This window comes from Notechis scutatus, chromosome 3, assembly GCF_049901735.1.
Source record: "Notechis scutatus isolate UNSWTSFEM ecotype Mainland chromosome 3, rNotScu1.2, whole genome shotgun sequence".
NCBI classification, from domain to species: Eukaryota; Metazoa; Chordata; class Lepidosauria; order Squamata; family Elapidae; genus Notechis; species Notechis scutatus.
In genome coordinates, this window is record NC_142011.1 from 94207525 (window position 1) to 94279613 (window position 72089).

At 38.1% G+C, this 72089-nt stretch overlaps 2 protein-coding genes and 2 long non-coding RNA genes across 6 annotated transcripts in view; 2 read left to right on the plus strand and 2 right to left on the minus strand.

Moving 5' to 3' along the window:
• Window positions 1-1885: 1885 nt before the first annotated feature.
• On the minus strand, window positions 1886-8610 carry LOC148131283 (uncharacterized). 2 transcript variants are annotated; one of them, XR_015748670.1, is made up of 4 exons: window positions 8399-8610; window positions 6021-6233; window positions 3324-3763; window positions 1886-2597 (listed from the first exon to the last, which is right to left on the minus strand). It is a non-coding gene; the product is annotated as an uncharacterized LOC148131283 (long non-coding RNA). The 2 variants fall into 2 exon arrangements; XR_015748669.1 differs by lacking the exons at window positions 6021-6233; window positions 8399-8610 and adding an exon at window positions 6297-7785.
• ATP6V1G3 (ATPase H+ transporting V1 subunit G3) lies at window positions 3873-27840 on the plus strand. Of its 2 annotated transcripts, XM_087960781.1 has the most exons (4): window positions 9111-9201; window positions 9984-10046; window positions 22253-22353; window positions 27072-27840. In XM_087960781.1, exons 1-4 carry the CDS (start codon window positions 9126-9128, stop codon window positions 27243-27245), a joined length of 414 nt encoding a protein of 137 aa, XP_087816907.1. In that variant the 5' UTR covers window positions 9111-9125; the 3' UTR covers window positions 27246-27840. The 2 variants fall into 2 exon arrangements, with proteins under 2 accessions (XP_026527522.1, XP_087816907.1); XM_026671737.2 differs by lacking the exons at window positions 9111-9201; window positions 9984-10046 and adding an exon at window positions 3873-3984.
• LOC148131284 (uncharacterized) lies at window positions 14507-15625 on the minus strand. Its single transcript, XR_015748671.1, has 2 exons — window positions 15588-15625; window positions 14507-14636 (listed from the first exon to the last, which is right to left on the minus strand). It is a non-coding gene; the product is annotated as an uncharacterized LOC148131284 (long non-coding RNA).
• A 41890-nt stretch (window positions 27841-69730) lies between the features above and the next one.
• Window positions 69731-72089, plus strand: part of LOC113414732 (arylacetamide deacetylase-like 4) — an 8100-nt gene continuing 5741 nt past the window's right edge. The window contains exons 1-2 of the mRNA XM_026671734.2: window positions 69731-69970; window positions 71030-71246. Coding sequence (XP_026527519.1) covers window positions 69812-69970; window positions 71030-71246 — 376 coding nt within the window. The 5' untranslated portion in view covers window positions 69731-69811. The remainder of the gene's footprint in view (window positions 69971-71029; window positions 71247-72089) is intronic.

Genomic DNA, 72089 nt, shown 5'->3' on the forward strand with positions numbered 1-72089 from the left:
TAGTAGTAATAAGAATAACGCGTCCTCTGTTCCAAGGAATAGAAGGCAGAGGCCTTTTTAAAAAGGAGATTTGAACTCACCACCCTTCCTATGGGTTCTGCCCTGCCCTATTAACTTTGCTTACACCTTATTTTTTTCCCCTTTTGCGTGACTTAGTATATTGTGCAAACCTAAGTTTGGTTAATTTGTAATAAAATGTAATATGTGTATATCAAAAAAAAAAAAAGAGGTGTAAACCCAGAATAAGCCTTTTGTTAGATTGCAACTAAAGAGTGCCTATGCAGGTTAGGAAATTTAAAAAAAAGTTTGTTCTCTTTTAGTCTCTGGGCTAATTCCACATTTTAAAAAAGTAGCTAAACTACAGGAAATGATTGGGACAACAGCAAATATAGATATCCAGGATCAGTGGTTTTTAGGAACAAATTACTTCTTATTTCCACTGAAAAGTGCCATTTGTACTTTTCCTCATCCAGGAAGAGACCCCAAATTTTACTCAGTGGTTTAGGCATATCCTAACTCCATTGTTTACTTAGTGATACATGTTATCCATCTGTGTCATTTTTCCATCTTGTCATTCACAGCTGCAGGGTTTTCAATCTGCTTGCCAAGAGCTGAAGAATAGAAAAAAAATTGATATCCATCCTTTTATCTTTGCAAAGGTTCCTACGTTTTGCTAATAAGGAAAGTAGTTGCTTGTTTCTATCTCACTGCTTCACTACCAATGGACCAGCAACAAAATTGTGTTCATTTATACGCCTTTGTTGTTGGTGATTTTGTACTTTTCTCCAAAAAGTGTTAGATGATTAAGATCTCTTTATTGGTTTGTCAGGCCAACAACAGATTAATAATCCAGTTTCTCATCTGTAGAAACTATAATTATAGTCAGTTTGCTGCTAATTGGGAAATCTACTTCTTTGGGCAATGATAGATTTTCATGTGATGCTCACAGATAGAATTCACAGAGATTCTGATTGCATAAAGTCAGGAAAGGAAGCAATTCAGGTTTGCCACAAGCTGAAATGCTTATTTGATTACTTGGCCACGTAAACAGAACATAATGTGGGGGGAGGGATACTCTATGTTTGTGTGCTTTTGTGTGCGCATGCACGCATATGAACGCAAACGGTATGAATGGCAAAGCAATAGTACATCTGCTCCTTAGCACATTGCCAGTTTCAGCAATAATAAAATAGTTCCAGGCTTGGCAACCAGTTCTAACAGGGGACATTTTTAGAATTGAACAAAGGACAGGAAAACCAACAGCCTATTAACTCCTAAGAAGCCAGAGAAACATATTTTTTAAATCTCTTCTTCTAGTTGGTATAGTACTGTGCCACAGGACTTCTTCCTGTGTTCTTCCCTTAGGTGATAAGGAAGAGAGTGAAAATAGCTTGAGCAGAATGGAGTCTGTTATTTGGCCTTTGCAATCCTCTTCAGAAGATAATAATCTCTGAAGGGGAAGAGAACACCTGGCAAAATGCTGCAGTTACACACCACAATTATTCAACAAGACCCATTTGTACCTGGGATGGAACATGCTGCAAAAGCATGTCACAGAGCATCTGTTGTCTTTCATGTATTCTGAATAGGAAGCGGTTAAAAAGTTGTTTTTCTATAGGTGCCTTTCTGTGTGTAGGAGAAAGTTTCTGCAATTGTGAGAAGTCAGTCTTCAGGACAGGGAGCCCTACTGATGAACTGGTTAGAAGGGAGAATCCAGAGAACAGGAGTAAGGGTAGGGTGGGATGTGGGGTGGATAAAGCCTTGGCTGGACTGCTAGGTTTATATGTGGAAAGTAAGCCCATCAGTTGGTAGACCAATGAAAACAGATCATTTTCAATTCACTTTTCTTTTTCACTGCTTTGCATTTTTGGTTCTCAGGGTAAGTGTCAGGAAGAACTTATGTAGCTAAACAATGCCAGTTTGGCCTAGTGTTTAAGGCACCAGACTAGAAACCAGGAGACCATGAATCCTAGTCCTGCCTTATGCATGAAAAACAGCTGGCTGATTCTGGGTCAGTCATTCTCTCTCAGCCCCCTTTTGGTCACAGAGTTATTGTTGTGGAGCAAATAGGAGAAAGAAGGAATATTAGGTATGTTTGCTGCCCTGAGTTACTTATAAAGTGATAAAGGTAGGATTAAAAAAAATCTAATAAATAAAAGCAGTTTAATATTTTAGATGTCCTACATTCTCCCTTTCACTGTAGGTTGGTTGGTTGGTAGGTAGGTAGGTAGGTAGGAAGGAAGGAAGGAAGAAAGGTTCAATTAGATAAAAATAGATAAAACAGATCTTACTGTCTGTTCTCTGACAAATCTTGTGAAGCACAAGAACCAGATAACTAAGTTAAATTGCCATTTTTTTGGCATAAAAGTTTACACTGACACATTCCACTTTAAAAGATAAAACATAAAGAAGCTGTACAAAATCTGCCTGCAAATATTTTTCATATTCTAATTTATTTCTTTATCCAAACATTCTGAAATGCTTCCATCAGTCAGGATATGCAACATGTAGCTCCTTACCTCCTATTTTGTAGTCCCCAAGTTCTACTACATCACAATTATCCTGGCAAAATATGGAAACTAAACTATCAGGGACATCTATGGGAGGAGAGTAAAAACAAAATCTAGTTGTTGAATGAAATAATGATATCAAAGCCCCTATTTTTATGTATATGTGGTTCTGACTGTCACCTTAACAGCACAATGTCTACTATGTCTGGATGTACCCAAAGACAGTGGAGAGGAGCTCAAAGGATAAAATACTATATACTTTTTCTTTCTTCTGCTATGACCTCAGCACCACCTCAGCACCAAAGTGGCTCAGGTGTTTCAATCCCGTGCTGGGTTGGTAATTATACAGTATATTGCTCCAATTTGAAGAATTGATCAAAATCTAATGGTGTTTATCATTAGGAGACATAAAGTTATGAACAGCTTTATTTATTGAGGCCCTCTTCACAGGCTAATCCTGATAGAGTTCTGCAGGCAGCAGAAGATCCAGGTAATGGGGGAGGGGAGAGAGGGAAAATCACTCCATATTGAACTAGTCCTAGCTGTGTATAATAAATCACTATGACCTTCAAAAAAAAATGTCTAAATACATAGTATTTACATATATTTGTGTGCTTGGATGCACTTTTGAAAATCACATTTACCTTTAAAAATGATTGTTAGTTGCTTTCTGTATTATTATTGTTTCATGAATAGAGAGCAGGGGTATAAATTAAATATAAATGTATATAGGTACAAATGAAAAATAAAAAAAGATATGCAAACAATATAAAATACTGAAATGGAATTGTGAACTCTGAACTGTGTCCTCACATGATCCATATATCCTGGCTTTTAATCCTAGTAATAGTAATCACCTTGGAGATCTTGATGTACCTAAGTACTTGTGCCTGCAATATGAAACAAAGATGTGGTGATATAATAGCAATGATTGATATGCCTGTATAAATGGCACCTACTACGCAGGGAAAGACGTGCAATGCAAGCAAGTTTTAAGGGGGGTGGGGAAATCCAAGTGCTTTCTGAGTTTTGCTTTACTCAAATCATATTGATATTTTTAATCTAAACATTGCATAAATATCACTGTCAGACAGAGCTAGCAAAGTTTTTATGTTGATGGTTGCACATGAGCCATGAGGAAGAGGGCAGCTATGGGGGCTGGGAGTGGTGGTGGAGAAACTCCCTCAAGCCAGTTGATCCACTTCTTTGCACCTGCTTTTTGTTTTCTTCCATGGTTTTAATCTGGCTTTAGCCTGCAAAGAGACAGAGCAAAGTTTATGGTTTGATTATTGACACAACAGGAGAAGAGTTGAATAAATATGATGTCCTGCCATAAAGCCTTCTTCCTCTTTTGCAATTGCCATAGGCATTTTCTGAACTCAAAGAGGCAAAATGACGAGCCAGTCTCAGGGAATACAGCAGCTTCTCCACGCAGAAAAACGGGCCAAAGATAAGCTTGAAGAAGCCAAAAAAAGTAAGTTGCACACCATACTGGAATTCTGTTGAATCTCCAGAAAACTTTTGTCATATATATATATAACTGCAGATAAATCACAATGGCATCAACAAGGATAATACATTTAAATGTTATTCTAGTTTGATCCCCCCCCAAAATTGGGTTAATTTTTAAAATTGCCTCCAATGTCTTCTTCCAAACATTGTAATAATCTGGTGTCTAGTTTCAGAGCTGAATTAAAGTGAGTCAACAGTCATCCTTCTATTTCCTTATCGGGAATTATTCTACAACCTACATTCTTTTCTGGTTTTCTAATCAGAATTGTGTCTTCCACTTTTGGGTTTATAATAGAGAGGCTGAATAGAATAGAGTAGAATAGGATAGGATAGGATAGGATAGGATAGGATAGGATAGGATAGGATAGAATAGAATAGAATAGAATAGAATAGAATAGAATAGAATAGAATAGAATAGAATAGAATAGAATAGAATAGAATAGAATAGAATTCTTTATTGGCCAAGTGTGATTGGATACATAAGGAATTTGTCCTGGTGCGTATGCTCTCAGTGTACATAAAAGAAAAGATGGATTCATGAACTAACGTATATGGCATTTGTGTGTGTGTGTGTGTGTGTGTGTGTGTGTGTGTGAATGGAATAAGTTTTTCCCAACTATGCCATTATAATGTTCTATGCTTTAATATTGGCTGAATCTCAGAACTAAAGGAGCTTTGTCTATTGATTTCCTATCAGCCTCAGCCAAAAAGGCCAATGGTTAGTAACACTAGTTCTTGAAGGTCTTCTATGTAAGGTAGACTTGTTTGAATTTCCAACATTACTTATCACTTTTTAACCCACCTACTTATATTTTGTTAGTCTAATTATACTTTTGTTGAAAGTTACACAGAACATAAAACCACATGCATTTTTATTCTGCAGCAGCTTCTATAAATTATTATTCATCTTTACACAAGATTTCATGCCTTGTTTTCTTATATTTCTTTTTCCTTATTATGTTGGGTCCCGTCGGCAGCTCTGCATTTCCTACCAGGACTTTTTAAATATTTCTGTCAATTAAATTGATTTCATTTCCATGAAATTGGATTTTGCTATTACTTCTTTCAGAGTCTTTCATTCATTTCCTTAAGCTTCTGCAAAGAGATATTTTGAGGAATTCCATCTTTATGAAACCCTGATAATCTGCCCTGCCTTTATTTTATGTTCTAATGGGCTGTTGGGGATATAATTACCTTTAATGCAGACAGTTTCACATAGTGGGGAAGGTGATGGCCTAGCAATCCGAACACTGAGTTCTAGTCTTTCCTTTGCATGAAAGCCAGTTGAATGATTTTGGGCCTGTTTCTCTTTCTCAGCTCAACCCACCTCAGATTTTTTGTCTGGAAAATTAGGTAGCAGAAGTATTATGTACACCATCCTGAGTTGTATAAAATAAAGATGGAATATAAATGTAGTATAATCTTTTGGATTATACATTTCTCTGAATTTGCTGGGGTGAGGAGGAATTTCAAAGAAAAATCTATAAACAGTGGACTCTGCAATATGGATTTTGAATTAAAGGATACTTTCTCAAGCTATGTTTCATGACAAAGTATTCAAAAGTCGGGTTTGCAAGTCTCAGTTCTGTAGAAGTTTTGTACTGCAATGGTGACACCGTGTGTCTTGTGGAGATGCATGGAGGATGTGATTTCCCCCCGCCCCCTCAGGAATTAACTTTAGAGTGCTTTCTCCAACAGAAGCCTTTCCTATCTACTACAGGCCCAGAAAGGGTCCCAGGAAAAACGTAACATGATATGACAGATTTGCTTTATTCTTTGAATTTGGGAGATTGGTGCAGCAATGTAAGCTACTGACAAATCAAATAAATAAAAATAATAATAAATTTCAATTCACAGAATCATAGGGCTGAAGGGATCTTGGAGATCTTCTAGTTCAATCCCTGCCCAAGGCAGAAGTTCTTATATTATTTATTAAGAATCCTTTTAGAAATCATCGATTAATACAAAATCTGGCCAAAATGAGCTTTTCATTCATACCTAATTACCATCATAGCTGATGCTGATCTTCTGTTGATTTTATCCAGGTGTTATTGGTCCATTACTATATGACTGCATAACGTGTGAATTTGCAGGTGCTACTGAAATCCCGATTCTGACCATCCTCGCAGTTGACCATGCTGGTGAGGACTGTCAGGAGTTATAGTTCAGCAATATCTAGAGGACCATCCATGTCTTTGGAGAGAAAAGGTGCTTTCCAAAAACAAACAAAATGAATGAGAATAAAGGCTCAGAGGTGACACCCATAGTACTAACCTTAATTACAAACATTTGAGAAGTCTCTGGGAGTTCAAGCAACCAAAAGCAAGCATCAGTTCTCTCATGAATAGCTTCCATTAAAGTTCAGTGAAGATATCTTCCTACAAAGCCTTTACATGGCTTACACGGGCACATAAACAGCGTTTATGAACAGCATACAAAATAAGAAAGCTCAAAACCAGGAGAAACTAATCACCATCAATCTTAATTATGGTCAAAGACCAGCATCACAAGGATGGGGTACAAGGAATTTAAAAGCATTAAAATACAAAAATTAAATTAAAATGTTTTAAAAATCTAAAAAAATATATTTAAACCTCTAAAAAGATAAGCGAACATTAAAATGGCAATCTAAACCTAATACAAACAATGCAATGAATCCAATACAACACATGATATATTTACAATCTAGGTGCACATTAAAACAAAAGGGAACACATTCTTAAGAGCTCTGAGAAAAGAGAAACAATGTTTCCTGACATTTTTTTTTTAGGGAACAAGATAGCAGTTTTAAACTCTACTCCAAGCTGCCATGATATTTTTCCCCATTCTTTTTTCCAGAAAAGAGTAGCTGAACTGGCTTTAGATTAGCAACTGGCAAGCCTGTGCCAATTGTTTTGTCAATTAAATTGGTTTCTTTTCCATGGAATGAAGCACTTAGACTTATATGCTGCTTCATAGTGCTTTACAGCCAGCCCTCTCTAAGCGGTTTAATGGAGTCTGCCTATTGCCCCCAACAATCTGGGTTTTACTGTTTTTGGAAGGATAGAAGGCCAAGTCAACCTTCAACTGGTCAGGATCTAACTCCTTCTAAGTTCTATAGTTCTTTTATCTCCTACATTCTTTCATTCATTTCTTTAAGCTTCTATGAAGGTGCATTTAAAGAATGTCATTATGTTATAGGGCTTCCTGCTTGAGCAGTGGTGTTGGACAAAAAGGCCTCCCTTCCAACTCTATTATTCTGTTGCCTTTGTGAAACTCTGAAAAGCCGAGCTATCTTTATAGGTTGATGGGAATATAATTATCTTTAAGACAGACAATTTGGTGTAGTGGTTAACGCACCAGACTAGAAACTGGGAGACCATGAATTCTAGGCCCAACTTAGGCATGAAACCAGCCAGGTCACTTTGGGCGAGTCACTCTCTGTCTTGCCAAGAAAACTGCAGGGACCTATCCAGGCAACCGCCAGGAGTCAAAACTGACTCATAGGCACATGCATGCAAACCTGTGCCATAAACCAAAGCTACTTTTTCTGCAGTTCAGGAAATACCAGTTCCAGGCCACTCTGTGCCAGTTTGAAGAGGTACACCCTGCTTGCTCTTCCACCAGCAAGGTTTAGTTGCAATGGGAAACAGGTTTGACTTTCCTGAATTGGAAAACTGAAAACGTGCCTCTCACATTCATAAGAATAGGGCTGTTTCTTGTTGGTGCTGAAGAAGTAAAAGGAAATATCCTGCAGCTCAAAAGGCTTCCAAAGTATATGTAGAAAAAATAAAATAAAATAAAATACATTCATCAAGAATCATAAGATACAATACTTAGTGATAGTCATAGGTTCCTAATAAGCAGTCAGATCATATTAGAGAACAAATAAGTAATATAAATTGTAAAGATACAAGCAGTTATAGTCATACATTGGAAGAGATAGGGAATAGGAAGGATAATAATAATATTAATAATAATATTAATAATAATAATAATAATAATAATAATAATAATAATAATAATAATAATAATAATAGATGTCACCTGCAATCTGGACTTGAAAATATATATTAACAAGCTAGTTTGATTCTGCAGGGTTAAAGTGAGAGAGAAGAAGCCATTTTATGAGACGAATGTCTGGTAACAAAGATTATAATTGCTACAGTATTTTAGTAAATAATTTCAGTAGTCACTGATAACATATTTTTAATAGTTTTAAAATGTCCTGTCTAACTTAGAAGCAATTTTATTGCATATAAAATTCTTAATTATATGAGAATTATTTGAAGTATCATAGTCTAATAAAAATCGTAAATAAATAAATTTGGGGCATTATGCATAAAACATATATTACTTAGGAATCATATGTAATGTTTATAGAGTGTCATTCTTACTATATATCCTGTAGTAATGAAACCAGCTTTCATCCCAGTTTTCAGAATATCAGATCGGGAACAGCTAATCTAAGGAATTAGGAGAAAAATAAAAGGCCCTGAAATATCTCATCAGAAACATTTGATGTATCCCTACTTGAAACTCATATGATTCTTCAGTGCCTATTGTAATCTATGTCAATATAGCTAGATATCTTCTTGGCAGGATATACAGCTTCCTCGATTTTCAAAAATAGCAGGTGAGGATGATCACAATTTCAATTTGATCCGCTTTCTTTTTAATTAATATTACATATAGCTGGGAAGCTTTGGTTTGCCTCAGTGAAGATAAGAAGTATGCAAGTGTTTTGTTATCTTGCCCAGAATCTTGATTCATTCTTAAAAGTTAGAGAGTGATGCAGCGGTGGGATTCAAATAATTTAACAACCAGTTCTCTGCCCTAATGATTTCTTCCAACAACCAATTCACCAAATTGCTCAGATAGTTAACAACTGGTTCTCCTGAAGTGGTGTGAACTGGCTGAATCCCACCCCTGGAGTGATGTAGCTACATACAACAGCTTAAAGGCATGCTTCACTCAAATCTCCATCAGAGATTTGTACTCCTCAGCAGAGTTGTACTCATCAGTTATGTGTTTAATAACTTTTTCTATCACATTAAACAGATAACTTGGTAGCAACTACCGGGGGTTTCTAGAGGCCACATGACAAATGGGCAGCTGTAGAGAATGGATGGATGGATGAATATTTCAGGATCCACAGATAACCCTGAGACTCAAAACATAAACTTTTGCATGCTTAAGAGTAAGATCCACATAGAATTCTTTTTATCTGGTACAGTAGATGTCCCAGCTGTAATTTCTATTCATGGATTAAAAAACGGCATTCCCCTTTTCAATAAATTTTTATATCCATGGCTGAAAGTCCAAAAATGTTCATATTGGACATGATATTGAGATTAATAGATAGACTGATTTTACATAACAGGTTTGGATTCACTCTACAATTTTGTGCTGGCAAAGCTGAAATTTATCATCAGTTAAGCAACATTAGATAAACTGAAATAAGGTCTGGAAATTTTTTTCAGTTCATTTCATGTTTTGCCACTTCTTAAATCTAATAATTCAGAATTTACTGCCAAATTGACCAGTTCTATCCAAAGTTGTCTTAAAACACAGATCCAGGATTTCTGACCTCAATTGTGCCATGCCCAATTTCCAGTGTGTAACATAAGTCAATCCAATATGGCATGGTGACCTAAAGAAAATATATGAAGGTGAATAATTGTTTCCAAGCTGAGATATAATCATGCATCTGTTTATTTATTTAAACATTGCAGAATGGCTAAGATTTGAGTCTAATTATTAGCAAAGAACATCCAGATATATCATGGAGTTCACAGAAAATAGTGTCTCTGTCAAATTCTCATGGATAAGAAGCAGAAAGTAACACAGCTACTTTCCTCCAGGGCACAAAGGCTTTCCAGAATTAGAGACAGGAACCTTTAGGGTCAAATCAGGATAAATAGTCTAAAATGGGGGATGTGTGTGAAATCTGGGGATGTGTGTGAAAACTTTCTCTAGTAGGTGAACAGAAAAAAAGAGGGCAATGGGGCATCTCCGAACACCAAAAAAATAAGAAAAAACTAGGTAAGTATTCAGGGAATGAAATTTTGTGATTGAAAAAAAATCATTTCTTCTGGGAGCAGTAATGTTCTTTTTATTTTTTTAATAAAGGTCTATTGTGCTATTGTAGCTCTGCTGAAAAAAAGGAGGTATACAAATCAAGAGAGTGGAACAGGATAGTAAGAAGATAATATGTATGTATGTATGTATGTATGTATGTATGTATGTATGTATGTATGTATGTATGTATGAATTCTGACACTTTAATCTTGTTCATGTAAACTGAAAGGCACACTTTTTGCTGAAACAGAATGATGGGAGTACAGTAGGGATACTATCTAATGGGAAGGCATGGTACCCTGAAATATAGACTAAATATTGTATCTCCAAAGTATGTCAACCTAGACAATATTTTATTAAGCCAAACTACTTAATAAAATGAGTACAAGCAGAACATCTTAAATGGTAAGGACAGACATGTCTTTAGAAAAAAACATATTTATACAAAGTAAAGTCAATTTTATGTATAATAAAATATATATTGTATTAAAAATTATATAAAGCATTAAAATGCAGACACAACAACCAGCTTCAAACTAAAAATCCCCCCTTTCTTACCATTTTTTTTGCTAATAATTTTGCTATTACCATCATTATTGAAAATGTTTGTATACTAGAAGAGCACCAGACAGTGTAGATAAATTGCATCTCAGGTACATGTTTTTTGCCTTGTGTTTAAAAAAAATCTTCATTTGGCTTCATGTAAAATGTCAACAATATATCATATAATTTTTCCTCTGAAATGTATAGCAATACACTATGTTGCTTTTCCAATAATGCTTTGACATTTGTTAAATTTGCACAGGTTCTTTTTGAAACCATACCCAATTAGACTGACCCAGACTCTAGAGTAGCTGTCCCCAATCTTTCCACTCTGCAGACCGGGGGTGATGGTGGGGAAAAGGCGATAAGTTTTGCACGTCATTTGCATGGCCCAGTTCCCAAGGGGCCGCGGCCAGTGGTGAGATTCAAATAATTTAACAACTGGTTCTATGCCCTAATGATTTCTTCCAATAACCAGTTCACCAACTGCTCAGAAAATTAATAACCGGTTCTCCCAAAGTGGTGCAAACTGGCTGAAACCCACCACTGGCCCTGGCCTGGGGGGGTCCCTGGTCTAGAGAGATGCAAAAACACTGGGCTCTGGACCAGGTGGTTTATTTTGTATCTTCTTCTAACAGATTTGGAAACTTATTAATTTGTAAATCACAAAAGCAATGTGTAAAACTTACCTATATACTCACAAATATATATTGGATATTTCCTATCATGTCTACACTCTGTTCCTATTACTGTTCTTCTCTACCAGGCATGTCCAATCATTTGGCTTGCCTGAACAATACTGGGTGAAAAGGAATTGTCTAGGGCCATATATCAAACATATATTGAATGTATATAAAATGCATGTAATAATGTTAGAAGTTTACAATCTTTTGGGGTCCATTACTAGCTATCCATGGACTCATGTGGCCCACAGGCCAAGGGTTGGACATGCCTGTTCTATACTATTGCACTTAAAATTACCTCTAGATTGTACTCTCCACTCTACAACATATAGAAGTTCTCTGTTTATATATACTATTGATGCTTTCTTCTTACAGAGCCCCCTTTTCCCCTTTGGTGTCTCTGGAATGTCTTCATTTCCCCCTCTATTGTCCCTTTTAATGACCAGCATTGCAGACCTCTTACAACAGTCCAAGTTACATTTTTTTCATGCTGGGTCTTCAGGCTTTTTTGTTCCTCTGAGGCATCTACACTCTGAGAGAAAAAACACCCTTTATCTTTTCTACTCCTGGATTTCTCCAGTCATTGGTGGAGGCAAAGCCCCCAAAACAATGTATCTCCCTCTAACCTGTGTCAAGTTTACTGTTAAGGAAGGAGTATAGGTACCTGTAGCTTTCTCAAACAGCCTGTCTTCCACATAAACCAAGCAAGCCTATTCTGTAAACCTAGTTTTCTCTGTTATTGTATAGGGAGACTACTCCAATGTATGGTATGTAGATCTATCCATGACTCAACTTCCCAGGTATGGTTTTGTACTAGTTAGCAGACTTATGTTTAGTATAAATCTTGCACACACCCAATCCTTCAAAATTAACATAAGGTCATATCAGATATGAGGCAGTTAACCAACTATCTTATAAACAGTTTATAAAGAGATGTGGATTTCTTATAAAGAAATGAGATGGCCAGACCAGTCTCACTAACAGCATGCCAATCCACAAGTTGGTGTTTCATCTCTCCTGGTGAAGCTATAGTTTCTCTGACAGAAGAGTTGTTCCTGCTCTTCTAGCCAAGCAGTGGTAGTTTCTCACATCATGCTGAAATTGCTTGTATAATTATGATGGGTTGACTATATTAATGGCCTGGGTTCATAGAATACGTTACAGAAAGGGTGTCAAACTCAATTTCATTGAGGGCTGCATCAGGGTTGTATTTGACCAGGGAGGGCAAAGTGGGTGTGGCCAGTTCAACATCACTTATGTCAGGGGTGCCTGTGGTGGCCCAAGCGCTCTGGCAGTGAAAACAGACTCCCAAACTTCGTTTCTGGCTCTGATGGCCTCCTACAACTCTCCACCATCAAAAACAGAGCCCGGGGGAGGGGCTGTATGCGGCCTTCACGAGCTTCATTTCTGGCTGCGACAGCCTCCTGCAACCCTCTGCCAGAAAAAATGGAGCTCAGGAGGGCAATACACGGCCGTCGCGAGCTCCATTTTCGGCTGCGATGGCTTCCTGCAACCTATGCGGCCCTTCCAAGCTCCAATTTTGCTGGCAGAGGCACTGTAGACCAATTATTCACTGTTTCCAGGGTGGCCCCACAGGCCAGATCTAAGCACTCCATGGGCCATGGGCCTTGAGTTTGACATCCCTGCTTCACAATATGCTAAACCAGAAAACACCATTATAAATCTATGCTGATTTCCTACCATGCAACACATTTGGCTGGTCAAACCAAACAAAAAATATTAGGGTTTTATGCAAAGCATGAATTCAGACAGCTATTATTTATATCCCTGGAGGTGGAGTATGCATGAGATTACATAAATAAACAGTGGGTATCTGAAAACATTACACAGGCACTCTGAGTGTTTGCTTGCTAAGGCCCAAATTGAGCCAGGTATTGCATTAAGCCCATAGTTCACCTCCTCCAATAATCAGATAGCATCTAGAATAATATGAATGTACCATATTGCCACTATAATTTCTAATACCAATATTAAAATTGAGTAATCTTGCTCTCTACAGAAGCCCTTAATTTAGGATGAAAGGTTGCCTGCTAATCAATATAGGCTCTCACGTGTTCTTCTTTCTGTGTTCTTCTGTGATCCCAATGTCCTGGATTGACTGATAATCCCAAACTATAAGGTTGTCTTCTAATTTGGGTTTTACAGCATTTCCTCTCTGCCTCCACACAATATTACCTGTTTTTAAATATCCATTGCTTCTACAATCAGCATGAAGAGAGTGGGGGCCACTGCCAATAGCTTTTCCAATATTCAAGTATTCTTACAGTGGAGTCACGAGACTTTTCTCCGGGTTTTTTTTGAAGTGCTTTCAGCATAATTCCTCCAAAGAAAGATAAATTAAACCATAGTTTTGATTACATATATTGTTAAGTGTGGTTAACATAAAAACACCGTCTCTTCAGAGGAAAGGAGTAGAAGAAAAGGCATGTGAGCTGCAAGGTTTGTAGCCATATTATTAGACCATAACAGGACATTTGATGTTAGTAAATACCTCCTTTGATATACATTTGGCTTCTGTGTGGTTTTGTTTCCAAGGTTCTTTTTATTTCTTTTCAGAGAAGCTGTAATTCTACAAAAAATTTTTTCACATAATGCTTATTTCCAAGAATGTTTCTAGACCCTACATCAACCCAGAGGCATTCGCAGAAAATAATGAGTTATTAGAGCCTATTGCTTTGCTTATTAATGTGCCCACTGATACAGAAAAAAACCCCATGATAAACTAGGACAGTTGGATATCATTCCACAATGGCAAGATCCCCTTCATCAGTTTGCTTCCTGGCAAACTGCCATTCTTTGACAGGACATACTTCCTATGGCAGCCATTTTATGAATAAGGGCGGCCATTTTATGAGAAAGCCCACAAATTGTTTTAAAAATTCTAAATTTGCCCACCAAAAGTCACATAAGTATTATTTTTTTAAGACAAAGAGAACAAACTTTTAGAGTGCTGAAGAATGTATTTAAAGGAAGCTATAGATTTCACTATTCCACAATGTTTCAGTATTATACTGCAATTTCTTGAAAAGTAAGCTATGCTGATTTCTTATTCTGTTTATCTTCCATTTCAATGCTTCTGTTAACTGCAATAGGAAGCCAAGCAACATTTTCAGCGTGCCAAAAAACCAAGTCTTTGTCTCCAACTGTTTTGATTCTTCTTTTTGCAGTACTGTGGTATGACAGCTCTTCCTCCGCTTTTCTATAAACTTGTTTTTGATGGCATTACTTCTGACTGACATGACACCAGACACAGCACTGTATTGCCTTTTTATGGAGACAGGATCCCCTCAGCAGAGGAACATCTAATCTAAATTTTGGCAGAAGAGATAAACGTGAATACAGGACACAGAATGCATCTAACTGCGGATACTGGCTAATTCCCTCATTACAGCACTGATACTTGGAATAACTTGCCTCATATGCTTTGTCACAAAATAGCTGTGTCTGATCAATTCCTATATCCACAACTGGATGTTGCCTGGAATGCAAAATCATGCTTGCATTATCACCTCCTCCATAGCATGAAACTATTAAAGCTGTGTAGTCTGGGCTATTTGCAAAGCAAGTTGAAAACTTGAAACTATTGAGTGTCATTCCTAGTGGCAGGTCTTTGCTGTTATAAATATAAAGTACATAGAATACTGCCAATCTCTCTAAAATTCTGCGCATTCTAGATTCTTAAAGGGTGAGAATTCTGCAATTTTTCAGAAGCTGTGTTTTTCTTCAGAATGTGATTATTGGAGGAAAGGTGCTTTTTATAAATTTTACATACATTTGTAGACAAAGCTCAAGAATTGGAGGATATTATAACTTAAGTAGGGGACAATGAATACTTTCAGAATGGTTCTCATCACCCTTTTTGTCTTATCTAAATTAGACAGAAGTGGAATCTCTGTATAACAACATTAATTCTTCTCCTTCTGGCTTATCTTCTAGATTAGAACCTGCCCAGGCACAGTTACTCCTTTAGTTGCTTCAATACTTTCCTAAATTAATGTACTTTCTCTTCTGTGTACTGAAGCTCCATATCTAAGAGAACATCATATAGAGCTAAAAACCTCATAGAATTCACTTTAACACTTCAGCTTTAGGTAGAATGATTAATCCACATAAATTAATGAATACCTAAATACCTGGACTAAACTGGAATTTGCAAGACCAAAATATTAAGCATTATTTTAATACTTAAAAATCAGCAAGATATCATTATTGTCATATTACCCTTATTATGAAATGAGTCACTAGACTTTGACATTACCTATTCCTTCATGTCTACAACGTGTTAGTGCTCGAAATGTGCTTTAATATTCCCCCCCACCTTTCCATCCAGCAAACAATAGCAAAAGGGAGGCGGAAATTCAATAAATGTAAATATTGCAATTTAGGGATCTGAGATGTAACATTATATTGGTTTGGATTTATGCCAGAGTTTAACAAAATTCAATTGTTGCAAACTGAAGGGTTCCTGTCAGCAAATCAGTAAGGCAAATCTTGGAGAATGATGCCTTTTCTTGACAACAGCATTTACAATCTGTTCTCTGACTATTGCAAAAAACAAAAAGAAATATTAGATTAAAAGTTCAGGTCATATAAGAAGTTGTCCACATTTCAACAAGTGATGCTTTGTGACACGCACGCCCCTAACTACCTCAATTCCAACTACTGCTGGCCTTAAATGCAAGCTACTCAATGCAAGAAGCCTTGCGAATAAAATACCTGAATTTTTCCTCTTACTAAATATGGCTAAATTCGACATTATATTTGTCTGTGAAACATGGCTCAACGCATCTCTCCCTGACTCCATTACCACAGTAAGAGACTATCACGTTTACCGATCAGATCGTGAAATTTGTAGAGGAGGTGGTGTTGCTATCTTCTATAAAAAGTCCTTACATCTAAAAGATATTCAAGTTACCCAGGAACTTGCTCTTCCTGAGACCATCATCTGTGAACTATACTTAAATATCACATTTCGATTCTTACTATGTTACAGAGCACCTGATTATGAGATCGAACATGTAAACAAGCTAAATACACTACTAACATGGGCAGCATCCTGCCCATACCCTTTTACTTTCTTGGTGATTTCAATCTACCTCATATTGACTGGACCCTAAATGAATGTACAACTGAAACCATACACGCAACCTTCTGCAATGCTGTTACAAATCTGGGACTGGAACAACTAGTAACCAACAACACTAGACTAAACCACGGATTCGATCTCATCTTCTGCAATAGTTTGAATTTAATTTACGGAATACAAACTAAAGAACCCTTTTCCAGCAGTGACCACAATATGATTGACTTTTGTCTCAACATACGCCCACACAAAAATCATCACAATGATGTAATCCCCAATTATAACTTCAAAAAAGGCAACTATGATCTTATAGACAACAATCTCTCATCCCTTGATTGGCAATCTCTATTCACTGGATGCAATACTGTTGAGGACCATTACAACATATTCTTACTTGAACTCAAAAGAGTCATCAAACTATATGTACCAACAACAACTCCCAAAACAAAACAAAAAAACAGATTACCCATAACAATAAGGAAACTTCAATCCAAAAAGAGATCACTCTGGCGAAAAAACAAATCTGGTCACGTTGCCAATTTCAAAAGCCGATACAAAAATTTATGCCACCAGATAAAGACTGAATGCACCAATTATCACATTAAACAAGAGGAAAACCTTCTATGCACCAATTCCACCCGCGCTTTTTACAATTTTGTAAACAACAAACTAAAAGACTCAAGGTCCATCCCACCCCTGATAGGACCTAATGGTAAAGACTGCAACGACAACACCATTAAAGCCAACCTCTTTAACACGTTCTTCGGCTCAGTATTTGTAAACAGCAGTGGATCATGCCTAGTATTTCCTAGCCGAACCACAGATAACTACAATGATCTAATACATATCGATTTTACAGAAGACAATGTTGAAAAAGCACTACGCAATCTAAAACCATCTCTATCTATTGGACCGGATGGAATATGTGCCTACTTCTTTAAAAAGCTATCCACTGCCTTAGCCAAACCTCTAAGCATAATCTTTGAAAAATCTTTCAGGACCAGCTCCTTGCCTAACCTATGGTCACAAGCCACGGTCATCCCCATCTTCAAAAAGGGAGACCCCAGCCTAGTTGAAAATTACAGACCAATCTCCTTATGCTGCGTCATCTGTAAAGTCATGGAATCAATTATTAACCAATCCATTATCCTGCACTTAGAGACAAACAACCTACTCTCCAATAAACAATTTGGTTTCAGAAAAAAACTATCCTGTAATCTGCAATTCTTACACTGCAAAAACATCCATAACTCTACACAACTCGATCAGGGCAAAGCAATAGACGCAATCTACATAGACTTCTGTAAAGCTTTTGATTCATTTATACACGACAAACTACTCCTAAAACTAAAATCTTACGATATCTCTGGACAACTGCATAACTGGATAGAAGCATTCCTGTCAAACAGACAACAAATGGTCAAAATTGGGAGTGTTCTATCAAATTCTGTACCTGTCAATAGTGGTGTCCCCCAAGGCAGTGTTCTAGGACCAACTCTCTTCATATTCTACATAAATGACCTCTGTGATCATATTAAGAGCAACTGCGTTCTTTTCACTGATGATGTAAAGCTGTTCAATACCACAGACAATACTGCTACCCTTCAAAAAGATCTTGACTATGTATCAGAATGGTCAAACAAATGGCAACTTGACTATGTATCAGAATGGTCAAACAAATGGCAACTTCAAATCTCAACAAATAAATGCTCTGTCCTACATATTGGCAAAAAAAAATCAGAAAATAAAATACAAGCTGAATAGTCAAGATCTTTTTGATAATCCAAGCTCTGTAAAGGATCTTGGAATACTCATCTCTAATGATCTAAGTGCTAGAGTCCACTGTAACTACATAGCCAAAAAGGCATTAAGAGTTGTTAACCTAATCCTACGTAGCTTTTTCTCTGGTAATATCACACTACTAACTAGAGCATACAAAACATTTGCTAGACCAATATTCGAATACAGCTCATCACTCTGGAACCCACATTATGTATTTGATATTAGCACAGTTGAGAAAGTCCAGAAATATTTCACAAGAAGAGTTCTCCACTCCTCCTCGTTGTAGAATACCTTATGCCACCAGACTTGAAATTCTAGAACTAGAAAACCTTGAATTACGCCGTCTTCGGTCTGATCTAAGTATGGTATATAAAATCATACATTGCAATGTCTTACCTGTCAATGAGTACTTCAGCTTCAACCATAACAACACAAGAGCACACAATAGATACAAACTCAAGGTTAACCTCACCAAACTTGATTGCAGGAAATACGACTTCAGCAACAGAGTGGTCAATGTCTGGAATACTCTACCTGACTCTGTAGTTTCTTCCCCAAACCCCAAAAACTTTAACCTTAGACTGTCTACTATTGACCTCACCCCTTTCCTAAGAGGTCTGTAGGGGGCATGCATAAGTGCACCAACGTGCCTACCATCCCTGTCCTATTGTTTCTTTTATTTTTCTTATATGTACCCATTTCATGTATTCATAACTATGTATATACTTATTATCTTGTAAGCAATTGACAAATCAAATAAATCAAATAAAAATAAATAAAATAAAATAAAACAGTGCCAATGTTTTTCAGCAAGGAAATCTGGAAGCATTAGATTGTTTATGTGAGAGTAAGTAAACACTATATTTCTGATCCTAAAGTCAATACATAATAATAATAACAGAACATATAACAAAATGAATGTAAACGCTCTCTCCATAGCTAGCACACAGAGAACAGAGAAAGAGGACAATTAAGGCAATTGTGGTCTTAGGTTTATCCATAACCTTCAAAAAGTAGTTTTGTGAAAATATATACATTCCTTTAGAAGTCCATGATTTGCATAAAATATTCAAATAAGTAAGATTCCTTTTGATTGGATTGAAACAATAGAGCGAGACATGTACTCAAAATGCAAGATTCATACATGCTTACTAATTTCATGGCTGTACATAGCAGATGGATATGTGCATTCTGGTATGGAGATATGTGCATATCTGATGAGATGTTTGGACAGTGTTCTGTCCTCACTTGTAAAACATTGTATGATATGCATATGAGCAGAGGTGGTATTCAGCAGCTTCTGACCAGTTCTGACCAGTTCTGGAGAACCGGTAGTGGAAATTTTGAGTAGTTCAGAGAACCTGCAAACACCACCTCTGACTGACCCCACCCCCATCTATTCTGTGCCTCCCGAGTCCAGCTGCTCTTCTTTTGTTGCCCTGCACAGGAGAATGGAGCTTGAAAGCAGGTTAGTGGGATGGGGAGAGAATAGGATTTTGCAGTATCCTCCCCCTGGAGTGGGTTAGGAATGGAGATTTTGCAGTATCCTTCCTCTGCCATGCCCACCAAGCCACACCCACAGAACTGGTAGTAAAAAAAAATGTATCCCATCACTGCATATGAGTATTTATGTGGATTTACTTTTCTATTTTTAATATATCCCTTAACTTTTTTTTAAACAAATTTTATTCAGTTTTTCACATTAAAAACAAAAATCTCTTTTTAGTGGACAACATATTTCCGGGTCATCACCTTTACATACAAATATGACAGCAATTATACATTCATATATGCATACTTAATTCTATTATTACCTTTTCCATTCCAAATTTTCAGTAAGGAAAATTAATTAAACACATTAATTTTAGCCTCTTTCATTAATCTCAATCGAAACATCTTTTTGTTTCATTTCAATTATTTCAAATATAATCCTTTAATATTTATTTTAAAAATAAAGATAAACAATATGTGTTTGCATAATAATAATAATAATAATAAGTTACCAATGTCTCTCCTTGCTTTTAATAGTCTATGTTAACTTATTAATTTACTTGGTTCTTTAGTCTGTCATATTCCCTTTCCATTACACATTCTTTTTATAAATTCTAGATTAATACAAATTTTAACACAAAAAAAAAAAAAAAAACCAAATACCTTTTACTGCTTTGAGTGTGACACCTCAATGATTAAAATATACCTTTATTCCCTCATCTTGATTCCCAATAAACAATTATTTTTAAGAAGTTACAATAATAATCATTACATCTTTTCATTTAGATTCCGCAGCATATTTTTCCCCCTTGATTTTTAATAAGAGTTATCAGTATCTATATTACCCTATTTTCTAAATATTTTTAATTGCAGAAATATTCTTATTACCCCTTGTCACCCTGCAGAATCCCCTTTTTAATTCATCATCCATTATCTCTGAAAAAACCATTTCTTTTCAACATTTTACTATTTCCGTATTTCTTTATTTCATGCACCTGTTTCTTACTGCTTCTCCTCCCCCTCTTTTCCCCATATCTTTTCTCATTCCAGTTTATATCCCTCTCTTTCTTAATATCTTCCTTTCCCCTTTTTCTGCTGGGTCTTTCTGCCTTTCCCAACTTCATAGGTATTCCCTTTGATTGCCTTCTTAAATCTCAACTTTTTAACCTTCCTTCTTTTCCCACTTCTTTGTAGTGTTCTTTGTGTTAATTGTCTATTTAAAATGTCTTCTCCTTGAGTCGACTCCTCCTCCTATGAAGCTCTTTCTTCTTGTTCTTCAGTCGGATGATAATTCTTGTATAGCATGTATAGACGGATGATAATTCTTGTATAGACAGATGATAATTCTTGTATAGCATAAGGTATCTAAGCAGCGTATTGCTCAAGACAATAAAATGATTTGTCCAATTCGGACATATCATGTTATATGAATCTAGCTCTATGATTTGTATATCGTGGTTTATAGTTTAGTGTAGTGTGTGAACTCAGTAGGTCAATTATATTTGGGGATTTGAAGGACCATCTTTTTCCGGTCACATCTACTTGTCCCACTAGAGCAGAGGTATCAAGTTGGTGGCCCAAGGGCCAGATGCGTCACATGCAGGCCACGCCCACCCAAGCTCTGCGAATGGGAAAAACTTCATGATATGTCACATGATGGCAATGTGGCACTGCGAGTTTGACACCTATGCACTAAAGCAAGGAATCAGGGAATGCTATGAGTCCCCTCCCCTAAGGAGGACTGTCTAGCCAGTGGGATCAAGAAGAAGGGTGATGGCTCTCTCCCTATGGAATATCATCCTCATGAATTAGCCCCCACTTTGACACTCTTTCTCAGGATCTCAAGACCCTGAAGACCTAATTTTAGCAACAGGCCAGGGGACCTCAGAATGGAATTAAGTGGCTCATTTGGTTGTTGACGGAGGGTGGAAAGTTGTTGCTTTTTTATTATTTTTATGTTGGGCTTTTATTTTAGTAAACAGCCCAAGAGTGAGTTGGATAGCCATATAATTTTTTTTAAATAACTGAATGTGACAAGGAAATTGGGTCATTCTATATAAGATGATAGTGACACAGATATGAGCCCTTGAGATCATTCTGATTCAAAGCTTCCAAAGATTCTAAGAAATCAGGGGGATCTATTTTTTAAAAGATTAAACAGTGATCAACAAAACAAAGACCTCTTCCTCCCCAGAATAAAAAAAAGAGTAATGCCTTTCTCCAAATCTCTCCAGTAGAAGCCAAAATAATTTATGGCATAATTCCTGACTATATTGAGTTGAGACTCTTTACAGATTTATGTATAATTTTAAAAGCTAAGTTATAAGGTTATACACCGTATCTTGGCAGGACAAATTTGGCAGCGAGATTTCTTCTACTGTAAGGAGAAAGCAGTTGAAATGCAAGAAAGTTAACTTTGGGGTTCTTGTCTGGGTTGTGCTGAAGGAAAGAGGATAATGAACAAAGTGTTCTTGAACTAAAGAATTTTAATTTTATCTGACCTCCTGCATTAAATAAATGACAGGTACAAAATAATCCAGTTAAAATGGCATGTCTCGTTTTTTCAGGAAAAGGAAAGAGACTGAAGCAAGCCAAGGAAGAAGCCATAGCAGAGATAGACCACTATAGGCTCCAGAGAGAAAAAGATTTCAGATGGAAGCATTCCAAAGTAAGTAAGACTATCAAGGAAAGGTGCTAAGAATATCAAGGGAAAATTAAATCATTGAAATCTCTCTAGCTTGAAGTCCTCCAGATTTTTCTGACTAGTACATGGGCTAGGCTAGCTAGGGCTGATGGCAGATGAAAATCAAGTATCTGAAATCACAATCTAGGAAAAGCAGGAATGATACACACTAAGAATTGCTTTACATTTTGTGTAATCTGTCAGGCCCAAAGAACCAAGAACAATATACTGAATTACTTCAGAATATTGTTGTTCACCTATAGACAGAAATCTTGCCAAACTAAAGCGCTTATCAACATAACTACAAAATATTCCCTGAGAACTGCTAGGGGGAGTCTGCCTTCACTCTCTTTCTGTTATACCAAAGATTCAATGCTTCTTTGTCTCTTTCTCCCTGGGAAAAAGCCCCTCTGTCCTGCAGCTCTGTCCTACATTTCATCCCAATTCAGATTCCTGAATCCTACTGTGATTATGTTTCCACACCTGTAAATTACATGTATTGGCTATTTATACAGACAATGTGTGAAATGAACACATTCCTTTATTGAGAAAGTAACAAGCTTAAGCATTAGGCCTGATATGCTCATTTTATGTAAATAATACCAAATATAGATGATTATTATTATTATGCCTTTTATTCATTAAACATGAAACTCAGTCAACTGAACATTTAAAAATGTATTACAAATACCAGTGACTGGTGCTGATGGTTGAAACGGATTGCTGCCAGCATCCTAGGTATCAACCAAGTATCTTCTTAAAATATACAACGTTCCGAGTAGCGCAGTTTTTTGCAGTTCCACTGGTGTTATTGCAGGAAGCTGCAATTTCTTGATGTGTTTCGTAAAATTCTTGGACACGGTATCAAGTTTCAATGGCCAGGTCACAATATTTTGTGATCTTTTTCCAGTTCTTTTTCTTGGACTCTGGCATCTCCTTGTACAGCTATTATTATGATTATGATTATTATTATTATTATTATTATTATTATTATTATTATTATTATTATTATTATTATTATTATTATTATTATTATTATTATTATTATTGCTGTTGTTGTTGTTGTTATTATTTCCAAAAACATTCCTTAAATCCCAGGAAAGGGGATAATATTAAGATATTATCTTAATAATATCAAGCCTGGCTCCTTGCTTGATTCAAGGAGGGCATAAGAAGGAGGAAAGGTTAAATACTAGGAGATTTGCAAGATTCTGTTACTATAATCTATCTCAATAACACCTATCTCAAAACTTCTTGTGGAGGCTATTTCCTGATCTGGCCCATCTTACAGAGAGAAGCTGACTATTCTAACCAGCCACCTCAACTGACTGAAACAATGAGCTTTTGAAATTAGGTTGCCTATTTCCCAAAGATCAATGTGATCCCTGGCTGAGGATTAACTTCATAAGAACCCACTGTTTTTATGCATTAAAGAAATCAATGAGTAGAAAATTTAATTTTATATCTATTATCATTCATATTAATCATTCTTGAAGGTCTCCTCTGAAAAAATAAAGAATGATGAAAGGGTTTGCCCACATATTTGGCAGCAATTCCCAAGTATTATACTCAGAATTCTGTAAGGTTAAAATATTTAAATTTGTGTGAAAAGGAAGCACAAAACTAAAAGAAAGGAGTCACAGTTTGGAATGTATGCATCTGTTTATAACATCACCTTGCTAAATTGTTCAATTGATATAGAAATATCATTTAATTAAATGGTAGGTCAATGTTGTTTCCACCACAATCTGTCAAATATTTAGTTAATTAAAAAATAATAATCACAAAACCCCAACCCTGTGCATACTGTTCAGGGAATTCATACTTAGCAGGATACAATTACATATTTTTTCCATCTGTGCACCATGTTATCTATACCAATAGGTAACAATGTAAATTGTATTGATTACAATATAATAATCCACACAATAAGTATATTCACTCAATAAACTGATCGCCTTTACTTTTCCTCAATTCCCACAATAAAATACCAGAAAAAAAATAAATCAAGTTCTTTTTTACAGCCCAGATTAACCATGTGATGCCTTGGGAGAGACTTCCCTTACATTGTGTATAGTTTTTTTTAAAAAAAATATGCATATACGTTGATTGATTTATGTCCCACCTCTCTTTCATGAGGTCAAAGTGGCATACTTGGTACTTCCTCTTATTATTATTTTCTTGCAATAACAACTTTGTGAGGTAAATGGAACTGAGTGTCTATGGCTGGAGATAAATCTGAACCTGAGTAACTCTGGACCTACCCAGGATCTAAACTACTATACCACACTGCCCCTCAGAGATCTAAAACTAGACCTAAATGCTCTAGTAATCAAGGCAGAGAAGTTGAGACCTAATACATCTTCCTCCTTCTATTTTCCTCACAACAACAACACCTCCCCTGTGAGGTAGGTTGGGATGACAGAAAGTGACTTGTCCAAAGTTACCAATCAACTTTCATGCCTGTGGCCTCACAGTCTAAAAATTTCCAACACCTTAACCACTACATCAAACTACAACAACTCTCTCTCAGCTTCCTCTGGGCTTCAAACTAGATAAAAACAATGGAGAGCTGGCTGAACAGTGCCAGACTTCATGAAATGTAACCAAACTCAAATCTTGCTTAAGCATGAAGATTGGTACCTGCCTTAGTAGATTCATCATTTCTTATGATCCCATTAACATTTATACTAGTATTACTTAGGAAGATTAGAATTAGTATTATTTAGTTACAGTGGTAATGACTGCACTGTTGGTATGCCTGAAAGTACCAAGTTAGGGGCAAATTGTCATGGAAAAGATCTACCTGCATTGTAATTAAGATTCAACAATGATCTGATGGCACATCATCAATTATGGATTTGCTTTACATAGTAGGTATGGAAATGAAACATGTACATTTCTTTATTGCTTATATACTTGAAAAGGATTGGTAACTTGCATTCATAAAAATAATCACAAATAATCCTACGCGTTCATGTTTCCAAATCTAGAATAAGATTAAAGCAGAGTTTTTATTATTTCATTGTCTAGCATGGAAGAACAACTGAATCAAAATTATATTGGAACAGCATTTTAATAGACTCAAACTTGCCAAATTACATTACAAGGACAATATGTTTTCAAAACAAGAGGGTTTTTTATATATAAAAATAAGTGTTTTAGAACAGCATAATTAATTGTGTAATTATAATAAACCCTTCTGTGTAGAACACATGTCAAAATTTGGGAACATCATCATCAAGCACACACACACAAACAAAGGCTCTGGTTCAGACACCTGTCCATATTTGATCTGCACCTCTAATTTATATAATTATTTAATGAAACATCATTACAACAGGATTGATTATTTTTGCCAATTCATCTTCATGAAATCTAATAGTAATCCACCAATACCTCCCATTATTTATTTTTCAAGCTATAATGTGAAACTATATATCACTAAAAGGTGCCTGATGATTTAATTCAGTCTACATTTTGATGTAGTGAAGTTAATTATTTACACTAATATGCAGATTAGGATGGATATATTTTCCTTTTCACCATTTTTCAAATTTTATAATTTGATCTTTTCTGTAAAAAAAGACAGACAAAACATATCTTTTTGAGTTAAAGTACATATAAAAATGTGCCAGAATTTAAAGCTTAAGTTATTCCAATGAGTGGGGAATAGGCGTATTTTACTAACTGATGCTGATGAAGTAATGAAATCATAAAATGTTGCTTAGTTAAAGAAAGCACTATATATGAGTAAATGTAATTATAAGGTATGGAAAGTGCAAGGTATAATCATGTCAATCAATGTTCAATTAACCATTGATGACTAAAACTGGTATGCCTTCTAGATGGAATAGGACACTGGAACATTAGGTACATGGCTTGGGTGTTTACCGAACTCAGGGTTGAAACATGGGATCCTTGGTCACCGCTGAGCTTGGTTGTTTAGCTTGGTTGTTTTGTTGAAGATGTTTCATTACCCAACTAGATAACATAAGTCCTAGAAGAATGTAGGGTTTGTTGGTTCTCTTTTTATACACTAATGCTGTGGCCCTTTTGGGTGCCGGGGATTGATTCCGTGGAGAGCGTTTTTTTCCGTGGACTGGAAGAGTGTGGTTTCACATGATGCCTGCATCCTCAACATGTACAGAAGGGCCTTCACTCAATTGCATGGCACAGTTCCTGGTGGGCTGTGGACCAGTGGCAATCCATGGCCTGAGGGTTGGGGACCCCTGTATTAGTAGCTTTCCCTGTCAGTGTTGGTGAGAGTGTTCTTGGTGGTTCCTTGATTAGTAATTCCCTGAAACCAATTTAGCTTGTGATACTAAATTGGTAATTTAACCATTGGTAATTTAGCACAAGGTAGCACAAGGTGCATGAGCTTTGTAGACAGTCTTAGAACAACTTCACTATCTTCTATTGTTTTGCTTCTTTTCTGGACAGAAAACGATTGCCTTTGGCAGCTTCAGAGAGATAGATACACACATACACAACTCAAGCCTCTCTATCCCATAATCCTAGACCCCCACAAGAGGCAAGGTGGCAAGAGAGAGAACTACCTAAGAAAGGACTTTTTGAATAACAGCATCCTGCTGTTAAAAGAATATACAAATCACAAACAGAGATTTGAGCATGAGTTGTTTTGAAACTTGCATAAATGTTTCTGCTTACTTTACATATTATACCTTGTTTTGTCTTTGCAGATAATGGGCTCTCATGATAATCTATCAACAAAAATAGATGAAGAAACTGCAGCAAAAATCCAAAGTCTCACTAATAATTATCACAAGAACAGAGAGAATGTGTTTGGTAATCTATTAGGCAAAGTGTACGACATCAATCCTGATATCCATCCAAATTATACATATACAATTTAAATCCCCTATGGAAATGTTTTAAAAGAAGCAGTACTCACAGAATGAGATAGCCTAATGAAGATGGCAGATTGGGAACTATCACTATATATATTAACTTGTTACCAATTATATTTTTATCACCAGCAAGAACCGAACAAGAATCCATTTGGATTTTCTGTTTCCAACAGCTAAATTGTTATACATAATTTTACTACAGTTTTTTTTATTATTATTACTTTCTGCATTCCAGCTGGATATATAATATAATCTCAAAGCTGAAGCATATTCTTGAGCATAATATTTGTAATTTGGCCAGCTTTTATAGGCAACTCTCTGGCAACGTAAATTTTTACCCTCACTTTTTTTTTACCCTCACTTTCCCCCCCCACCCTCATTTTTGTAGCAAAGATTGTATCACTTAAATATGGGCAAAAGCAGAAAAAAGAATGGCTTGACACTAGCAGCTTTTAAGTGGGTGTCTTTTTTTCTTCTGATGTTCTCTACTGCTTGGAAAGTATTTTGTCATATGGCTTGTTGTAGGAAATCTGTTTGTCTCAATATGTGGAGTTTTAAAATAACTAAGTATACAATAAATAGTATATATTATTAGACTTAACATTAACCGTGTGTCTCTAGGGCGGTATATATGGGGAAACTACTTATAGGATGTCTTTACATATCAGATATACAGTAATTGCCCCAAGTTATGCTGGAATTAGAAGTTCTGTCTGTGAGTTGGTATTTGGCCAAAATAATCCTCTCTGTCATTCACAGTATCAAAAATATATTTGTTTGGTTATAGCAAAGGTAGGCATGCAACATCTCTAAAATAAGCAAGAGTCTTTCTTGTTCATGGGATAGATTAAAGGTAGACTTCAACTCACAAACAGTGATAAGCAGTTCCATCACTAAGTCTAACTGATGACATAACTAAAGAACTAAACTAAACTAAACTAAACTAAACTAAACTAAACTAAACTAACTAAAGTTCCCCATAGTTCCTGCATAATAGACTGTGTGGGAACAATCATATAAAGAAGATTTCTGCTAGCAAAGATCAGTTCTTCGGTGATGATACAGTGAAACTTATAGACAGTAGAGTTCTTCAATCTTGCTTATATCTTGCAAATATTACTTGAATGGGTTATAATAATTACCTGTTCTACTGGGCTTCTAGAACTGCTTTGAGGTCAAAAAGTGACCTCCTTGGAGATCATATCTCAGCAAAGTGAATGGCTTGTCTTTATCAGAAATGAGCTGAGCTTGCATTATAATAAATATTTACTTGGGTGAATGCTCTGGAACTGATAGGCAAATAAATGTAGGTTTTCATTATCAAGGACATTCAAAAGGATGAGTTTCTTATCTGTTTATCTTTCCTTTGCCTCTCAGAGCTTTGTGCCTCTCAGAGCTTTGTAGCTGAATAGTGCAGGATGATCTGTAAGGTTGCTTAGTGGAAGAGAGAAGAGAAAATATTACTTCCATTAAGTTAATCTCTCTTAAGAGTTAAATTTTTCAAAGCACCTACGGCCGTTCTCATATTTCTAATTAATAGCATTACAATTAATGTTATGGGATGAGTTCCATGGACAGTTGCTACGGGATTCTGTCTAAAGTCTTTTAGAAAAATTAATTATCAAAATTGTTAAGATTTTAGTTACTTATAAACAAATGTCATTTTCAGCAACATTTCCTACCCTTGATTATACTCCAAGTTTTTCTAGCACTCACCATTCTACTTGGAACATTTCCATGTTTGGTAAAATATAACTTTTTTTTTTAAAGGCAATTTGTCTATATCTAGAAAACCTAGAAGTATATTTCATTTCTAATCTTCCATTTCTTTGGAACATTTCTATTCAGAATTCCTAAAATGCTTGCATTATTGAAATAAGCATACATGATTTTTATTGAACTATATCTTATGTTTTGGTTTTTGGGTTTCCTTTCTCAAGATGGGGCAATGCTACTTTATGGTTCATGTGTAACTTTCTCTCCAGGACCAAAAGCACATTGAAAATCACAAACAACTGTATTATGCCTTACTTAATTTTGTAAGAATCATTGACACAGATAACACTATCGGTATTAATTTTAGAACATCAGTTTTATGATCAAATAATAAAGAGTCTGATATTTATTTGCATTAGTAGACAAATCACAGCAGATGCTTTTTATTATTTATATTATATTTTTTTATTTATATTATGAAAAGGAAGGAACTCATAGTTGAATCTGTGTTGTTGGAATAGAACAGTTAGAGGGTAAGAACCAGTCTAGTGAAGAGTAGGACCAGGGGAGACATGATAGCAGTGTTCCAATATTTGAGGGGCTGCCACAGAGAGGAGGCAGTCAGGCTATTTTCTAAAGCTCCTATAGGCCAGACAAGGAATAATGGATGGAAGCTGAACAAGGAGAGATTTAACCTGGAAATAAGGAGAAACTTTCTGATAGTGAGAACAATCAACCAATGGAACAGCTCTGCCTTCAGAAGTTGTGGGAGCTTCATCATTGGAAGTTTCAAGAAGAATTGGACTGCCATTTGTCAGAAATAGGATCTCCTGTTTCGGTGGGGGGTTGGACTAGATGATCTATAAGGTCCCTTCCAACCCTGTTACTCTGTAATTTGTAAGATTGTCTGCCATTTATTCTAGTCAAAAAAAAGTTGAATGGCTTGACTGAACCAATAGTTAAAATATAGAATCAAGGACTAGATATCCAGATTGTAAAAGGATAGGAAAAACAACCAAAAGGAGGGAAGATTCATTTTATGATTGATTATGACCTTGTTTTATGAGGAAAGAGAAAGAGAAAAAGAAAGGGAAGGAAAGGGGAAAGGGAGGAAATGAGTTGCTTGCCTTGAAGCAGTTGGGAAGATTAAGAGGGAATAAATGCACACAGTTACTACAAATGATCAAATCTATGCTTCTTCTCATTAATGTCAATGGAGATTCTCAATCATCCAGACAGAGAGGTCTGAAGCCATATACACGCAACATATGCAGAATAAATCTAGTCAGAATTACAGCACATAAACTGATTACTTTCATTCACCATTTGACATGGCTTTATGATTCTGTGCAAAAGAGTGGCTTTCTGTGTGACTTTTCTTCTTTCTGTCAAGTTCTGGATAGGCAAAACCAATAATCATCAATGTCCCACTATAGCGAACCTTTTAGAGCCCGAGTGCCCAAACTGCAACCCAAAACCCACTTATTTATCACAAAATGCCAACATGGCACTTTAACCTGAATACTGAGGTTTTACTACCTAAAATAATGATGAAAAAGCAGAGTTCAGCTAACTGTTCTAAGAAAAATGTTATAAACGCACTTTTATTTTTTATAAACGCCCCTTCATTTTTTTCTGCTTTTGAAATAGTGTTTAGCAACAATAAAAAAAGAAAAACTTTTGTGATATCATTTCTCACTTTTTCCCTCCCTCTCTTTCTTTCCCTCCCCCCTCTGTCTCTCTCTGTTTTTCTCTCTCTCCCTTTCCCCCTCTCTCTGTCTGTCCCTCCCTCCCTCTCTCTCTGCATCCCTCTCTCTCTCTCTTCCCCCCTCTTTCCATCCCTTCCTCTCTCTCTCTTTCTCTATCTCTCTCTTTCCCTTCCTTTCCATTTCTCTCTTCCCCCCCCCTCTTTCTGTCCCTTCCTCTGTGTGTGTGTGTGTCACCTCTCTCTCTTTCCTCCTCTCTCTCTTTCCTCCTCTCTCTCTTTCCATCCCTTCCTCTCTCTCTCTTTCTCTATCTCTCTCTTTCCCTTCCTTTCCATTTCTCTCTCCCCCCTCTTTCTGTCCCTTCCTCTGTGTGTGTGTGTCCCCTCTCTCTCTTTCCTCCTCTCTCTCTTTCCATCCCTTTCCACAACAAAGTCGCATTGTGGCTCCGTGTCGTAATGGGCTCCAGGAGGAGGGACCCCATCTCCCACATTGGTGATAGGGTGAGAAACACGATGGAGAAACATGATGGAGCTGGGCTGGGGCTCTGAGTTCCACCTCTGGCACGCATGCTATAGATTCACCACCATTGCACTATAGGAAAAATGCAACATGGTATAAGAGGCAAGCAAGCTACAAGCATGTAATAAAAAAACACTCGTATTACTCATTTATAAATAGGATTGCTGATCCAAAAAAATGAAAAGGGAAAATCGAATGGATTTTTTTTCTCTTTCCTGTGCAAGTATAACACATTGCAATAGTGTGATCTGGGAAAATCAGGAGGTGCAGCATTTCACAACCTGGAGAAAAAAAGCATAATCAGCTATCTCACATCAGGAATATCTTGGCTCTAGAATATGATATTCTTTGCCTGATTACACATCTCTACCTGCAAAACTGCTATGACATACACTCTGCTTTGAATAGGACTCCTGCTTTGTAGACCCATACAATATTCTTAGCTACAGTCTGGAAGGAAGCAGTACCTCACTGCCTTTTACCAAGGATTAGGTACTTTACTGGTTATTTCTTATTCTTCAAAGAATTAATCTGGATACTCTCCTGCTTCTGCTGCAATCAACCTTAGCCAAGTGCTGAGACAGAAAAAGTGTAACAGGAGGCAATTTCTCAGCAACCTTTGTAAATGTTTGCTTTCATCCTATTGTCATCTGTACTGCCGGTGACTAGGCATTCTTCCAGTTCATTGTCATTTTCTTTTGGTCAATGACCATATCAAGAACAAGTGTACTTATATATTTGAGGTGATATAAATTAGCATAAAGTAATGGTAATCTAAAACAGCAAGTTTACCTGAGCCTCACAGTTAAAAGAAATTAGCCTGCTTTGTGCTGACACACAAAAATTTAGCCACACACACACATATACGCATGCTTGCCTGAATAGAGAAGCAAAAATGAGACAATAAGTCTATACTGTATACCTCTATCAAGTGCACAATTTAAGAGGGCATATTCTGTTGATTCATAGGGGCTACAGTAGCAAACTTCCTTACTGGGATGTTCTTATTGGTTCCAAATATAACTGATTCTTCTCTAAGTATATAAGGCATATCAAATAGATCATTTTATAGCTTCAAAGAACAATTTATTACATATTAAATTATAGTAAGAGGCACCCTGGCTCAATGGCTTAAAAGATGCCAGAGAAGGTCTATAGTTTGAGTCCTACCACTGCATGATGGAATGAGCTTTTGTCACTTGCCTCAGCTCCTGCCAACCTAACAGTTCAAAAGCATGCAAATATAAATAGATAACTAGGAACCACTTTGGTGGGAAGGCAACAGCATGTCATGTTTCACCATATGCTTTGCACTGTGGTGTGATGTCATGCTGGCCACACAAACATGGAAACATCTTCAGAGAGTGCTGGCTAAATGGCTTAAAGAAACAGAGATAATCATCACCCCCTAAAGTTGGCTATGACTAGTGGAATACAACTTGCAGAGAATCCTTAAACTGGAACCACTGGCATATTCAATAGGTAACCCATATCTCTCAATATTCACTTTGTAACATTTATGTCAAAAATATCCTTCAAGAGAATAGCAATAGCACTTAGACTTACCGGGGGCGGGGGGGGGTGTTTCAAAAATTTTAGCAATGAGTTTTCTGCCCAGTTACTGGGTGGGTGTGGCCATGGTGGGCATGGCCTAGTCGGCCTCCTGAAGCACAGGGGAGGCTCCAGAACAAGGGTGGGGTTCTACCAGTTCGCACCTGTTTGCTAGAACTGGTTGTTAACATTCTAAACCAGGGGTGGGCAAACTTTTTGGCTCGGGGGCCGCATTGACTTTTAAAATTTGACAGACGGGCCGGGTCAGCACAAGATTTTTTGGGAATCGCCTCCCCACCCTTTCCCCCCCCTCTTCTCCTCCTTCCCCTCCCCTCGGAGGCCCCCTGAGTCAGGAGTTGCTACCGCCGGCGCGGCTCTGCGCGGCTCCAGTCCCACATTGCCTCGGGAAGGGAAAGGCAAAAAGGAAGAGCCGCGGCGGTGCTTTGCAACGGCAGCAGCGGCACCGGAGGCTCAGGCTCAGTGGCTCCTGGTTTTGCCTTTTCCTTCCCAAGGCAACGTGGGACTGGAGCCGCGCGGAGCTGTGCCGGCAGTAGCAACTCCTGACAGCCCCAGCCGGACACCTGAGCGGAGCCCGGGCGGGAACTGCTTGTTGCTGCTGCCGGAGCACCGCCGGGTCGCCTCCTCCAAGCAGCCTGCCCGCCTGCTGGGCTTCCCCTCCGCCGCGCGGCTCGGGGCCAGGTGCAAGCGCCCGCGAGTTAAAAGTTGCTGGGAAGTTGCTCGGGTTTCCGGGGCTTCCAGGCTTAAACTTTGCACAGGCAAAGTTTGCAGGCGGGCGTCTTCCCGCCAAGGAGCGGAAGGGTTCCGCCGGCGGGCGGGCGGGCTGCTTGGAGGAGGCGACCGGCGGTGCTCGGGTTTCCCCTCCGCTGTGCGGCTCGGGGCCAGGCGCGAGCGCCCGCGAGGAAAAAGGAAGCCGCAAGTTGCTGGGAAGTTGCTCGGGTGCTGGGAGCAGGCTTTTAAAGTGCCGCCCGAGCAGGACCGCCGAGCCCGGAAACGGGGCACCAAGGCAGGGCAAGGCTCCACCAGCAGCGGCCTAGCTTTAGATGGCTCCAAGCAGCCCGCTCCAAGCAGCCCGCCCGCCTGCCGGGCAGAACCCTTCCCGCTCCTCGGCCGGAAGACGCTCCCGCCTGCAGACTTTGCCTTTGCAAAGTTTAAGCCTGGAAGCCCCGGAAAAAAAAGGGGGATCGGCGGGGACTCACCTTCGGAGAGGTCGCACTCGAAGGTGATTTCAAACTCCCAGCCGAGGCCTTTGCAAAGTTCTTCTTTTCTTTCCTACCCCGAGAGTGCTCCGCACTGTTTTGCAGCTTTGGGGGCCACGCGGTGCAATACGCCACACCCAGCGATTTTTTTTCAGGGGTGGGCCGGATTGGACAGACCAACGGGCCGGATGTGGCCCGCGGGCCGTAGTTTGCCCACCCCTGTTCTAAACAGTTCAGAGAACCAGTTGTTAGAAGAAATTACTGGCCTAATCCTGTAAGGAAGGCAGGAAGGAAACATTCTGGTGTTGCTTACAGAAACTGCCTCTCCGTTAACCCTTATTACATTCTTGGCAGGATTAGACTTCCTGTCTCAGGAACGTCTTTGGAGTTTTCCCCCCCTCCTTTTCTGGTACTTTGCTTGTGTGGAGTGACCATTCAAAGTTACAATGGCACTGGAAAAAGTGACTTATGACCATTTTTCACACTTACAACTGTTGCAGCATCCCCACAGTCATGAGAGGCCAGGCGAGGAGATGCGTGCCTCGATGTGAGTGATGTTGAGTTGGCCACCCCCAGCCAGTCACATGACCACCAAGCCATGTCTACCCAGTCACATGTCCACCAAGCCATGCCCTAAGCCATGCCCACAGGTTGTTAAAAAAATTGAATCCCACCCCTGCTCCAGAAGCTTTCCTCGAGCCTCTGGGAGGGCAAAAACAGCCTCCCCGGGCTCCGGAGGCTCTCTGGAAGCCAGAAACAGGCCCATTTCTGGCCTTCCCGAACTTCTGGGAAGCCCTTTTTTCACCCTCCCCGAGCCACTGCGTGCACCCTGCACTTACCTGGGCCACATGGGGACTCCTGGGAGGGGCAGAGCAGGGTGGGCAGAACCAGCCAGGAGTGGGATTTGGGGGTTCTCCGAACTGTGCAGAATCTTAGCTAGAGGATCTCCTGAATCCCTGCAAACCTCCAGCAGCCCAACCCTGTATATACCACTTAATAGTGCTTTATAGCACTCTCTAATCAGGTTATAGTCAGCATATTGCCCCCAACAATCTGGGTCCTCATTTTACCAACCTCAGAAAGATGGAAGGCTGAGTCAATCATGAGCTGGTGAGAATCGAACTGTTGGCAGTTGGGAGAATTAGCCTGCAATACTGCATTCCAATCACTGAGCAACCACAGCTCTTAGAAACCATATCATTGAAACCTAGTCTGTCAAAGGTGACTCCTAGAAGATTGACAGAAATTGATAAGGAAACCCAAACTAGGAACTTGAACAACTGCAATGAAAAAATTCAATTGGATTAATTACAAAGGGTGTAATTTGGGTTGTGATAACAAGTTAAAATCCAAATAAGAATTGTGTTAGAATGATTGTCTCTAAAAAAAAAAAACCCACCAAACACACACACACACATACACACACAAAGGCAGGAAATGGGATAAAACGACAACTCCTGGAACAAAAAAAATCAACATTTCTACAATACCATATTCAGTATTTGTACTATGTCTTTTGAATTTTTTTATTTATTTTTCACACTTTTGAATCACTGATCTCCCTCAGAGATACTTTTTGTAGAATATAGTACAGAAAGCAATAATCCCCAGATACTTAAAACTTCATACCTGTTCAGTCTTACTTCATTAAATGGACCAATGGAATAGTTGTTTCCTAATATATTGGCAATTTGAATTGAAGTTGAATGTTCAACTCCTTTCTAAATTTTTACTGTTATTTTCTGATCCCTAAACAGCCAACGATCAAGTCATGGGATTAAATATACATATAAATACTCTGCGTTTAAATAAACATATACTGTAGTGACAATTCAATAAGGCACCTTTTAAGGCTGAACAAAGGGTAGAATAATTTGAAATATAAGAATAACTAATGCAACAAATCATTGTTAAGGTAGGTTACCCTTGGCGTTTGATTCCTCTATTCTCCCTCATCAATATTGAAAAGACTTCAGAGAGTGCTCTGAACTTCTACATTTAAAGATGTGGTTGAAAGTATGTTCACTTGCGCAAAAAGGCAGCCAATTCACATTCTGAGATAGAGATTTTTATGCCTTTCTTGAAATTCCCTCAGGCGTTACATACTATCATAGCATCTGAATACTAGGTTAATTAATGGAAGGAGGCCTCAAAAGCTGTGGAGATAGTAAATATTGTACTGGAAACCGAGGCATCGGGTTCCACACAAACATTTGCTCTTTCCTATGAAGTGAAAAAGCTTTACATGATAACTTAAAATTTAGACCCAATTTTCTGCAGTGAGAGCCAGTTTGATTTAGTGGTTAAGGCACTAGAAACTGGGGGTTATGAGTTCCAGTCTTGCCCTAAACCTAAACACAGCTGCGTTGACCTGGAGCCAGTCACTCTCTCTCATCCTTAGGAAGCAAGCACCATTTCTGAAATCTTGCCAAAAAAAAAAAAAAAAAAGCTGCAAGGACTTGTCTAGGGAGTTGCCAGGAGCCAACATCAACTCAAAGGCACCACTTAAATAAATAAATAAAGAGCACTAAGTTCTCTGGAACTTATTTTTGAGGATGGTGTTGCAAATCAGTTAAAACTGCAATCCTAACAAAAAGAAACTGCTCTGCAGATCTGACTTCTCTTTATAGCCAGCTGATTAAGCATTTGCGGCAAAGTTTGCTTTCCGCCTATTATACTTTAATCACAGCGCCTGGAAAAAAAAAAGATCTAATGAGGTGTGCAAAATGAATTTTAATGAATTGGTTTTGTTTTGTTTTGTTTTTTAAAAATAAACAGTAGAAAAAAGCAAGATAAAACAAAATTATCTACACTTTTACATCTACACTTTTAAGAACATAAGGAATGACAAATTACTTTTAGTAATTTATCCTTCCCTTCTCTTCTGTTCCCCCCACAACCAAGTAGCTACAGTTTCAATATAAAAACTTAAAAACTTTGCAACAAACATTACTAATTGTTGTTAAATTTTTGAAGGTCTAAAAGTCATATTCCAGATGATTAATTTCAAGCTTGGACTTTGATTTATTGCATAATTTTGCATATGGAGCCACCTTATTAGTGGGATGAGCAGCACCTACATTTAATAAATAAATAAGATAAGGGAGTCATTTCTGCTTGAATTCAGTTAAATTTCTATTGATTACATATGATGTCAATTTTGACATTGCAGCATTTTAGTTTTCCAATCTGATATTGCATGCAAGGTATCCCTGTAAGACGCCTATAGTTGTTGATGAGTGGGTGGCATTTGAAATTTAAAAATAAAAACTTTTTTCTTTTCTTTTCTTTTTTGCTTTTTCCAAGATCCAGGGGAAAGTATGCTTGCTGTTATTCCATGTGTTTATTTAACTGCCTATGCTGGAAAACAATGTTAAAGGGAAAGGGTGAAGTGGTTTTCAGCACAGTTCATCAAAGAATTTCAGAACGTCTCCCCACCCTACCCTTCTGTCTAAAAGGAAGGGAATATACCTTTACTTATTCATACTTATAATATTTTGTAGCACTTATTCTAAAAATATGACCTTTAGCTTTGAACACTTTCACAAAGAGCATCCCTTCATTACTGTTAATATAAAGGATTCCCCAACATAGCAAGAGATGTACCATCTTGGTCCAACTATTATAAATTTAGGAAAGATTCCCTTGTAAGATATTTAGCTGGCAAGCCTGTGTCATTGATCATACATAATGGAATTTCTGTTGATTGCTCAAGGTTCCTCTGTCTGCTGAAGGTGTGGCTTCTTAAGGCAGTAGCAATCTCCTGCTACCTGCTGTCTTAGGAGGTCTTCTTGAACTCAAGGCTGCTACTATATGGACAGATGGAAGCCATGGTCAGGAGAGTTTTTACCTAAATTGGAGAGGGGCACCATTTTGACTCTACCCAGAAAACAAAGTACAGATTCACACCCTTGTCACCACCTGGCTGAACCACTGCAATGCACTCTACATAGGGCTTCCTTTAAAGACTATGCTGAAGCTCCAGCTACAACCTGCTTATTATCTGCAACTAGTTGTCAGGAACACAACACAACTCTGCTTTGGGCTCTGCATTGCTTGCCTATACACTATATACAAAGTAATGTGCTGACTTTGATCCACAAATCCGTAGATACCACTGGCATTGAAACAGAACTCACTTGCTCAATACCAACACTGTGGGGGGAAAAAACCTCTCATCTCCTTAAGGCAGGTGTGTCAAATTGGATTTCTTCGAGGGCTGGATCAGCATTGTACTTTTCCCCCACGGGCTGGCTGGAGGGGGAGGGAGTCAGGATGGACACCTCCTGCAGCATCCTGCCAATTAAAATAGGTCATGGGGGGGCTACACAAGCCCCCCAATGTCCCATTTTCAGCTTGGATAGCCTCCTGCAGCACCTTGCTGACTAAAATGGGGTGTGGGGTGCCTGCAGCCTCCCCCACCCCATTTTGACTGCCATAGGCCAGTCCTTTGCTATTTCCAGGCCAGCCCCATGGGCCAGATTTAAGCACCCTGCAGGCCGGATGTGGCCCTCAGGCCTTGAGTTTGACATCCCTGCCTTAAGGTAAGGTGAATGAAGCATTCTATGGTGGCTACAGCGATCCCTTCTGTTCTATGGAACAGCCATCATTTAGGAATCAGGCAATTCCCTAACTAACAATGTTTCAGAAAAATGTTAAAGACGGAACTCTTCTCTTCCAAAGAATTTTTGCAGGTTGGTAGTTGACAATCAAGGTTGATGTGTTAATTGCTGGTTTTGAATAGGCTTTTATATTTAATGTATTATTACTACAGTTCAGTGGTGGGATTCAAAATTTTTTACTAGCGGTTCTGTGGGCGTGGCTTGGTGAGCGTGGCAGGGGAAGGATACTGTAAAATCTCCAGTCAGAGGTGGTATTTGTTGGTTCTCCAAACTACTCAAAATTTCCGCTACTGGTTCTCCAGAACTGGTCAGAACCTACTACAGTGTGTTGGTGAGAGTCTGATTTAAATAGCAGCAGGACAGAAATTGGATAAGAAATGAAAGACATCTATCATCACATTTTAGTAATACAACCTTGACATCTTTCAGATATATTAGGTGTATAGCTGGCTTAATGGTTGGATTAAGGAAGCAGTTATGGGTTAGGGAAGCATTCATGGGAACTGAAGAATCCTGGGATTTGCAGTTTGAAAATATAAAGTGCCAGATTGGAGAACTTTGAGCCAGAGAATATTAAGTTCCTGCACCAAAAGAATCTCTTCCTGAAGATGAAAATTAATGCAATACTTGTTATATGAGCTGTCCTGATTCATTTGATATTTAAAGAGTACAGAAGCAGCATGAGAAATGGTACGGATCTAATTTATTATTCCAATTGATCAACCACATCTCTATTTTAGCAGATTCAAGATGTCTCGTAAATAAACCAATAATAACTTCGCTAAAGGGAAAAAAAACAATAACTTCATAATCAGGATTCCCCATTTTATTTCTTTTATTTTCTGCCCCACAAGAGATACACACTGTATTATTTTATATGCAAGTTAGATTCCTTTTTTAAAACTACTATACCTCTGCTAAACAAGTTGCAAGTAGATTTAAATGCTTCAGTTTAACCCTAGATGGCGCTGCGGAATAATGAAACCCATAAAAAAGGCTCAATTGCCTCCTTTTTACCAGTTTCAAAAATTACACAGATCTGACATATTTTGACATGTATCAATTATGAATTAACCAAGTGCCGGGTTTCTCTCCCCCTCTCCTGAATATCACAAAAAATATCTTGTAAAAACTGACCCATAAAGAATGTATTTAATCACAACTGACATATTTGGCCTGCTAAATTCAAGCTTACCACTAGAAAAGAGGTAGGTTTGTTTGTTTTTCCCTATGGTTTGGCTGCCACGTGGTGGTTATTTGAGTTTTTTGCAACCATGCTAAGGTAGTCCTCTTTTAATAGCTGCTATTATTAAAATAAACTCAGAAGAGGATTGGACATTGTCTACTTTCTGGGGCTAAGATAGCGTAATTGGACCAAGGTCACCAGTAGGCTTCATGCAAAGGCAGGAATAGAACTCACGGTCAACCAGTATCTGGGTCAGATGTTTTAAGCCAGGGGTGTTAAACTGATAGCTCTTAAACTTAGATCTGGCCCGCGGGGCCACCATGAAAACAGTGAAGGACTGGCCCGCCGTGCCTCTGCCAATGAAAATGGAGCTTGGGAGGGCTGCACATGGCCCTCCCAGGCTCCGTTTTCGGCTGCAACTGCCTCCTGCAGCCCTCTACCAGTAAAAAGAGAGCCCGGGGACATCATTGCAGGCAAAAATGGAGCCCAGGCGGGCCACACATGGGCTCCGTTTTCACTGGCAGAGGGCTGCAGAAAGCCGTCACGGCTGAAAACAGAGCCTCGATGATTGATGGTGAGTTGGCCACACCCACCTTGGCCACACCCACCCCCCCCCCCCCCCGGATCCAAAAACAACCCTGATTCGGCTCTCAATAAAATTTAATTTTTCACCCCTGCTTTAAGCACTGGCTCTCTTTAAGATTAATAATTATGTTTTAAGCTCCTGTACATCTCCACTTGGTTAAAGAATGTTAAAGAGCATTTCCCTACTTAAAACAAAATAGCAAGGAAGGTGATGAAAAAAATAAGCCACGTGAGCTTAGACAGAGAAAGCTTATCTCATTGTTTCAGTATCTTGATACCGGGTATAGACTCAGTAGCTAATATTTTAAACATTACAGTACATTAAGTCCCTCAGTTTGCAATCTTTAACAATGATTTGCACAAAATTTATATAGTTTTGCATTCATTTCTCCTAATGGGCATATTTTATATGCACCTTTTCCCTAATAAAAATGTTCTTGAGCTGAGTGTGGCTAAACACGTGCTTCTGCATTTACATTTTACTGAACTGTGAACCACATCACAAAATATGGAAATGTGTGTTACTTTCCACTTCACATATAAATCTAGAAAGCCTGGATTTCTCCACCATTCCTCACCAGCATCCATATTGTGTGTCACTTGGAGTTGCTAAAAGGGGCCAGATTATTTATAATATCTTCAGAAATGACTTAGAGGAGGGAATAGAAGGGAAACTCATCAAATTTGCAGATGACACTAAACTGGCAGGAATAGCCAACACCCCAGAAGACAAGCTCAAGATCCAAAAAGATCTTGCCAAACTTGAACAATGGGCCCTATCCAACAAAATGAATCTCAATGTGGAGAAAAGCAAAGTTTTACATTTAGGCAGGAAAAACCAAAGATACAGATTACGTGAGACCTGGCTCAAAAACAGTAACTGTGAGAGGGACCTTGGAGTCCTAGTGGATGATCACTTGAATATGAGCCAGCAGTGTTTAGCAGCAGCCAAAAAAGCTAATATAATCCTGAGTTGTATAAACAGAGGCATAGAATCAAGATCACGTGAAGCACTAGTACAGCTTTATAAAACCCTAGTAAGACCACAGCTGGAATACTGCAACCACTTTTGGTCACCATACTACAAAAAACATGTTGAGATTTTGGAAAAAGTTCAGAAAAGAGCAACTAAGGCCTGGAGACTAAAACATATGAAGAACAGCTGCAGGAACTGGATTTGGCTAGTCTAAAGCAAAAGAAGAATTAGGGATGAGATGATAGCAGTATTCCAGTATTTGAGAGGCTGCCACAAAGAAGAAGGGGTCAAATTATTCTCCAAAGCACCAGAGGGCACTACAAGAAACAATGGTTGGAAACTAATCAAAGAGAGAAGCAACCTGGAATTGAGGAGAAACCCAGTGAGGACTATTAATCAATGGAACAGCTTACCTTCAGAAATTGTGGCACTCCATCACTGGATGTTTTTAAGAAGAGTCTAGACAGTCATTTATCTAAAATGGTATAGGTTCTCCTGCTTGAGCAGGGGGCTGGACTAGAAGACCTCCAAGGTCCCTTCCAGCTCATTCTATTCTATTTCTCAAAATGAACATTTCTGACTAAAATGAACTTTTGCATAAACTTGACAAGGGAGATCACCACTAGCAGCAAATGAATGGTATTTATGGAAGCAGACAATTGGGATGGGATGTTATCACAGTCTTGGTGTTTGAGGTTCCTTTTGATTCTTCCGTTCAAAGCCTCTGCTCTGGCAACCAAGACAATTAGTGTGGGTCCATTCTTATCTGTCCAAGAGAATCCAAAAAAGAAGAAGAATTGGAAACAAGAAGGAGACCCTCCAATGAAGTAATAAACCTGTGTCTTGGCTGCATGGAACTGCTGTCATAAATGTAAGCTTATTCATACATTCATACATAAAATGTATGTGTAAACACCACCCTCTTTTATTAAAGAAAACCTACCATGTTAGAAACAGGCTAGGTTAGAAAGCTTATCTCAGATCACAGTTTTTCTATATTGCACTAATAAACATTCTGGAATTAGAATTGTTATCTGTAGATATTGAGGTCAGCCATATCCTGTCCATTGGGGCTTATCGCCAAAGAAATGCAGTGTGATTGTGGCTTCTTAATTCAAAGCTGCAAGTCTTATACCTACCAAGAAAGTGGGAAGAATATTTCAGAGCACCCTTTTTGAACGCTGAAGCAATCTAGCAACTGCTTTGAGAGTTCTTTAGGTTGCTTAAAAGAGGTGACAGATATGTGGAGGCAGAGAGATTCTTTGATCTATCCTTGTACTTAAGCATCTTACACATCACTTAAGCAAACTCTGGACTTCACAGAGGGAGAATTAAGTGCAAGTTGGGACGTGTCTTGCTGAAAATGTAACAACGTCATTTTGAATGTTGAATATATGAAATGGTGTTGAATATATGAAATGATTACATTTACCCATATTGTATGTATGGATGTAGCATCATCATCATCATCATCATCAACATCATCATTATTATTGGTTAATCTTTAGTGAGATTCACAGCCTTTGGGTCTCATTGGTAGCTCAACAGCTCGAGTCCTAAACAAGGACCTAGGAACTGTTCAGGTAGCGTCGGAGGATATAAGCTATTCTAAGTGGGTGGTTTTTTGTAGAATCAGGGTATTCAAGTCTGATAAATTCAGGATTTCCAAATAGCGAGGCAGCCCTTTAGGTATTGCTCCAAGGGCTCCAATTACAATTGGGATAACACACAATTTTTTTCCCCAAAGTCTCTGAACTTCAATTTGTAAGTCCTGATACTTTTCTTGCTGCATGTCTACAATTTGTGCATCACCAGGTATTGGAATGTCAATTAACCAAACCCTTTTCTTCTCAACTATTGTTATATCAGGTATATTGTGGGCCAAATGCCTGTCCGTCTGAATTCTGAAGTCCCACAAGATCTTGACTTTTTCATTCTCCAAAACCTTCTCACCCTGTAATAATTTCTGGTAACCCACTACTTTCGGACCATTATTATTATTATTATTATTATTATTATTATTATTATTATTATTATTATTATTATTATTATTATTATTATTATTGTTGTTGTTGTTGTTGTTGTTGTTGTTGTTGATTTAATCTTCAGTTGGATTCACAGCCTGGGACTGGTAAAAACTTAACAGTTCAAGTCCTAACCAAGGACCTACGAGTTAAGGTAACATCTGAATATATATATAAGAAGAGATGATACCACCAGGCTGTCAATCATTTGGAAGCCTGCACTCACAAACAAAAAAATCTCCACACCACAAGCCAGGCAAACACCTGGGCACAAACAGATCCCCGCTGATACCTCCAGCTCAAACACATCCCAACCAGGCACCCAGATGAAACCCAGCTTCCTAACTAATGATAGCCATCCATTTACCTGAAGCCAAGCAGCACTAAAGGCCTCCAATAAAGTAACACAATGCTGCCAGCCAATCAAGATACAAAAAGAGCCAAAAAACAGACAGAAGATATTAGAGACACCAATCAAGCAGAACACAGCAAACTCCGAGACCAATAAACACAGACCAAGACTCCCAACCAATCAGGATGAAGAAAAAACCATTCTGGCACAGCAATAGGCTGCCCCAAAGTTAAATCTGAAACCACTGTAAAAGTCTGACTCACAGACGGACACTATACAGAAGCCTGATGATGGCAGATGAGATTCTGCTGAAACGTTGCTACAACTTTAAAAGAACAACTAAGTCAGAATATTCAGGTCTGATAAGTTCAAAATGTCCATGTAGCTAGGCAACCCTCTGGGTCCTGCTCCAAGGGCTCTTATTACTATTGGTACAACCATTGATTTCTTCCTCCACAATCATTCAACTTCAATTTGCAGATCACAGTATTTCATCATTTTTTCCCCTAGTTGTTTCTCTTCAATTCGTGCATCAGCTGATATTGCAATATCAATGAACCAGACTTTTTTCTTTTCCACAATAGCAATGTCAGGCATGTTGTGGGGCAGGTGTCTGTCTGTTTGGGTTCAAAAATCCACAAGATCTTGACCTGTTCATTTTCAAGAAGTTTGCCAATTTGGTGTTCCCAGTAGTTTTTGCTGCATTTGAACCCAAATTTCTGGCAAACCTCCCAATGTATGATTTTGGCAACTCAGTCATGAAATTGTAGATAATGTTTGTTAAATTTTGCTGCAATCACTAATAAGGTGTTTCATCTTTCTTGTTCCAGAAGCCACGTTTGCTGTGGTTACTGACATGTTGACTTTTTGCTTTCATGGAATTGGTCTGCATCAGTGGTGGGATTCAAATTTTTTTACTGCCGGTTATATGGACCTGGCTTTGTGAGCATGGCAGGGGAAGGATACTGTAAAATCTCCAGTCAGAGGTGGTATTTGCCCGTTCTCCTAATTTCAGTTTCTTTCTTCAGCACCCATGATCTCAACCATCTCTCTCTTAGCTTTGTATCTACCTTTCCTTCAATGTCCTTCAGGTATTGACTGTGCATAGGCTTCTTTTTCCAGTTAGAAACTCGATACTCAATTGTTTCCTTTCACATTTTCTGCTTTGAACTTCTCTGTTTTCAAGAGGTCTCCCTTGTTCACTTCCTTCAGCAAAGGCTTTTCTGCTCATTGTTGTTGTTGTTGACATTGTTGTTGTTATCTTCCTTACAACTTCCTTTTATTTGTATTATGGATCTAGTCACACTTGGCTGATTAAAATATTCTATTCTATTCTATTCTATTCTATTCTATTCTATTCTAGTACTATTATGCCTGTTTTCGTTCTCTGACATCAATTGGCCAACAGTATAATAGGAGCCCATAACTGATACAGATTATATCTTGATTATATCTTGATTATATTCCTCTGTTAATGCAGTTTAGGTGTCAACTCATAAAATATTTCTGTGGTCTTTTAGAGTTGCCAACAGAAAGGGAGGGGGAAGCAGTGGGAAGCTGGCATTCCATAAATGTTTAAAGATAGTTTCTAGGTGATCAAGGTTTCTGCCGTGCAAAATTCTAACTGGAGAGTATGATTGATGACTCTTGGCTATGGATGTGTCCCACTGGATAATAGTTTGATAGTTTGATGTTGGCCACCAGGAACAATTTCCTACAAAGAAGAACTGTAACAACATGTACTCCGAGGAGCTACTTCTTCCTAAGCTGCATTAAATAGTTCCACCATAAGAACTATGCAGTCTTCTCTATCTCTCAAAATGTTTTCCTAACATTTTGTTTTCTGTCATTAGGAGAATGGTGAGGGGAAAACTGCTGAGTACTCATGAACCCTTCTGTAAGTTTTGAGCCTTAAAGCAGACTTTCTGCATCCATTCAGGCTTAATACTGCAAACAAAAAAAGTTTGAAGCTTTATATCTTAAACCAGGGCTGTCAATGTCCCGGCCCACGGGCCGGATGCATCATGTGTTGGCCATGCCCCCGCCCAGTTTAGTGAAGGGGGAAAAAGTCCCGATACATCACATGACACTGCCATGATGACGTGAGTTTGACACCCCTGCCTTAAACTATATCTCTGGGTAGTATAGCTACATTAAAAAGGTTTTTAAAAAGCATAAGTTCCCTGTAGTAGCTGAAATGGAGAAAGAAAAATACTATTTTAAAGAAGAGAAGCCTGCTTATCAGCAAGTCTTAACTAACTATTATTTTAATTAAGCAGGGTTTTTTTTCTGAATCAATAGCAAGCTACTGTTGAAGCCAACAGGAAGTTGCTTGTTCACCCCATCAAACCCCACCATCACCACTACCTTCACTTCAATGGGTAGCATTCTCAAATCTGAGCAGGCAAGAATCGTATTCAATCAGGGCCACAATTTATTTTTATTTATTTATTTATTTTATTTTGTCAAGTGATTATAAGATAACAGGAATGAGTATAAACATAGTTATGAATACATGAAACGGATACGAATAAGAAAAAAAGAAAGAAACAAAAGGACAGGGACGGTAGGCACATTGGTGAGCTTATTTCTCTCTCTGGGTATCTCTACTTGGTTGCCCTTGGCTTCCCTTCTTTCAGACAACAAAACCCAAGTAAATGCATCATGCACGGCTGTTAGATGCTAAAAGAAGGCACATTTCTTGCCGGCATGCCAAGCAACATGCAAGATGAGCCCGCCCACCATCAGACTGTGCTGTCTTAAAAGATAAAAACTTCGCGCTTCTCCATGCACATTTCAGTTGTGCAGCTCCCTTTTTGTCCATCTGTTCCTCGGGTGATTTCTCCCATTTATTTACTTTGCAATTTTTCTCAACTCCTCATCCTTGAGTCATTTCTCACAACTCTTGATGTTTAAAGTTAATTGTATACCTTTGTATTTTTAGGATATTTGTGATGTCACATAACTACCGTATAATAAGGAAGTCTATTACACTATATCATTAAAACTTTAAATCTTCTGACATTTCCATACCTTTAATTTCTTCTTGGCAGATTTTAAATTTTGTTGAAAGCAAAAAAAGCATGCATTAGCAATTTCTTCTGATTGTATCAGGTGTTTCTTTGAAAGTTCATTTTTCAGCCAAGAAAATCAACTAGTTATATGATTGTTGTCCATGCTTGCAAAATACAGATTATAAAATAAAAGGAAAGAATGCAATAAATAAACTATGTTGAAAAACTGTATAGAAACATGGATACTTTCCCTAAGATAATTTCCCTAAATTTCTTACCATTGCCATCTCCTTCTCTTCCTCCTCTTCCAGTTGGTCACCATCAATATTTTCTTCTTTTCGGATCCATTTTCAGAGTCTGTCCTAATACAGTATTTTTGCCCATCCAACTACATATATTTTTTCAGCAAGGATATGTATGATCTTTTTAGAACTGTGTCTCCTTTCACTTTTTTTCTTTGTACAGGTAATTGAAATACAATAGATCATATCATTGCACTCTGTTGCTTGATGATATAAATAATTTCCATGTGTCCGTTCTTTGGAAGATCTCATCTCTTGCATGTTCAATCCATGATATTTTATGTAATATTTTGTAAATCCAGACAATCTTCTGATTGTCACTTAGATCACTGTCCATACTTTTGCTCCATTCAAAAACCTGGCAATAATTTAAGATCCACCAGTAAAAGGCTAACCTTTAGCTTAACTGCAAACAAGTTTACTTATTTTTCAAACAAATATTTCTCCCTATTCGATCCTGCACCTCATTTCTTTGATATGGCACCATCGATCAGTCAAAATACAACCCAAAATATTATTGTGCTCTCTGTAACTAAGTAACTTTTTTATGTTTATTGATAACCATTTTTTTTTGTTTTCTTCCAAGTTATATTTAATCTATAAGATTTACCTGCTTGATATACCTACTTGAATAATATTTATAAACCTTGTTTGTTATTTGAGATTTCAATAGGCCATTTTATTCTATTACTTTTAAAAAGAATAAGATTGCTCTCTGAACTTAGTTTTTTTCTTGCAGACATTTCATTATCCATCTAGGTAACACCATTGGTGCTATAAGGAAATGGTGTATGCTCTCCAGTTATATACAAGTGACTTACCTTGTCAGTGTTGGTGGGAGGGTTTTTGGTGGCTCCTTGATTAGGATCTTGTTTGTCTGAGTTGGTACTTCCTGTTTACTGCTTGATTGTTGGCCAAGTATTAATGTTGTTGGTAATATCTGCTTATCTAAGTGTTGATTGCTGGCAAGGATTCTTGTTTGTTTGTTTGTTTCCTTTTTAGTTGTTTTAATTGTCTGATTTGTCTGAGTGCCAGGCTTCCAGGAATTCTCTAGTGTTTTTAGACTTGGCTTGATCTAGGATGCTCACAATTTCCCAGTTAAAACTATGCTGGTTTGTCCAATTAAGAAGTTTTCATCATATTTTATGATTACTAGTTGGCATTCATGCATGAGTTCTTGCTAGTCTTCTGCCTATTTGTCTTATATAGTGGCTGTTAAAGTTCTGACACTGAGTGATGTAGATCACTCCTGTTTTCTATTATTGTTATTGTTATTATTATTGTTGTTGTTGTTATTGGGCTACTGGTTTATTATTTTGGTTTACTTGTTTTGGAGGGATTTAGTTAGTTTGTGTGTTACAGTGTTAGTTGTTTTGGAGATGTTTTTGATGTGTAACATTGTTATCCTTTTCAAAACATGTTTGGTTGTGCTGTAGTCAATTGACTGGTCAGGCATTTTTTGGATAAAGCGGTGTGGGTATCCATTTTGTTGGAAGATATATAGATGATCTGTTTCCCTTTCCTGAAGTTCAGAATTTCTGCATATTTGTGCTTGTCTAAATACTGTTACACAACTTCTCTTGAGGAAGGTGGATTGTGACTTTCATAGTGGAACACTTGGTTAGTGTGAATGGCTTTATAATAGATTTGTGTCTCTAATTTATTATCATTGCCTCTGCTGATGAGGATACCCTGGAAGGATGTTTGGATTTTACGCCTTTGATGATGTTCTCGATAATTTCTTGTGTCTTATCTAGTTGTTTCTTTTTTATTATGACAAAGGTGTCATCTATATACCAGATCCATACTTTGGGTTATATGCATAGGAATGCTATAGTTTCTAGACATTGCATTACACTCTTTGCTATGTGTCCAAAGTGGTGATCCCGTGGATGTTCCTCTGATTTGTTGGTATATTTGTTCATCAAACTGCAAGTAGATAGTAAGGCAAAGGTTCATGAAGTCCCTGATTCTGGGTATTTCAATCTTAGTTTATTTGGTTAGATCAGGTAGTAGTGTAGTAATACTGCCATGGATTCCAATATTAATTCTGAGTCTATGGGTGTTAAGAGTGCTGTGATATTGAATGAAACCACAACCTCATCTTCTACTATCTAAGGTCTTTGATCTTTTGGAAACACTGTAGAGTTAATAGAATATTTGCTCCCTCTGTTAGATATCCAAGCTTTTTGTCAGTTCTTCGTCAATGTTGTAGGTTGTGGTCCCTGATAATGATGCAATTGGATAGAGAGGTTTTGGGGCATGCATTGAAGAGTGGGAGAATGTGTCCACTTTTCACTCACCATTGTTCTTCTTTTGTCATTTCACCTTTCTTGTAAGGTCACTAAGGGTTCTCTTGATCCATTGTCTAATTTCTGTATTGAATGGTTTAATCAGGATGTAGGTTTCTTTGTCTTCCAGTAATTCTTCGGCTTTTTGTGTATATTGTGATCTGTCCATAATAATTGTGCTTTGCCCTTTGTCTGCTAGTAGGATGGTGAAGGTTTTTGCTCTGTCCACTGGTTCTGTTCTTGTCTTCTTCTGGACTGTGGTATGATTGTCTGCCTTGTGTTTTTGTGGGTCTCTGCAGGAAGTCCTATGGTTTTAAATGCTCCTTTTAAGACTGCAAATAATTCCAGTTAACTAGCATCATTTGTGTTATAATTGTAATCTAGATACTCTTCAAGGGTAGCCCCATGTAGATTTGATAAGGACACAACTTTTGCTGACATAACTATGACCCTATTATGACAATATTCTCCCTACATTATCCTTGTACTGTATGTTTATTTATACTTTAAACATTTACACTTATACCCAGTTATGGGTAGCTACATGCACAACCTTCACATACTGTGATTTACATAATATAGGTGTGTCACATGCAGAGGTGTTTTTTTAATTAAATAAATATTAAGGCTACAGAGCAGAAGTTGCAATAAATGCAACCTACTAGATGGCAATAAAAAGTTTTCTTTATTTCTCTGCTGTTAAATAGTAGCCATCCATTTTCTTTTTGCAGCCCAGCTACAGGACCCCTAATTGAAATAGCAATCAAAGGCCAAGTCATATATACAGAGATACAGAGATTAATTTATATTAAAATATGTATTAAAAAACAGCTATAAAGAAAAAAGGCCAAATAACTTATAGTGGCTTGGAATAAATAGTATACTGTGCATTTCAAAAGTAATATTTTTTTTTACTTGTTCCTGTGTTGATGTGATACTATTATTGCAATAAAAAAGTATAGTCTTGAAGGTTAATATTCCCTGTGTCCTAAAAATATATTAGCAGAGGTGATTGAAGCTGCTGACTTTTTAGGATCTCTGCTCTCATGCTGCCTAGCAACTAGGTAGTGTCAAGGAAAGGACTTGCAGATTTTCTTATTGCGCACAATGTGTACTGTTAAATTTTTTATAGAAACATGGGTGCATCACAATTTAATTAAAAGGTAGTTAGCACTTTCATGAAAAAAAAAATTCCTTAAAGATTGCTTAATTATTGACTTGAAGCAAAGGCTACTTCAGCACTCTGTAGTGATCTGTTATACTCAAAACTCCATGCCACATTTAATGTATGGCTGTTCAGTGTAGAAATGATTCACTCCTGGCTCTCAGTGTTTTCCCATCACTGCATCAAAATAGATAGTAAATCTGAATATTTATGTTTTTGTCAGTTTTGCTAGCTGAGTCCACTGCTATCTATGGGTATACCTAAAATTTTCATAGCTATTCTGATGTCCTCAGAGCCAGTTTTGGTGGAATGGTTAAGGCACCAAGCTAAACATTATGAGACTATGAATTCTAGTCCTGCCTTAGGCATAAAGCTAGCTGGGTGGCCTTGGGATAGTCACTTACTCTCAGCCTTGGGAAGAATAAGGCGATGGCAAATCTTGCTGAAAATTTTGCCAAGAAAACTTGTCCGGGATCTTGTCCAGATAATCATTAAAGGTATACTGGCATCTTAAGGATGCTTAGACAGGAAGAATGAGAAGATGTTTTCATGAATGAAGGCAAATATACTGTATTTTTCATACTATAAGATGCACTCCCCCCCCCCCCAAAGTGGGTGGAAATGTCTGTGCATCTTATAGAGCAAATATTGCGGCTGGGGGGAAAGGGGGTTGATGTGGTGCTGCTGTTGAAGAACGCTGGAGCCTTCACTGCCAAGCAGCTGATTGGCGGTTGGATCGGCCTCCCGGAATACCACCGATCAGCTGTTCTAGGTGGTGGGGATCCCCACCTGTTAGGAATATAAGTCACCTAACAGGCATTTGGGTTAGAAATATATAAACCAGGATAGACATTTTAATACTGTCTCTTTAAGAGCATGCTAAAAACTGCAATTGGGCGTGGTTTTTCAAATGGCCATAAGATGAAGCCAGAAACCTGGGTTGTTTAGTCTGAGTCTCAGAAGAGAGTGTATCTCTGTTTCCTTCTGTTGGAAAGTATTGCCGTTCCTCCATTTTTCCTAATTGACTGATATTCCTTGATTTGATGTAAGTCTGATACTGAACTGTTTATTTATTTTTTAACAGTGGGCTTTGTTATTGAATTATCCCTGGATTGAAAACTGACTGATTTACTTGTGAATGACTTTGGATTGCTTATTTTGGACTTTGCTTAAACCTTTCTGGAAGTAAAAACCTACATTTACTGTACAGTATATGTGTGCTCTGTGTGTATTATTCCAACACTACTCTCTATATGTTTCCCTGTATGCGTTCATTATCCTAACGGGGAATTACCTTAATACTGGTTATGGGCCCAGGCCATACCAGGCTCAGATAACTAAGAGTTAGTGTGAGTGCACAGTACTGTATACAGACAGCTGTTTACTGTTTAATTGTGGTTTACTATCCTGGTAAAGATGGCACAAGTCACTTCAACAAGTCTATCACTGATAGCCCGGTTGGATGGAACAAACTATCTTTCCTGGTCTATGAAATGCAGTCTACGTCTGCGTAGAGAAAGTTTATGAAATGTAGTTCAAGACCCACCGGATGTAAATGCTTGGGATCCAGAAAATGAGGATGATGCCAAGAAGCTTGCTGACTTTAAACAGAACAATGAACGAGCTCTTTGTATAATTGGACTAACACTGAGTGACCAGCAGCTAGTCTATATTCGTGGAGAAGAGTCTGCTGCTAGGTGTTGGGAGAATTTGAAGAGGATTTATGTTCGTGACAGTGTAGGTGCACACATACATCTTACACGTAAACTGTTTAGAACACATCTTCTGAAAGGTGGAGATATGTTAGCTCATTTAAACTTCATGAAAAGAACTTTTCAAGAGCTACATGAAAAAGAACTGATATTTTCAGAGCTGCATCAAGTTTACATCATTCTTTCCTCGTTGGATGAAAGTTATGATGATTATGTATCTTCACTGGAAGTCCTGCCCAGAGATAAACTGACATTGATGGACATAACTGGAAGAAGCAAGAAGACAGCTGGATAGGAACCAACTGAGGAAGGAACAACCACAAGAAGAGGATTTATCTTCAACTGCCTATACTGTTAGGAAATGTTTTTCTTGTGAGGCTAGGGGACATATAGCTAAATTCTGTAAGGGAAAACAACAGAATACAAGTAAACACCAGAAGGCCAAGAAGAATGTTAGTTTAGCTATATCTAGCAATTCAACTGTAAACAATGATTTGTGGGTTGTTATAGTGGAGCATCGCAATGCATTACTAAAGATAGAAAAAGGTTTGTAAAGATGTCCACAAGTAAACAACATGTATCATTGGCAAATGGATGGAAGATTAACGCATCAGGTGAAGGTACTGCATATTGTTCTTGTATAAACGAACATTTAACTATGTTATATGTACCTAAACTGAAATTTAATTTATTATCAGTAAGGGCTTTAGTTAATCTTGGTTATGTAGTAACCTTTAGGGGAGATAACTGTATAATAGAGAAAGAGGGTAAAAATGTTACTGCTACATTAGAAAATGATTTATATGTAATACATGATGACCAGTTGAAAGATGGCTAACTCAGTTTATAACAATGTTAAGCCACATGATGAATGTATACATTTACTGCATAGACGTCTTGGGCACATTAATTTCAAAATGCTCAAACAAACTGTTGAATTGTCAGAGGGAGTAATGCTTGTAGCCAAGAGAAGAGTAAGGTTACTCCTGCAAACAGACTAAATGGGTTTAAGACAAAAGAACCTTTAGAGGTTGTTTTTGCTGATATAATTGGTCCTAAGAAACCAGGTTTAGGAGGTGTCTGTTATATTTTGAGTATTATGGACCATTACTCATGATATGGTTTCTGCTATCTTATGAAAAACAAAAGAGAAACATTCTAACATTTGTTTAACTGGCTAAGGTTTGCTGAGAGAAAAATGAAAAGTAAAGTAATTTCTTTAGTAACTAATAATGGGACTGAATTTGTTAACAAAAGATTCCAAACTATGCTGAAATTGGCTGGTGTTGAGCATAAATGTTCTGCATCTTACATACCACAACATAACTCGTTTGTAGAACGAAGAGCCCAAACATTACAAGCCATGGCTTGCACTATGTTATCTGATTCAGGTTTACCTGAAACACTGTGGGGTGAAGCCATAATGTGTAGTAACCATGTTTTAAACAATGTAGTTAATACAACAACTGGAGAATTGCCATTCACTCGTTGGCATGGCAGAAAGCCAAATTTAAGTTACCTACACACATTTGGAGCTCCAGCATGGGTGCATATTCCCTCACAAGTAAAAATGAAAGGGCAACATAGAGCTAAGAAGTTATTTTTTGTGGGTTATGAGGCCAACCATAGATCATTTAGATTCTGGGATCAAGGCACAGCTCATGTTTATTGCAGTGCTAAAGCAAAATTTCTCGAGCACGTTGGATGGGATAAACTGGAACAAGAATCCAGTAATGATATAATTATTGACACCCAAATAGTCCCTAAAGATAAAATCAGTAAACCCCAAATATCCATTAAAGAGGAAGCAGAGGAGGAAGTAGTAGAACAGGGACAGAAAGAAGTAGAAGAACAAGAGCAGGTGGCACAGGAAAGTCCGCCAGTAAACCCTGTATTACCAAGACGTTCAACCCGAGTAACACGACCACCTGATAGATATCAGGCTAGTGTTGTATGCCAAGTGAATACAGTTCCAAGTAACTATAGTGAATTAAAACTGTTTCCTGCTAAGGATCAGGCTGCTTGACAGAAAGTAATGGATAAGGAACTGGAATCATTAAAAAAACTGGAAGTATATGAAAACGTTAAGTTACCACCAGATAAACATGCCATAGGATGCAAATGGATATATAAACTGAAGACAGGTGTAGATGGGACTGTTACCCATAAAGCCAGGTTAGTAGCACAAGGGTTCAATCAGACAGCAAATGACTATGATGAGGTGTTTGCACCTAGTCTGAAGGCTACTACATTAAGGGCAGCATTAGTGTGGGCAGCTAAGGAGAAATATATTATAAATCATTTGGATGTAGAGACAGCATATCTGCATGCACCGTTGCAACACACCATATATTTAAAGAAACGTTTAGGTCTCAAAAATGATAATACTGATAATAATGATTGCTGGAAATTAAAAAAAGAGTCTTTATGGTTTGAAGCAATCAGGATATGAGTGGAACCAATGTATAGTTAAAGAATTAACTAAAATAGGTTTTGTAGCTGGCATGGCTGATCCATGTTTGTTTAAAAGAGAAAGTAATGGTATGATTTCATTATTGTTATTATTTACTGATGACATAGCATTAATCACCAAAACTGAACAAGAAGCTACTGAGATAATTTCACTATTGGAAAAGAAATTTAAGATAAAACAATTATGAGAAATCAAACAATATCTTGGTTTAAAGTTAGATAGAACTAGAGGAGGATTCAAGATCTCACAGGCAGATAAAATTAACCAATTACTAAAAAGTTTTAAAATGGAACTTTGTAAACCGGCTAAAACACCAATGAGCCAGGAGTTTAGCCATAGTGATGTACAAAGTCCTGTTTTTGATAAGAACATTTATCAGTACTTGATTGGTAGTTTATCTTATCTCAGTAATTGGTCAAGGCCAGATATTGCATACAGTGTTAATCAATTAGCGAGATTTAACGCTGAGCCCACTGAAAGGCGCTGGCAAGCTGCTAAACGTGTGTTAAGATATCTGAAACAAACAATGCACTATGCATTGTATTTGGAGCCAAAAGATGAACTGAATTTAACTGCATATGCTGATGCAAGTTTTGCTACAGATATAAATACACGAAAATCTCAGGTACTGCTGTATTATTGGGAAAAGCATTAATTGGATGGAGATCTATTTGACAGAAACATCTAAGTTTGTCAACAATGGAGGATGAATTCTCATGTTTGTCTTTACTATGTACAGATTTAGTTTTGTATAAACAATTACTAATTGATATGGGAATTGATGTAACAGATTCTATTGTTATTTATGAAGATAACCAATCAGCAATATAGATGGCTTCAAATATTGCTGTTAAAACAAGAACGAAACACAGATTTAAGATATTTAAATGTGAGACAATGTGTGCAAAGTAAGATGATTAAGCTAGAATACTGTATGCCAGAAAACAATATAGCAGATCAATTTACAAAGGCCCAAGGCTCTATAAAGCATAAGGCGTGCTGTGAAGATTATGGACTTAGAATGTAAGGTTGTGTATATTGTCTTACCCAAAAGGGGAGAATGTTAGGAATATAAGTCACCTAACAGGTATTTGGGTTAGAAATATATAAACCAGGATAGACATTTTAATACTGTCTCTTTAAGAGCATGCTAAAAACTGCAATTGGGTGTGGTTTTTCAAATGGCCATAAGATGAAGCCAGAAACCTGGGTTGTTTAGTCTGAGTCTCAGAAAAGAGTGTATCTCTGTTTCCTTCTGTTGGAAAGTATTGCCTTTCCTCCATTTTTCCTAATTGACTGATATTCCTGGATTTGATGTAAGTCTGATACTGAACTGTTGTTGTTTTTTTGACACTGGACTTTGTTATTGAATTATCCCTGTATTGAAAACTGACTGGTTTACTTATGAATGACTTTGGATTGCTTATTTTGGACTTTGCTTAAACCTTTCTGGAAGTAAAAACCTACATTTACTGTACAGTGTATCTGTGTGCTCTGTGTGTATTATTCCAACACTACTGTCTATACGTCTCCCTGTATGCGCTCATTCTCCTAACGGGGAATTACCTTAACACCACCGCTGCTTCCTATCACCGTCGCCCATTCACTGCCGATCGCTGCCACCTGTTCACTGCCGATGGGCAGTAGCAAATGGGCAGTGGCAAATGAGTGGCGATAGGCAGTGGTGGTCATTCCCACCAACTAGAACAGCTGATTGGCAGTATTCCCGGAGGTCAATCCAACTGCCAATCAGCTGCTCGGCAGCAAAGACTCCAGAATTCCCCAGCAGCAGCAGCAGCTCAGCTCAGTTGACTAGTGCCGGATACAACAGAGTGGAGCCCTGATAAGCCACGTGCTGTGGCTGCGATAATGTGCTCAAGCTGACCAGGCTGTTTGCTGTTTGCTGCAAGGATTCTAGCAGATGAATACAGGATGGATGCTGGGAAGCAGAGGCAGATTTTTTTTCTTGTTTTCCTCCTCTAAAACTAATGTGCATCTTTTACTCCAGAGCATCTTATAGGGCAAAAATATGGTTCATGTCCTAGGATAGGGGTCTCCAACCTTGGCAACTTTAAGACGTGTGGACTTCAACTCCCAGAATTCTCTATTAACTCTTAATATTTCTCAATGACATCTTTTTGACATTTCATTCTGGTTTGAGTCAATTGCTTCTGAATTCTAAAGAGCTTATTGGTTCCTGACTGGTCAGCAGGAAGCCAACACAACCGAGCTATGTAAAGCCATGAAAGGATGCTTACCTTCTACATTGTTTGCACTGGCCAACCCTACAAAGTTGCTTCATGAAGCAATGGCCCACTCACTTTTCATGATGAAACAATTGGATCGTGTTGCTTCACTGCTCTTTGCCTCAGTATTCTTCTCAACCTACGTTTGCAGAGTTCTGACTGTTGGAGAGGACAGACTGTTGCAGGACCCAATCTGAGTCGGTCACCAGGACCAATGATTTATTCTTTCAAGCTTTCAAGCTTATGCTAGAGCCCATCATCGGGAACCTTTCTCTCCAGAATATGTGCACTGTAGAGAGAGAAGTTAGTTCCCTGATGAGAGGCTGCAGCATGAGCTCAAAAGCTTGGAAGAGTAGACACTTCCGGTTTGTCAGCTTCGCGAGCGGCAGGGATTTGCAAAGCTGCGCAATCCCTGCCGCACTAGCCGTTTTTGGGGCTCCGACCCAGACGGGTACGGAGCTAGGCTGCCCTGCAGGGGCAGCTGAAGGTAGGGGGGATCCGGAGAAGGGTTTGGGGGTTTTGCAGACCCCCTCCCCAGCCGGCAGAACCCCCTTTTCCCAGGACGGTGCAGCGGCGGTCCGTAATGGCCGCCACAAAGAAGCTGGCAGCCGGGTAAGAATGCGCAGGAGGAAGTGGAGAAAGTGCTTGAAAGGAGAAAGTTTTTCTTGGCTCCTAGGACTCTAAGACATATTTAACAAAATTCCTGAAAAGTATGACTTTCTGAATGATACCTTCGAGAAGAGGAAAAAAGCGGCAGTTTAATGGTGCTGAAAGGATAGCTTACCCTCTTTTTTCTACGGAATAAAAAGTGAATATTAAGAAATCTATTTTTTTTTAGGTGAAAACTGGCTTTAAGCGATGAGTGGGAAAAGAGAGGACTAAAAAAAATATTTGTATGCTAAGACTTTGTTGGAGGAGATGCCTTAAGGATTGAAAGACTAAAATATATTGCAATAAGATTTTAAGAAACAGATTTGGACTTTCTTTTTCTCTGATTGATACTACCCTAGGAGGAGAGAGTGGGAACTCTGTCTTGGTTTGGACTGACTGATAACTTTGGGATTGTCTTATTTTTCCTTTGGAATATTCTGACTGTTGTAAGAGAAAAGAAAAGAAAAGATTTATAATGGCTCCTTCTATTGAGGAACTGAGAAAAGATTATGAGCAAGCAAAAAAAAATGGTAAAGCTGGTTTGAAAGAAGCCTTCCTTTTTTTAGAAATGGCGCTTATTAACTATCAACAAACATTGCAGCAGATGAAGACAGCAGAAGAAGAAGAAGGAGAGGAAACCATCTTTAATAAATCTCAGAACTCGACCAAGAGGGAAGGAAGAGGGAAGAGAAGAGAAATAAAGGACTTAAGATTTAAAAAACATTTAAGAAAGGGAAAAACAAGGTGCAAAATCAATATAAGGATGGTAAACAAAAGGGAAGAGGAATACGACAGAGAAGGGAAGCCAGTAAGGCAGAGGCTAGAAGAAGGGGGGTAGAAAGGTTTGTTGGGAGAAGAAAGAAAGGGAAAAGGTGGAGAAAAGCTACAAAGTTTTGAAATTAAATGGGAAAAAAGGAATTTTTTTTAGGGATAAAGGATAAGTATAATTTCTTCAAAGAGATTTTGCAAGGTACATAAGATGATATGGTAGTATTGTATTAGAAATAGAAAACTTAAATGGCTTAAGAGTTGATAAGAGATTAAAATGTTGAAATGTTAATAATGATTGGTTTTAAAATATAATATGAGGGGAGATTTAGAATATTGAGCTTTAATTAAAGAGTTTAATAAGATTATGGGATTGATGTTATTATAAAATTTTCATTATAGTATTTGTTTTTAATATTTAGATCTATTGTTTAACTATGTATTTAATTATTTTGGATGTATTATTCAGTTAGAATGTACCAAGCAAAATCGGATTGGGTATTCTAAAGATTAATTTGATTAATTTAGTCGGGAGATAGAAAGGCATCATACTCTGATTAGTGATTTCAGGAGAAATTTCTTTTTTTTTTTTATAAGGAATGAGACAAAGGTACAATAAAGAATGGACAAAAGATACAAATATAATGACTCAAATTAAGATGATTAATTAAGATAGAATTAAAAAGAGTGAAATATGGGGAGAAGTTAATATAGAAGATTTAGAATGGTAAATAAAATAAGTAATGATATGTAAGATGAGTATGAATACAGTTGAAGTCCATGAAGAAAGAAATACCTGGGTCCAAGTTACTTTCCAAAAAGATCTTTTTTTATGTTTTGTGTGTTGTGTATATATGTTTTTTTTTGGGGGGAGAATTAATGAAACCTTGCAGAAATATAGAATGAGAATAATGGTAACTAAGTCAGAAAGAAATAGATGAAATAATAATAATAAAATGGAATAAGAGTAAAGAGAAAGAAAGAGAAAATGGATAAGAGGTTTTTGTATGTTTATATGGAAATGGTTTAAAACAGAATTATAGTTTATCTGACTTGTTAAATTTATAATGGAAAAAGGTTTAAATATGTAATGGATAATGACGACTTGTGTGTTTTGAAAAAAATTAATAAAACTTGTTTAAAAAAAAAAAAAGCTTGGAAGAGTAAACCTTTGGTCCTGGTGATTGACTCAGATTAGATCCTGCAACATTATCCTGGGGCACATATATTCACCTTCATTCGCAAGATCAAACCATTCACCAAAGGTCTTCCAGCTCAAGAACATGCTGTGGACAATTGGATGAAACCAACACCAGAGGGGAGAGAATAAACTTTCAGCTCTCTCACACAAAGGCTCAAATTTCTAAATAGGAAGAACTCTGCTTGTGCAAGTCTTTACTCCACAACTACTAACAGGTACAAATCTCTAGTAAAATAAGAAGTTTGGTTACACAATATAGTTTGAATGGTTATCACATTCCACTAGGATAATGTTTCCCAACCTTGGCTATTTGAAGATATGTGGAATTTTCAGAATTTGCAACCAGTATGGATCATCTTGTAATAATGTGTATAGCCTATTACAGAGAAGATTACAGGTTGCCAAATGTTTTAATCTTCCTTTCCCACTGCATATATGTTAGCCCTCTGAGTTAGTCCAGACAAGAAGCACAAGTTATAGGAGTACTAAGTCCACCTTTATATAAGGTTACATTACTTTAACAAAATCTTGCAAGACTGAAAGTATTCCCCCCTCCTTTCCTTTTACTCCAGAATATTAGGAAGGGTCCTTTCTGAAATACTTCCCACACTTCCTTTCTTTTGGAGGGCTGGGAAATCTTTCACATGCCAGTTACCCAATCTGCACCTCTTCCTCCTATCTCTCAAGGTCATTCCAACATACCATTACAATGTAGGAGAAAGCTGACTTGCACACTCTCTTTCTCATTGAGGAAGATAAACTTCTGCCATCCTTCCCTGATAATGTTTCTATTCCTGAAAAATAAATTATCACACCATGGAAGAACTACCAATTTCACACAGCAGATGGGCAAAATACATGTTTTTACTGGGCAGTTTTGGCCCAGAAACTACCAGTTGCCTAAAGCTTAGCTTTTCATGTGAAAATAATGTATTTTTTTTTCTTCATATATGTCAGGCTCTACTGGACTCAACTGCTTCATAATTATGTGATATGCTGCCATTTGATGCCCTAAGGAAACAAGTAGAATCTTACCAGGTGTGCTAAAGAAAGTGATGTGTATAACATGTCATCAGATTCTTACCGTGAGATGATATGGAACAGGAATAAATATACTGTATTTGTGGTTTTATTCAGAAAGAAGTCAGAGGCCAGGCATCCTTATTAGGACTCTATTTTCACTTTTGGTGGAGTTCATAGAACAGGCTGGACTTCTCCTATTACGATACCATTTTTATGCCAACAGAGAAAAATCTTTGGGGTAAACTGCCCTTGATCTCCTTTCCTCAGGAGAAGCAAGCTCATGGCGAATGAAGCAATTCTCACAAAGAATAAACTGTGAAGTGCATTTTTAAAAAGTGTTTTATTGCTATTCTGATTTTAGGAAAACCATGGTGTTGGTGGTCATCACCCAGAGTCCCGATTGTTACTAACTGTGTAATACAGCAGGCAGTGAGGGGTCGGGAGGAAACTGGAAATTGGTTTTCAGGGTTGTCTTAAGAGGGAGTTGATTAACTAAAAGCACTGCCATATGTTGGGAACGGGCAGAGGGGAAAACACTTAACAATCTTTTTATTTCAATACTAATTGAATAATTTTATTAATGGTCAAGTTGTGAAGTAAGGTAGCAATCCGGTATGTGGAGATCAATATTGTTTGGGAACTTTGTAAAGTGTATGTGCACAGTGCAATTAGAAATGTTCAAGTCATTCCCATGTATGATTGCCCTGTATAAATTAAGTTGTTGCATCAAATTTGGATTGCTGTGACTAGAGCAGAAACAAGCAATTATTTTGCAGCTGAAAACCGCACTGTTTAAAATCTCTTTTTTAGTGTCCCACTGCCACAGAATCATGCAGAAGTCCTTGTTAGAAGGTAGAAGGCAACACAGTCAATATCTTTAGATATTGACTCTGATATTGACACAGTCAATACTTTTAGATATTGAGTCTGAAAAATTGTGATGAATGTGTTTAATCTTTCATCAGGGGGCTTACAAATTAAATCCATAGTATTACAAACGCTATATTCAACTATAAAAAACAGCTAATAGTGTTAAGTCCAGAAGGCCCAGGAGTAAAAACAAACATACAAAAAAATCTTATCCATTCAGCACTAAAGAGTATCATGTCCTTTAATATTTTTTCTCAACTGAGTGCCAATAAATGAGGAACTTCTTTCCATTCATGATTACGCCAAAAAGTATGGGGGTGGGGAATCAGTTTGTCTACCACATGGTTTTCATATAATATTCCTGGATAGCATTGCTTAACTCAGATGAAGATTGTCTAAGCCAGGGGTGTCAATCTCGAATGATCATGGTGGCATCATGTGACGCATTGGGGCTTTCCCCCCTTCACTAAACCAGGTGTGGGTGTGGCCAGCGTGTGATGCATCCAGCCCATGGGCTGCAAGTTTGACAGCTGTGGTCTAGGCCTAGTTTTCCAGAATGAAATGCAAAGTCCCAATCTCAAGGGATAGTTGTAGCCATTTTATAAAAAAGAAAGTAATTACAAATAGCATGCTGAATAACAGCTCTAATGCACATAGTTTTAATAAAAAAGCAAAATCCCCATTCTTCCCATTCCTCTGAATATCCTGCAGTTTCCACTGTGTAGCCTTGTTTTTCTTATTTATGAAATATAAACCCAACCATAATAGATATTATGTGAGTGATGCCTCCTTTTCTTAAAATAAATGTTCATGCTGAACTCCAACTTGGCCAATTAACCCAGTCTCTTCCCTGATTACTGTGAAATCACAAGCCTCAAACAAGCACACTACGTTGCAAAGTCTTGTTTAAGATAACCAAGATATCTTAATAATTATGTTACGCGACATTGAGATATCAAAGCAATTTTTTGGTACAAGCTGGAAGTCAGGGATTATTATTTTTGGTTCATCACACAGTTAGCCAGGTGTTCAGATTTAGTTTGGCATTTTTGTCTGCTTGTTGAGTCTTTTCCAAGGACCCAGGAGAGGCAGATCTGGATCAGTGGTGGGATTCACATTTTTTTACTACCAGTTCTGTGGGCCTGGCTTGGTGGGCATGGCAGGGGAAGAATACTGTAAACTCTCCATTCATAGGTGGTATTTGCCAGTTCTCCGAACTACTCAAAATTTCCACTACCGATTCTCCAGAACTGGCCAGAACCTGCTGAATACCACCTCTGCTGCAAAGGTTGTAAATGTAAATCAAAATTCCATTGTAAGCACAGTCAATGTATGAAGTAATTGTTAAATAAGAACAGTTGAACTATCCTGGGGTCACATGATCACCATTTGTCATGTGATCACTTCCCAGCTGGCATCCAACAAGCAAAGCCAATGGGAGAAGCTAGATTTACTTAACAACTGCACAATTCACTAAACAACTGCAGTGATTTGCTTAACAACTGTGGCAAAAAGGTCATAAAATGAGCCAAATTCCCTTAGAAACTGCCCTGCTGAGAAATGAAAAATTGGGCTCAGCTGTGGCCATAAGTCGAGGACTACCTGCAATCTGTCTATCTACCTCTCTAACTGAGAGGTATCGCAAAATGAGGTCCAAATCTCCACACAAGAAGAGGAATGTGCCAAGGAAAAATACCTCACAGAAGAAAGATATACATTATGTCAGAAATATGTTTCCATAACAACCATAGAACACTGATTGAGGGATTTAAAAAAATCCATGAACGCAATGTCCACTGAGTCAAGCTGAATGCAGACCACCCTCAAGACAGACACACACACCAACAAACTCAGAAAACTACAAAAACGCCAGAAACAAACTCCTCCCCCCTCACAGCCACACATGAAACAAACTGTGCACAACATCTCAGACAAGATCCTCACCAAAGCCGAAACCAAAAGGATTCAACTTTGCTGTCGCTCCCAAACACATCCCCACAGAAACCATTATATGCGGAGTTGAAACCAGCCTGACCAAAACCAACCCTGATGATGCTGATGATGTAGGGGGCGTGCATAAGCGCACCAACGTGCCTACCGTCCCTGTCCTATTGTTTCTCTTATTCTTTTATTTTTCTTATATGTACCCATTTCATGTATTCACAACTATGTATACATTTATACTTATTATCTTGTAAACAATTGGCAAATCAAATAAATAAAATAAAATAAATAAATAAAATAAATAAATAAATGCTAACCGAATCAGACTCGAAATCACCAACATCCTCTGCACCAGCAAACCACCCAAAAGCAACTTATCCAAAGAAGAACAAACTGCACTACTTAACCTGAAAGAAGACACCGGCATAATAATCCTACCAGCAGATAAGGGCAACACGACAGTGGTTATGAACACATCTGACTACCAAACCAAGTTAACCAACCTACTCCAAGACCCCACATACAAACCCCTAAACACAGACCCCACCACCTACCTAGAAAAAACCACCAGATCCAGAATAAAAGCCTCCCCCATCAGCAAAGAAATCCAGCAAAGAATCATCCCCAGAGAGAAATCATCCAGATGCCCTAAGCTTTATGGTCTCCCTAAGATACACAAAGAAGGAACCCCACTTAGACCAATAGTCAGCTCCATAGACTCACCTCTACAAAACCTAGCCAAATTTCTCGTCAAACAACTACAGCCCAATGCAGAATCCATTAACTCACACGTAAGAAACTCATTCCAGTTCATTGAGATCATAAAGAAACAAAACTTATGGCCCAGAGACCTACTAGTGAGCTTCGATGTCATATCCCACTTCACCCAAGTGCCTATAAAAGAAGCCTTGACAGCCATCCAAAACAAATACAACCCCCCACCAAGCACATTCTAGATCTGACCAACCACTGCCTATCCAATACATACTTCACCTACAATGGACAAAAATACAAACAAATAGAAGGAGCACCCATGGGATCACCCCTCTCACCTGTCATCGCAAACCTCTACATGGAACACTTTGAAACACAAGCTCTAGAAAAATATGATCACAAACCCAAACTCTGGCTCAGATACGTAGATGACACCTTCATAATCTGGCCACACGGGAAAGAAAAACTGAATAACTTCTCACACACCTCAACAGCCTATACCCCAAAATACAATTCACCATGGAAACAGAAGCTAACAATCAACTTCCCTTCCTAGATGTCTTAGTATACAAAAAATCCAATGGCTCCCTAAGACACACCATCTACCAGAAGAAAACACATACAAACCGCTATCTACATGCACTCTCACACCACCACCCAGCACAGATCAATTCCGTAGCCGAGACACTCATCTCCAGAACAAAATGCTTAGCCGATGAACAACACCTAAAAACCGAACTACACACTCTCACTAATGTACTAACAGCCAATGGATTCCAAAGAAAGAAGATTACCCACATAATCCAAAAAGAAACCCCAACCAAAATCCAAGACAGAGAACAAGAGAAGGCACTACAGACAAAATCAGCAAGATCCTCCAAAAACATTAAGACAGCATTCTGCACAAACAGAAAAATATCCACCATCCTAAGAAACCCTAAAGAAAGAATTGAGTTAGAAAACCAAGGAGTATACAAAATCCCATGCACCGCCTGCCCCACCACATACATCAGACAAACCAACAGAAGAATAAGTGCACGCATTGAAGAACACAAGAACTCAATCAAAAAAGAAGAACTGACCTCTTCCCTGGTCCAACACCTTAAAGCCACAGGACATAAGATTGACTTTAAAAATACCAGAACTATCACCAAAACCGAACACTTCAACAACAGAATAATCAGAGAAGCCATAGAGATAGAAAAATGCCCACACAGCATGAATAAATGAGATGATACCTCCCGCCTACCAGCCATTTGGAAACCCACCCTCACTAACAAATGAGTACCTAACATAAAGAATGACACCAGACCCACACCCATGAGGGCCACACAAGATGCTACTATCACACCTCCATGTAGAAAGCAGACTCACACCCACACAGTTCAAACCCCTCCGACCCATACATGAAGCGAATGGATGCCCACCATGAAGATGTGGCACGACCACAAATGCAAAGCCAAACAACAGGATCACAGCTCACCAGCTCAAATCCCGCAGCAACTAAGACTAACCTGAGCACAACCAAGCCCCCACTTGAACAGAACACACCCCCAGCCAATCAGAACACAGCCAACCCCCCCAACCAATTAGAACACAGCCAAACCCCCAACCAATGAGAACACACCCCCACCCAATCAGAACACAGCCAAGCCCCCACCCAATCAAGTCACACCCCCACTACCAGTTAAAAGGAAGAAGCAGCTGCAAGCTCACATTACTCCGAGAAGCACAAAGCCAAAGACACAAGCCTGAAGATGATGAATGAGATTTTGTTGAAACGTTGCCAAGATACTTCCAATTTTATGTGGGAGAAAACCCAAATAACCAAAGGCAGGCAGGCAGGCAGGCAGGCAGGCAGGCAGGCAGGCAGGCAGGTAGATATATATATATATTCAGCTTTGTTCGGGTATTTTCCCACGTCATTGTAGTTGTGCTTTTAAAAACTATGGTTAAGATACATCGATGACATATTCGTGATTTGGCCCCATGGAAAAGAAAACCTAAACAATTTCCTAACACACCTAAACAGTACACACCCCAAAATCAAGTTCACCATGGAAACGGAAACAAACAACTGCCATTCCTAGATGTACTAATCTACAAAAAAACAGATGGCACACTAGGACACACCATATACCAGAAGAAAACACACACCAACCGCTACCTCAACGCCCAATCCCACCACCACCCAGCACAGATAAACTCCATGGCCAAAACACTAATTGCCAGAACCAAACGCCTGGCAGACAAGACACACATAAAGACTGAACTATGCACCCTGATTAAAGTACTGACAGCCAACGACTTCCACAAGAGCAAAATCACCGGCTTGATCCACAAAAACACACTGAGACATAATGGAGACCTAGAAGATGAACAGACCTATGGAACAGCTGTCCTTCCCTATATAAGAGGTACTACAGACAAAATCAGTAAGATACTACACAGGCATCACATCAAGACTGCCTTCAAAACAGACAGAAAAATAACAGCCATCCTTAGAAACCCCAAAGATAAAATTGACCTGGAAAACCAAGGCATATAAGAAGTCCCCTGTGCATCATGCCCGGCCACATACATTGGACAGACCAATAGAAGAATAAGTACCCACCTGGATGAACACAAAAATGCAGTAAAAAAGCTGGAACACACTTCCTCACTAGTCCAACACATGAAAGCCACAGGTCATAGCATTAATTTCAATGGCACCAAAACCCTAGCCACTATAGAAAACCCCAGCCACAGAATTATCAGAGAAGCCATAGAGATTGAAAAAAGACCTGAAAGCATGAATAGAAGAGATGATTCCACCAGACTGTCAATTATTTGGAAGCCTGCACTCACAAACAAAAAAATCTCCACACCACAAGCCAGGCAAACACCTGGGCACAAACAGATCCCCCCTGATACCTCCAGCTCAAACACACCCCAACCAGCCACCCAGATGAAACATAGCTTCCTAACAAATGATAGCCGTCCATTTACTTGGAGCCAAGCTGCACTAAAAGCCTCCAATACAGGAATACAATGTTGCCAGCCAATCAAGACACAAAAAAAGCCACAAAACAGACAGAAGATATTAGAAACACCAATCAAGCAGAACACAGCAAACTCCAAGACCAATAAACACAGACCAAGACTCCCAACCAATCAGGATGAAGAAAAAACCATTCTGGCACAGCAGTAGGCTAGCCCCAAATTTAAAACTGAAACAACTGAAAAAGTCTGACTCACAGACGAACACAATACAGAAGCCTGATGATGGCAGATGAGATTCTGCCGAAACGTTGCTACAACTTTAAAAGCACAACTATAATGATGTGGGAAAATACCTGAACAAAGCTGAATACCATATATATAAATACCTGCTAAAACTTAAGAGTATATGTATATGTATATTTTGGAGGCCCATCAGCTTTGAGCAGGTACATATTACAAGATGACATCAAGAAAGGTTAATTAAACAACCAAAAGAAAAAATAGACATTGACCAAATATCAAATAAAGTTGTACCGTAACAAAAATTAGCACCACTTGCAAGTAAATGAAAATGATGTACTTTTCTTTCATATTTAATGCAAGGACAGTGACAGATTTGCATTCAGGGGCAAAGCCAGGGGTGGGATTCTACCAGTTCGCACCTATTCGCTAGAACCGGTTGTTAACATTCTGAGCAGTTCCTAGAACTGGTTGTTAGAAGAAATTACTGGCCTAATCCTGTAAGGAAGGCAGGAAGGAAACATTCTGGTGTTGCTTACAGAAACTGCCTCTCCGTTAACCCTTATTACATTCTTGGCAGGACTAGATTTCCTGTCTCAGGAACATCTCTGGAGTTTTTTTTTCCCTTCCTTTGCTGGTACTTTGCTTGTGTGAAGTGACCATTTAAAGTTACAGTGGCACTGAAAAAAGTGACTTATGACCATTTTTCACACTTACGACTATTGCAGCATCCCCACAGTCATGAGAGGCCAGGCGAGGAGATGTGTGCCTCGATGAGTGATATTGAGTTGGCCATACCCAGCCAATAACATGACCACCAAGCCATGTCCACCCAGTCACATGACCACCAAGCCACTCCCACCACCTAAGCCATGCCCACAGAACCAGTTGTTAAAAAGTTTGAATCCCACCCCGGGCAAAGCGGATAAGGTTATATATGCCCCTTTGTTTATTATGAATTTAATATACATACGTTGAAAAAATAAACAGTAGCAGCTGAGAAAAGTAGATTGATAATTACCTGAACTGTAGCAAACAGAGAATATTAAATATGTTCTTCCCCAACAGATCTTCTGAAAATACTACATGCATTTTTGGGGGGGGGAACCTCATTAGGGCACTAATAGATGAAGACAGTTGTATAATTATCATCTATATTTACATTAAAAAAACATTCATTCTCTTTACATTATTTATTATATTTTTAATCATTCCCAAAAGGAAATTCTCTATTATTGCACCTAGTAATTAAAATGCAAAAACTAGAATAGGTACAATAAAATTTAGAATAAATTAATAAGAAAATATGTGAATACTATGCAGCACAATAGTTCCCATTTAACAATAACAATGGCGTGTTTTTTTAAGTAACTTTGCAACCAATCTTTGCATTTACTACTTTTGCAGTTCTTTTTAAAACAGGAAAGCTGAAATCAGATAGTAAGCACAAATCATAGTTTCACTGAGCAATTACTTTGCTTAACAATCTGGTTGCTGATCCCAAGTGTAGTTGCTGATCAAGGAATATCCAAATATAAAAATACTTCCTAACATATATCCTTTAATGCAATTCCATGCCTGCATGTTTTCTTGAGCTCTTGTGACTGACTGTTGCTGGCTATGGCTGTTGTGGGTTGGATTCCCAAAAAAGTGAACCCCAAGGAAGATACCATAATTAATAAAGATTTATTAATATGGTTCCTATAGTATACTGAGCTACAATGGTATAATGCTTAGAGTGCAGTACTGTGGGCTGCTTCTGCCGACTGCCACCTGACTGCAATTTGGCAGATCGAATCTCACCAGGCTCAAGGTTGACTTAGCCTTCCATCCTTCTGAGGTGGGTAAAATGAGGACCCAGATTGTCGGGGGCAAGAGGCTAACTCTGTAAAAACCACTTAGAGAGGACCACAAAGCACTGTAAAGCGATATATAAGTCTAAGTGCTATTGCTAAGTGCTATACTTACAGAAGCAGAGATTCAACCCTCATTGCACTATAGTGAGTATGGAGTGCAGTGAGATAGACATGACTCACAAAAAGAATCAATGTCTGGGATAGAAAAAAGGAAAATCTGTCTTTACTGGAAAGTACCCAATAAATGCTAAGTAATATCCAGTTAAGCTTCAAATTGCATTATGACTTTTGAATCTGGATCTCTATTATTAGTGGAACAGCCCAACTAATTATAATTATTGCCTTGTTGATACAAACATGAATGTAAGAAATGCTGACTTCACACTGAGTCCACCAGATAGAAGGATAAATTCTTTTAGGTTGCTCTATTGCAATCCTTTCCTACTTGTGATGACACACCTACTCATTAATAAAGGATGATCATCTGATGTATATATTCCACCCCCTGTTGCTATAAATGCTTCCATTCCAAAATCTTACTCATTCTTAACTGGCTTTAGATGAAAGCTTGTTTAAGCAATGGTAATAGCTACAATCCTTCTCAAGTAGCTCTTGCCAAAAGAGCAGTACCTGTAACTTAGTTCAGACCTCTGTAAGTCACTGAATATGCACTTGTTCACTGGTTTTTCACTACTTCAGAACTGGTTCGTGAAATATTTTTTGATTCCTTATTTTGCAACCAGGAAAATAGATCTTCATTTGGGTGACAAAGAGCCTTTCAAAATCTGGCTGCTGCATTCTGTGGTGATTTGGACATTTTATTTGGTAAGAAGATCCTCCCTCCCTCCCTCCCTCCCTCCTTCCTTCCTTCCTTCCTTCCTTCCTTCCTTCCTTCCTTCCTTCCTTCCTTCCTTCCTCTCTCTCTCTCTCTCTCTCTCTCTCTTTCTTTCTTTCTTTCTTCCTTTCTTTTGTTCTTTTTCTTCCTTTCTTCCTTTCTTTCTTTCTTTCTTTCTTTCTTTCTTTCTTTCTTTCTTTCTTTCTTTCTTTCTTTCTTTCTTTCTTTCCTTCCTTCCTTCCTTCCTTCCTTCCTTCCTTCCTTCCTTCCTTCCTTCTTTCCTTCTTTCTTTCTTTCTTTCTTTCTTTCTTTCTTTCTTTCTTTCTTTCTTTCTTTCTTTCTTCCTTCCTTCCTTCCTTCCTTCCTTTCTTTCCTTCTTTCCTTCTATATGATCTGGGGTCCCTATACATGATTGATAAATCTGTTTCTAGAGGAATAGTTTTATCCTGTATCTCTGAATATGTTTTGGTTAGAAATCAAGATCTGTATCCATCCGCTAAGTTCAAAAGCCAAAGTTACTGGAGCTTTAAGACCTCTCTTCAAGACAGTACGCTAGAAATGAAGTTCCGGAAGAGTAGAGAGCTCTCATTGAGAATAATTGGTTAGTGCATTTAATGTGTGTTGAGGAATGATTTGCGAGACTGCCCCAGGAAAGAAATGAAGTGAGGCAATCTCAGATGAAGCTCGTCAAACCAGTTTGATAGCATTCAAAATCCCTGATAGGCCAAGTTTATTTTTACTTTTTATCCATGTACAGCTAATTTAATATTGAACTAACACTTGACAGCTTTAAGACTTGTGGACTTCAACTCCCAGAATTCCTCCTCCAGTCATGTTAGCTCAGGAATTCTGGGAGTTGAAGTCCACAAGTCTTAAACTTGCTGAGTTTGAAGACCCTTGAACTAACATGTCTTGAAATGCATAATTCCTAAAGGCCATAAGATGAAAAATAATTTTCATCAATTAAGATGATCATTTATTTTAGAATTTGTTGTCATTATTTTTATTCATAATTTCTGATCTACCAATCTTTTCTTAATGTAAAACAGGGGAAGATTTTTGAGAAATTGCGCTTCTGTAGTCAAATCAAGTTTGTAAGATTTGCACTGAATTTCGTGCCACATGCGAAGGACTCGAAGCTCTTCATTACAGATACAACATTTGAAAACGTACCAGTAACGATTTACCAGCCCAAAAAGATAAATCCTGGCCTAAGAAAAGGACTGCTCTTCTTACATGGAGGGTGTGGCATATTTGGATCCAAAAGTAAGATATTTCATATAATGTTAACTTTTCCTTTCAAAATTCCCATAGAGGAAACATATTCATAATCAGTCAGCATTGTGGAAAAAGTGAGGGAGGAAGAAAGAAAAAGGATAGCTTTCCCAGAACTAGGAATGCACAAAGCTATGCACTTAAACCCTCATACTACATCCATTTTTGCTGGATATCCAAACAATTTTGAGTACAAAAGCTCAACTGAAATTGGAATGCAGGTGCAAAATATCAGATGAGGAACAATTATAGAAATATACTGCTGTGCAAATCTAAAGTTAATGGAAAAGCTCCTTTTCCATCTGTTTCTAAAGTGATCAGAACTCAAATATAATGATAACTGTTTCTCAATTCCACATGCACCTTTCTTCTTCAAATAGTTTCAATCAGCCACTGCTGGAACCTATGTCCACAGTGCTACTGGTTAATATATTTGAAAACTCCATGGTTTGAGAGACAATTGTGTGACTTCAGAACATTTGAAACAAAAAGACCACTTTATCTGCAGCTCAAGGCAACTCAAGATGCTTTCTCCCATGCTTGAAACAGAACCTCCTAAATCAGGGGTGTCAAACTCCTGAAAGATAACACTTTTTAACCTGTATTTTTTTTCCTTTTCTCTGAGTTTTGGTGGGTAAAGTTTAGTGGACAATCAATTTGAAACCAGGGAGCAATAATGTCTATTATTACGAATTCAGGAACCCTTGACTATGCAACATGGATTGTTTATGTATGATTTTTTAAAATGCAAAGGCATGCATAAAAAAACGTAATGTTGCATAATCAACATTCCCTAAGTTCATAAGACATTATTGCTCCCTGGTTTTCAAATTG

Coding starts and splice junctions, on each gene's coding strand:
- ATP6V1G3 (XM_087960781.1), top strand. CDS start 9,126: ATGGATGGATGGATGAATATTTCAGGATCCACAGATAACCCTGAGACT. Junction 10,047..22,252: donor AAAAAATAAGAAAAAACTAG/GTAAGTATTCAG, acceptor TCGTTTTTTCAG/GAAAAGGAAAGAGACTGAAG. Junction 22,354..27,071: donor TCAGATGGAAGCATTCCAAA/GTAAGTAAGACT, acceptor TTGTCTTTGCAG/ATAATGGGCTCTCATGATAA.